The sequence below is a fragment of the Ranitomeya variabilis genome, chromosome 4 (assembly GCF_051348905.1).
Source record: "Ranitomeya variabilis isolate aRanVar5 chromosome 4, aRanVar5.hap1, whole genome shotgun sequence".
In the NCBI taxonomy this organism is placed as follows: Eukaryota; Metazoa; Chordata; class Amphibia; order Anura; family Dendrobatidae; genus Ranitomeya; species Ranitomeya variabilis.
This window is the reverse complement of record NC_135235.1, coordinates 751,770,240-751,826,851: the sequence shown is the minus strand read 5'-3', so window position 1 is coordinate 751,826,851 and position 56,612 is coordinate 751,770,240. Positions and strand designations below refer to the sequence as shown.

Below are 56,612 nucleotides of genomic sequence, written 5' to 3'. Positions count from 1 at the left end.
AGTGCCGGGGCCCTGGCGAGACGGGGGGGCCCATTTACGGTGCGCAGCTGCAGCCGGAATACTCACCTCCGGGAGTCGGGCCGTCCGTCACCATGGATACGACGCAGCCAGAGTCACTTCCGGGCCGGGCCTGCTGCTGGGACTGAGTTTCACACAGCTGCGCCTGCAATACTCACCAGTCACCACTGGCGCCGCCATCACCGTGAATCCGGGCCGGCGGTCGCTCTCTCCTGTCACTTCCAGATGTGAGAGCTCGTCAGATTCCTAAGAGCTCAGAGAAGAGATCCAGCTGCTGTCATCCACGCATCCAGGACAGGTCCAGGCATCCAGCGGCAGCGCAGACACAGGGACAGCGGCAAGCAGAAAGACGAGCGGAGCAGGAGCAGCAGTCAGGTGTCAAAAGTTAATAGGAGGAATGTGGTGCCATAAAAATTCCTTTTCTGCCCTCTGCATCTTACAGTATAATGGCTTTCCCGTGACCTCTGACCTGTTTACAGGCCACTTACACAAACACAGATCTGAGTTGTGAATCGTAAATAGCAGCCCCAGCACCTGTGTCCTGCAGAGGGGACATTGCAGGCTGTTAGCACAGACCTCTATGGTAATCCCTTTTCCTTGCCGTGTTAACTATTGCACAGCTGGAGGCAGATTGCATTGGGCAGAGGTGCAATGTGCTGCATGCAGTCCCCCCTGTTTGGATGGGTACTATCACCTTCCATGCATGGCCACTGGAACAATCACTATTGTTTGCCTTCACTTTAAATCTCTCCTCCCAGGGGGTTTGCAGGAGCTGAATCATCTCCAGGGGAGATCCAAGTTCCAGCATTGCTGTGACCCTGATGTCAGAGGGGGCGCTATTAACATAGCACTGGCCATGCAACTGCAAAGAGAGAAAAACACACTGTAAAGAGGTGGGCGGCCATGACTAGATGCCTCATCTGTGTGGCCTGACCTGCCTGTTTGTAATGATGGATCTGGCAGTCTGTGCTACATACTGCGTGGGCTGTGTGTGTTATATACTGCGTGGGCTCAGGCTGTGTTATATACTGCGTGGGCTGCCTGTATTATATACTACGTACGTGCCTGGGCTGCCTGTGTTATATACTACGTGGCTGTGCTATATACTATGTGGCTGGGCAATATATTAAGTGGCTGTGCAATATATTATGTGCCTGTGCAATATACTATGTGGCTGTGCAATATATTACATGGCTGGGCAATACACTATGCGTCTGTGCTATATACTACGCGTCTGTGCTATATACTACGCGTCTGTGCTATATACTACGCGTCTGAGCTATATACTACGCGTCTGGGCAATATACTACGCGGCTGGGCAATATACTACGCGGCTGGGCAATATACTACGTGGCTGGGCAATATACTACGTGTCTGTGCTATATACAGTACTACGTGGGCTGTGCAATATACTATGTGGCTGTGTTATATACTACGTGGGCTGTGCTATACGCTACATGGCCTGTGCTATATTTCTCTGCTGTATCTCTGCATCATGAATTGTGGTATGTGTTAAAGAGGGGGGCCCACTGAGACTCTTTCGCCCGGGGCCCTCAAAAACCTGGAGCCGGCCCTGCGTCCACCTCCACCATAAACGGTTCAGATGGATCCGGTTGAATCAATGAAACATGAAACACATGAAACACTTTTTTAACGCCGAAAATGCCGCCGCGGCAGGAGCAGGCCAATTCTTGATATAAGACCCCTTTCGGGTCAAATCAGTGAGGGGCTTAAAAAATTGAGAGAACCCCTTATAAAATTCCTATAATAATTAGCGAACTCCAGGAAACGCTGAAAACCTTTAAGAAATCCTGAAATCCTTCAGCAGACAAGATGAACCCCAGAAAGGACAACCACTTAGCCCCAGACAGTTGGTTGTATAAATCAGGGATAAGTGGGAGAGGATAAGTATTTTTCACAGTGAATTTATTCAATTCTCGGAAATCGTGGCATGGGCATAAACCACCATGCTTCTTTTTCATGAAAAAGAACCCAGCCGCCACAGAGGACATGGAGGGGTGGAATGTGTGGAACTTGTCTTTCTCGCCAGAGGAGGTGTCAGGGAGTTTCACTGAAGGCTCAGGAAAGTGCAGAAACACGTCAGTCACCTCACCAGACTTACTGACAGAGGAGGTCCCCCGGGTTAACTTAACTGTCTCAGACATCTCCCTCTGCACCTGCTCTGAGAATTAACCAAGACCCTGTGCTCCACAGATAATTCCTGCATCATCTGAGTAAGGTTAGCCATCTGGTCCACTAAAGTACGGAGGGAATGCATACCAGAGGATAAAAAAAGTGTGAGTAGGTCAGTGATAATGTAATGCAACTGCTCTGCAGTTGCGCTCAGCCACAACCAGGGGGTGATGTTACGCGAAAAAGGGTTGAACTTACTGTGTAGCACTTCTGTGCAGAAGGGCAAGCTGCCATCAGGAGGCAGCAGAGTGGTCAGACAGGCCGAAGTCAGCAACAAACAGGGAGATGAAGTACCAAAGGTCATAGCAAAGCACGAAGTCAGAGACGAGCCAAAAGTCAGAGCCAGATGGGAGCACGGTATCCAAAATGTGAGACGGAAAGAGGAGTCAAAGTACAAGCCAGAAGGTCAAAAGCCAGTCAGGGAACGCAGTACCAGAGACAGAAAAAGCAGAGGTGGAGTTCAGAGTTCAAGCCGAGTCATACACTGTAGGGAAATCACCAAACGTACACCAAGTCAGGGAAAGGGAATAGGTCAGGCACACACACATGGGAAGTCAGAGGCAGAAGGATCACCAGTATATAAGGATCAGCTGCTCCAGCCAAGAACCAAATTGAGGCAGGAAAAGTTAACCCCTCCAAGACCAGGCCGGGAAAAAGGAAGCAAGAAGCAAACCCTGACCTGGATCATGACAACTGCCTCCATGTACAGCTATATAACTACTATAATACTGCCACCTATGTACAAGAATATAACTACTATAATACTGCCCCTATGTACATGAATATAACTACTATAATACTGCCCCCTATGTACAAGAATATAACTACTATAATACTGCCTCCTATGTACAAGAAGATAACTACTATAATACTGCCCCATGTACAAGAATATAACTACTATAATACTGCCCCCTATGTACAAGAATATAACTACTATAATACTGCACCTATGTACAAGAATATAACTACTATAATACTGCTCCTATGTGCAAGAATGTAACTACTATAATACTGCCCCTATGTAAAAGAATATAACTATTATAATACTGCCCCTATGTACAAGAATATAACTACTATAATACTGCTCCTATGTACAAGAATATAACTACTATAATACTGCTCCTATGTAAAAGAATATAACTACTATAATACTGCCCCTATGTACAAGAATATAACTCCTATAACACTGCCCCCTATGTACAAGAATATACCTACTGTAATACTGCCCCTATGTACAAGAATATAACTACTATAATACTGCACCTATGTACAAGAATATAACTACTATAATACTGCTCCTATGTACAAGAATGTAACTACTATAATACTGCCCCTATGTACAAGAATATAACTACTATAATACTGCACCTATGTACAAGAACATAACTACTATAATACTGCCCCTATATACAAGAATATAACTACTATAATACTGCCCCCCTATGTACAAGAATATAACTACTATAATACTGCTCCTATGTACAAGAATATAACTACTATAATACTGCCCCTATGCACAAGAATATAACTACTATAATACTGCCCCTATGTACAAGAATATAACTACTATAATACTGCTACTATGTACAAGAATATAACTACTATAGTACTGCTATGTACAAGAATATAACTACTATAATACTGCCCCTATGTACAAGAATATAACTACTATAATACTGCTACTATGTACAATAATATAACTACTATAATACTGCCTCCTATGTGCAAGAATATAACTACTATAATACTGCCCCTATGTACAAGAACATAACTACTATAATACTGCCTCCTATGTACAAGAATATAACTACTATGATACTGCCCCTATGTACAAGAATATAACTACTATAATACTGCTCTTATGTACAAGAATATAACTACTATAATACTGCCCCTATGTACAAGAATATAACCACTATAATACTGCTCCTATATACAAGAATATAACTACTATAATAATGCTCCTATGTACAGGAATATAACTACTATAATACTACCCCCTATCTACAAGAATATAACTACTATAATACTGCTCCTATGTACAAGAATATAACTACTATAATACTGCCCCTATGTACAAGAATATAGCTCCTATAATACTGTCCCTATGTACAAGAATATAACTGCTATAATACTGCTCCATGTACAAGAATATAACTACTATAATACTGCTCCCTATGTACAAGAATATAACTACTATAATACTGCTCCTATGTACAAGAATATAACTACTATAATACTGCCCCCTATCTACAAGAATATAACTACTATAATACTGCTCCTATGAACAAGAATATAACTGCTATAATACTGCTCCATGTACAAGAATATAACTACTATAATACTGCCCCTATGTACAAGAATATAACTACTATAATACTGCTCCTATGTACAAGAATATAACTACTATATTACTGCCCCTATGTACAGGAATATAACTACCATAATACTGCCCCTATGTAGAAGAATATAACTACTATAATACTGCTCCTATGTACAATAATATAACTACTATAATACTGCTCCTATGTACAAGAATATAACTACTATAATACTGCTCCTATGTACAAGAATATAACTACTATAATACTGCCCCTATGTACAAGAATATAACTACTGTAATACTGCCCCCTATGTACAAGAATATAACTACTGTAATACTGCCCCTATGTACAAGAATATAACTACTATAATACTGCCCCTATGTACAAGAATATAACTACTATAATACTGCACCTATGTATAAGAATATAACTACTATAATACTGCTCCTATGTACAAGAATGTAACTACTATAATACTGCCCCTATGTACAAGAATATAACTACTATAATACTGCACCTATGTACAAGAATATAACTACTATAATACTGCCCCTATATACAAGAATATAACTACTATAATACTGCTTCCTATGTGCAAGAATATAACTACTATAATACTGCTCCTATGTACAAGAATATAACTACTATAATGCTGCCCCTATTTACAAGAATATAACTACTATAATACTGCCCCTATGTACAAGAATATAAATACTATAATGCTGCCCCTATGTACAAGAATATAACTACTATAATACTGCTCCTATGTACAAGAATATAACTACTATAATACTGCCCCTATGTACAAGAATATAACTACTATAATACTGCCCCTATGTACGAGAATATAACTCCTATAATACTGCCCCCTATGTACAAGAATATAACTACTATAATACTGCTCCATGTACAAGAATATAACTACTATAATACTGCCCCTATGTACAAGAATATAACTACTATAATACTGCCCCCTATCTACAGGAATATAACTACTATAATACTGCTCCTATGTACAAGAATATAACTTCTATAATACTGCCCCTATGTACAAGAATATAACTCCTATAATACTGTCCCTATGTACAAGAATATAACTACTATAATACTGCTCCTATGTACAAGAATATAACTACTATAATACTGCCCCCCTATGTACAAGAATATAACTACTATAATACTGCTCCTATGTACAAGAATATAACTACTATAATACTGCTCCTATTTACAAGAATATAACTACTATAATACTGCCCCTATGTACAAGAATATAACTACTATAATACTGCCCCCTATGTACAAGAATATAACTACTGTAATACTGCCCCTATGTACAATAATATAACTACTATAATACTGCCCCTATGTACAAGAATATAACTACTATAATACTGCCCCCTATGTAAAAGAATATAACTACTGTAATACTGCCCCTATGTTCAAGAATATAACTACTATAATACTGCCCCTATGTACAAGAATATAACTACTATAATACTGCACCTATGTACAAGAATATAACTACTATAATACAGCCCCTATATACAAGAATATAACTACTATAATACTGCCCCCTATGTACAAGAATATAACTGCTATAATACTGCACCTATGTACAAGAATATAACTACTATAATACTGCCCCATGTACAAGAATATAACTACTATAATACTGCCCCTATGTACAAGAATATAACTACTATAATACTGCACCTATGTGCAAGAATATAACTACTATAATACTGCCACTATATACAAGAATATAACTACTATAATACTGCCCCCCTATGTACAAGAATATAACTACTATAATACTGCCCCTATGTACAAGAATATAACTACTATAATACTGCACCTATGTACAAGAATATAACTACTATAATACTGCTCTTATGTACAAGAATGTAACTACTATAATTCTGCTCCAATGTACAAGAATATAACTACTATAATACTACTCCTATGTACAAGAATATAACTACTATAATACTGCCCCTATGTACAAGAATATAACTACTATAATACTGCACTTATGTACAAGAATATAACTACTATATTACTGCCCCTATATACAAGAATATAACTACTATAATACTGCCCCCCTATGTACAAGAATATAACTACTATAATACTGCACCTATGTACAAGAATATAACTACTATAATACTGCCCCTATGTACAAGAATATAACTACTATAATACTTCTCCTATGTACAAAAATATAACTGCTATAATACTGCCCCTATGTACAAGAATATAGCTCCTATAATACTGTCCCTATGTACAAGAATATAACTACTATAATACTGCACCTATGTACAAGAATATAACTACTATATTACTGCCCCTATATACAAGAATATAACTACTATAATACTGCCCCATGTACAAGAATATAACTACTATAATAGTGCCCCCTATGTACAAGAATATAACTACTATACAGTAATACTGCTTCCTATGTACAAGAATATAGCTACTATAATACTGCCCCTATATACAAGAATATAACTACTATAATACGTCTCCTATGTACAGGAATATAACTACTATAATACTTCTCCTATGTACAAGAATATAACTACTATAATACTGCCCCTATGTACAAGAATATAACTCCTATAATACTGCTCTTATGTACAAGAATGTAACTACTATAATACTGCCCCATGTACAAGAATATAACTACTATAATACTGCCCCCTATCTACAAGAATATAACTACTATAATACTGCTCCTATGTACAAGAATATAACTACTATAATACTGCTCCTATGTACAAGAATATAACTACTATAATACTGCTCCTATGTACAAGAATATAACTACTATAATACTGCCCCTATGTACAAGAATATAACTACTGTAATACTGCCCCCTATGTACAAGAATATAACTACTGTAATACTGCCCCTATGTACAAGAATATAACTACTATAATACTGCCCCCTATGTGCAAGAATATAACTACTATAATACTGCCCCTATGTACAAGAATATAACTACTATAATACTGCACCTATGTACAAGAATATAACTACGACAATACTGCCCCTATATACAAGAATATAACTACTATAATACTGCCCCCTATGTGCAAGAATATAACTACTATAATACTGCTCCTATGTACAAGAATATAACTACTATAATACTGCCCCTATGTACAAGAATATAACTACTATAATACTGCCCCTATGTACAAGAATATAACTACTATAATTCTGCTCCAATGTACAAGAATATAACTACTATAATACTGCTCCTATGTACAAGAATATAACTACTATAATACTGCCCCTATGTACAAGAATATAACTACTATAATACTGCCCCTATGTACGAGAATATAACTCCTATAATACTGCCCCCTATGTACAAGAATATAACTCCTATAATACTGCACCTATGTACAAGAATATAACTACTGTAATACTGCTCCATGTACAAGAATATAACTACTATAATACTGCCCCTATATACAAGAATATAACTACTATAATACTGCCCCCTATCTACAAGAATATAACTACTATAATACTGCTCCTATGTACAAGAATATAACTACTATAATACTGCCCCTATGTACAAGAATATAACTCCTATAATACTGCTCTTATGTACAAGGATATAGCTACTATAATACTGCCCCTATGTACAAGAATATAACTACTATAATACTGCACCTATGTACAAGAATATAACTACTATAATACTGCCCCTATATACAAGAATATAACTACTATAATACTCCCCCATGTGCAAGAATATAACCACTATAATACTGCTCCTATGTACAAGAATATAACTACTATAATACTGCCCCTATGTACAAGAATATAACTCCTATAATACTGTCCCTATGTACAAGAATATAACTACTATAATTCTGCTCCAATGTACAAGAATATAACTACTATAATACTGCTGCTATGTACAAGAATATAACTACTATAATACTGCCCTAATGTACAAGAATATAACTACTATAATACTGCCCCTATGTACGAGAATATAACTTCTATAATACTGCCCCCTATGTACAAGAATATAACTACTATAATACTGCACCTATGTACAAGAATATAACTACTATAATACTGCTCCATGTGCAAGAATATAACTACTATAATACTGCCCCTATGTACAAGAATATAACTACTATAATACTGCCCCCTATCTACAAGAATATAACTACTATAATACTGCTCCTATGTACAAGAATATAACTACTATAATACTGCCCCTATGTACAAGAATATAACTCCTATAATACTGCTCTTATGTACAAGAATATAACTACTATAATACTGCCCCTATGTACAAGAATATAACTACTATAATACTGCCCCCTATCTACAAGAATATAACTACTATAATACTGCTCCTATGTACAAGAATATAACTACTATAATACTGCCCCTATGTACAAGAATATAACTCCTATAATACTGTCCCTATGTACAAGAATATAACTACTATAATACTGCTCCTATGTACAAGAATATAACTACTATAATACTGCTCCTATGTACAAGAATATAACTACTATAATACTGCCCCTATGTACAAGAATATAACTACTATAATACTGCTGCCTATGTACAAGAATATAACTACTATAATACTGCCCCTATGTACAAGAATATAACTACTATAATACTGCTCCTATGTACAAGAATATAACTACTATAATACTGCCCCTATGTACAAGAATATAACTACTATAATACTGCCCCCTATATACAAGAATATAACTACTATAATACTGCTCCCTATGTACAAGAATATAACTACTATAATAATGCTCCTATGTACAAGAATATAACTACTATAATACTGCTGCCTATGTACAAGAATATAACTACTATAATACTGCCCCTATGTACAAGAATATAACTACTATAATACTGCTCCTATGTACAAGAATATAACTACTATAATACTGCCCCTATGTACAAGAATATAACTACTATAATACTGCTGCCTATGTACAAGAATATAACTACTATAATACTGCCCCTATGTACAAGAATATAACTACTATAATACTGCTCCTATGTACAAGAATATAACTACTATAATACTGCCCCTATGTACAAGAATATAACTACTATAATACTGCCCCCTATATACAAGAATATAACTACTATAATACTGCTCCCTATGTACAGGAATATAACTACTATAATACTGCTCCTATATACAAGAATATAACTACTATAATACTGCTCCTATGTACAAGAATATAACTACTATAATACTGCTCCTATATACAAGAATATAACTACTATAATACTGCCCCTATGTACAAGAATATAACTACTATAATACTGCCCCCTATATACAAGAATATAACTACTATAATACTGCTCCCTATGTACAAGAATATAACTACTATAATACTGCTCCTATGTACAAGAATATAACTACTATAATACTGCCCCTATGTACAAGAATATAACTACTATAATACTGCCCCCTATATACAAGAATATAACTACTATAATACTGCTCCCTATGTACAAGAATATAACTACTATAATACTGCTCCTATATACAAGAATATATCTACTATAATACTGCCCCTATGTACAAGAATATAACTACTATAATACTGCTCCTATGTACAAGAATATAACTACTATAATACTGCTCCTATATACAAGAATATATCTACTATAATACTGCCCCTATGTACAAGAATATAACTACTATAATACTGCCCCTATGTACAAGAATATAACTACTATAATACTGCTCCTATGTACAAGAATATAACTACTATAATACTGCTCCTATGTACAAGAATATAACTACTATAATACTGCTCCTATGTACAAGAATATAACTACTATAATACTGCCCCTATGTACAAGAATATAACTACTATAATACTGCCCCTATGTACAAGAATATAACTACTATAATACTGCCCCTATGTACAAGAATATAACTCCTATAATACTGTCCCTATGTACAAGAATATAACTACTATAATACTGCTCCTATGTACAAGAATATAACTACTATAATACTGCTCCTATGTACAAGAATATAACTACTATAATACTGCCCCTATGTACAAGAATATAACTACTATAATACTGCTGCCTATGTACAAGAATATAACTACTATAATACTGCCCCTATGTACAAGAATATAACTACTATAATACTGCTCCTATGTACAAGAATATAACTACTATAATACTGCCCCTATGTACAAGAATATAACTACTATAATACTGCCCCCTATATACAAGAATATAACTACTATAATACTGCTCCCTATGTACAAGAATATAACTACTATAATACTGCCCCCTATATACAAGAATATAACTACTATAATACTGCTCCCTATGTACAGGAATATAACTACTATAATACTGCTCCTATATACAAGAATATAACTACTATAATACTGCTCCTATGTACAAGAATATAACTACTATAATACTGCTCCTATATACAAGAATATAACTACTATAATACTGCCCCTATGTACAAGAATATAACTACTATAATACTGCCCCCTATATACAAGAATATAACTACTATAATACTGCTCCCTATGTACAAGAATATAACTACTATAATACTGCTCCTATGTACAAGAATATAACTACTATAATACTGCCCCTATGTACAAGAATATAACTACTATAATACTGCCCCCTATATACAAGAATATAACTACTATAATACTGCTCCCTATGTACAAGAATATAACTACTATAATACTGCTCCTATATACAAGAATATATCTACTATAATACTGCCCCTATGTACAAGAATATAACTACTATAATACTGCTCCTATGTACAAGAATATAACTACTATAATACTGCTCCTATATACAAGAATATATCTACTATAATACTGCCCCTATGTACAAGAATATAACTACTATAATACTGCCCCTATGTACAAGAATATAACTACTATAATACTGCTCCTATGTACAAGAATATAACTACTATAATACTGCTCCTATGTACAAGAATATAACTACTATAATACTGCTCCTATGTACAAGAATATAACTACTATAATACTGCCCCTATGTACAAGAATATAACTACTATAATACTGCTCCTATGTACAAGAATATAACTACTATAATACTGCCCCTATGTACAAGAATATAATTACTATAATACTGCCCTCTATGTACAAGAATATAACTACTATAATATTGCTCCCTATGTAAAAGAATATAACTACTATAATACTGCTCCTATGTACAAGAATATAACTACTATAATACTGCCCCTTTGTACAAGGAAATAACTACTATAATACTGCCCCCTGTGCACACTGTGCAGTTCTGCTCTTCACGCTTATTACATGCAGTGTGAGATAAATCAGTACATCATTGCACTGGATGCTGGAGCTTTGTATCTGATTTTCTTTAAGCAAATATCAAGATGTTCTTTCCTAAGTGCCAGACAAGTTGTCAGATTCTTTGGTGCCATTTCTGGGTCCGTCTTGGATAGTGAAATGCCGGCATCAGTTTTAATTCCACTTTGGCAATCAAATAACATTGACTCAGGAAATGCTAGCCGCAGCTGCTCGAATGCTGCGTGTTCCAGTAAGTAAAGAGGATCGTCCCTTTCAGACTGGATTTACAAATTAATTTATCAGCTTAAAAATGTAATATCATCCGATGCAGTAGTCATCATCCTACACGGCACCCAACATCCTATATCGCAGTCATACTCTACAGCAGGGGCGGGCAATTAGTTTTACCATGGGGCCACATGATAGGCCGTCACTGTTTTGGAGGTCGAACCAATAGGTTGAAATTTATTCTTCTCAGTATTAATATTAGCATAATAATTATAATTATTGTACAATAATGTTAATTGTATGACCTAATATTGAGCAGAATGAAGTATGCTGACATCACACAGCCCCCTATATACCATATAGCCCCCTATATGCCACATAACCTCCTATACACAGTATGAGCCCCACATAGCCTCCTATATACAGTATGAGCCCTACATAGCCTCCTATATACAGTATGAGCCCCACATAGCCTCCTATATACAGTATGAGCCCCACATAGCCTCCTATATACAGTATGAGCCCAACGTAGCCTCCTATGTACAGTATGAGCCCCACATAGCTTCCTATATACAGTATGAGCCCCACATAGCCTCCTACATACAGTATGAGTTCAACATAGCCTCCTATATACAGTGTGAGCCCGCACATAGCCTCCTATGTACAGTATGAGTTCAACATAGCCTCCTATATACAGTATGAACCCCCACATAGCCTCCTATATACAGTATGAGCTGAACATAGCATCCTATATACAGTATGAGCCCTCACATAGCCTCCTATATACAGTATGAGCCACCACATAGTCTCCTATATACAGTATGAGCCCTCATATAGCCTCCTATATACAGTATGAACCCCCACATATCCTCCTATATACAGTATGAGCCCTCACATAGCCTCCTATATACAATATGAGCCCACACATAGCCTCCTCACAGTATGAGCCCCACATGGCCTCCTCACAGTATGAGTCCCACATAGCCTCCTATATAGAGTATGAGCTTTCACATAGACTCCTGAATACAGTATGCACCCCACATAGCCTTCTTTATTCAGGATGAGCCCCACATAGCCTCCTATATACAGTATGAGCCCCACATATCCTACTATATATAGTATGAGGTGAACAATGCCTCCTATACACAGTATGAGTCCAACATAGCCTCCTATATACAGTATGAGCTTCCACATAGCCTCCTATATACAGTATGAGCCCCACATAGCCTCCTATATACAGTATGAGCCCCACATAGCCTACTATATATAGTATGAGGTGAACATAGCCTCCTATACACAGAATGAGTCCAACATAGCCTCCTATATACAGTATGAGCCCCACATAGCCTCCTATATACAGTATGAGCTCCACACAGCTCCTAGACTCCTATATTAAGTATTAGACCACCACATAGACTCCTATATACTGTATGAGCCACTACATTGCCTTCTATATACAGTATGAGCTTCCACATAGACTCCTATATACAGTATGAGCTTCCACATAGCCTCCTATATACAGTATGAGACCCACATAGCCAAAATATATAGTATGAGCCCAACATATTCTCCTATATACAGTATGATCCCCCACATAGCACATTCTTTAACATTGCGCTGACCAGCCCTTTGTATGGGGAAAGTGGAGAGTCGGGTCTGAGCAGTGTTGAAATGTGCGCCGGAGCTCAAAATCTAATATGACAGCCGCACCCTGAGCTGGCTCTGCCTCTCAACTAAGTACTGGCTGTGTTCTACGTCCACTCAACCAGTGCTCAGCAGAGGAAGATGGAGTCGACACGGAGCTGTTGTCATCTTTGAATCTGAGCAGATGCAGTGACCTGTAAAAAGGGGCACAAGTAGCAGGTGCCATCTTTGTCAAAGTGAACAGTGTATGCTGTGAATATGGTCAGTCTGCATAAACGGTGAATGCAGTGATCACAGTCAGCCTGCACAAAAACTGAGTGCAGTCAGCCAGCACAAAAAGAGAGCCCAATCAACCAGCACAGTGAATGCAGTGAAGACAGTCAACCAGCACAGTGAACGCAGTCAACCAGCACGGTGAATGCAGTGAATGCAGTCAGCCAGCACAAAAGGTGAATTCAGTCACCCAGCACATTTTTGTGGTTGTATCTTTGAATCAGGCAGACACAGCCAGTACTTAGCATAGGGAGCAGTCCATTTTGGACTCTGAAGTCTGACACATCACTCTTAGCTCTATTAACCAAGGACAGCACTTTTGCCCTACTACACTGGGTCTGCACTCTTAGTCCTACTATGCAGAGACAGCTCTCTTAGCCCTACTACCCAGGGACAGCTCTCTTAGCCGAACTACCCAGACACAGCTCTCTTAGCCCTACTACCCAGGGACTGCACTCTTAGCCAAACTACCCAGACACAGCTCTCTTAGCCCTACTACACAGGGGCAGCTCTCTTAGTACTACTACCCAGGGACAGCTCTCTTAGCCCTACTACATAGGGACAGCTCTCTTAGCCCTACTACCCAAGGACATCTCTCTTAGCCCTACTACCCAAGGACATCTCTCTTAGCCCTACCACCCAGGGTCAGCTCTCTTAGTCCTACTACCCAGGGACAGCTCCCTTAGTCCTAATACCCAGGCACAGCTCTCTTAGCCCTACTACCCAGGGACAGCTCTCTTAGTCCTACTACCCAGGCACAGCTCTCTTAGTCCTACTACCCAGGCACAGCTCTCTTAGCCCTACCACCCAGGGACAGCTCTCTTATAGACCCACTACCCATGGACAGCTCTATTATAGACCCACTACCCATGAACAGCTCTCTTAGCCCTATTAACCAGGGACAGCTCTCTTAGTCCTACTACCCAGGGACAGCTCTCTTAGTCCTACTACCCAGGGACAGCTCTCTTAGTCCTACTACCCAGGCACAGCTGTCTTAGTCCTACTACCCAGACACAGCTCTCTTAGTCCTACTACCCAGGGACAGCTCTCTTAGTCCTACTACCCAGGGACAGCTCTCTTAGTCCTACTACCCAGGCACAGCTGTCTTAGTCCTACTACCCAGACACAGCTCTCTTAGTCCTACTACCCAGGGACAGCTCTCTTAGTCCTACTACCCAGGGACAGCTCTCTTAGTCCTACTACCCAGGCACAGCTCTCTTAGCCCTATTAACCAGGGACAGCTCTCTTAGTCCTACTACCCAGGGACAGCTCTCTTAGTCCTACTACCCAGGCACAGCTGTCTTAGTCCTACTACCCAGGCACAGCTCTCTTCGTCCTACTACCCAGGGACAGCTCTCTTAGTCCTACTACCCAGGGACAGCTCTCTTAGTCCTACTACCCAGGCACAGCTCTCTTAGCCCTATTAACCAGGGACAGCTCTTTTAGTCCTACTACACAGGCAAAGCTCTCTTAGTCCTACTACCCAAGGGCAACTCTCTTAGCCCTACTACCCAGGCACAGCTTTCTTAGTCCTACTACCCAGGGACAGCTCTTTTAGTCCTACTACCCAGGCATACATAGCTCTCTTAGCCCTATCACCCAGGGACAGCTCTCTTATAGACTTATAGTGTTATATAGGTGTATTCTATATTTCTTGGTAGTCTGGTTTGTGAGAGTCATTTTTTTTATAAATTCTGTGATGGTCTCGGGTGATCAAGGAGTTTATTATAAATTCCCTAGTAGTCTGGATTGTGGGAGTGCTTTATTATAAAAAAACTTGGTAAACTAGTTTATGTTATGTGTTTAATATAAATTCCCTGGTGGTCTATGTTGTGAAAGGAGTTTTTTTTAATAACTTCCCTGGCGGTCTAGGTTGTGGGGGAGGTCAATAATAAATTCCCAAGTGGTATAGTTTGTTTTATGCATTTTTATATAAATTCTCTGATGGAACTATGGTGATATAGAATTTTAATATAAATTCCCTGGTGGCCTAGGGTGTGAGTGTTTTTTATATAACTTTCTTGCTTATCTAGGTTGTGGGGGAGGTGTATAATAAATTCACAAGTGGTATATTTTTTTTATATAAGTTCCCTGGTGGTCTAGGGAGCTAAAGAGGTGTATTATAAATTATCTTGTGGTCCTGGTTGTATGAGAAGTTTATTGTTTATTACTGGTGGTCTACATTTGCAAAGGGGTGTACTGTAAATTTCTTAATGGTCTAAGTTATTGGAGGGATTTATGATAAATTCCCTGGTGGTCTATGGTATTAAAGAGGTTTATTATAAATTTCAGGGAGGTCCTGGTTGTGGGAGGTTTTTATTGTACAATTACCTGGTGGTCTAGTGTTTTAAAAAGGTTTATCAAAAATCCCTTGGCGGTCTAGCGTTTAAAAGAACTTAATTATAAATTCCCTGGTGGTCTAAGGTTGTTAATGGGGTTTATAATAAACTCCCTGGTGGGATGTGTTCATATTAAGTTTATAATAAGTTCTCTGGTGGTCTAGGTTGCGGAATAGTTTTATTATATGCTTCCTTCTGGCCTAGAGTGATAATGTAGTTTATTATATATTCCATGGTGGTCTAGGGTGGAAGAGGGGTTTGTTATAAATTTCCTGTAGGTGTTGGATAATTTATCATAAATTACACAGTGGTTTAGGGTGATAAAAAGGTTTATTTTTACATTTCCTGGTGGTCTAGGGTGATAAAAAAGTTTATTATTAAATTCCCTGGTGGTCTAGGGTGATCTAAGTTGTAGGAGGGGTTTATAATAATTTCCCTGGTGGTGTAGGGTGTAAGATGAGTTTATTATAAATTCACTGGTGGTTTAATTTGTAGGAGGGATTTATAATACTTTGCCACTGGTGGTGTAGGTTGTAAGAGGGGTTCCATATAAATTCCCTGGTGGTCTATGGTGTAAGAAGGGTTTATTATAAATTTCCTGGTGGTCTAAGTTGCAGGAGGAGTTTATAATCATTTCCTTGGTGGTCTAGAGTATAAGAGGGGTTTATTATAAATACACTGTTGGTCTAGGATGATAAAGGGAATTATCCAAAATTCCCATATGGTCTATGGCAATAAAAGGGTTCATTAAAAATTCCCTGGTGGTCTAGGGTGATGAATGGGTTAATAGGTAGAGGGGATTTAAAGGGAACCTGTCAGCAGGAATTTACATATTGACGTAGGGGTATAGCTGTATAGGAGCTTATAAAAATGATACCATAAAAAATCTAGAATTAGGCTGGAAGTGCTCTGGGGGCGTGGCAATGCACTTGAAGTGCTTCTTCACTCACTACTGCTGTATTGCACTTTCTGCTGCTGCCATCCCCGTAACCAGAGCCGTACAATTAGAATTTTTCCTGTAAGACTTTTAGACCGCGGGCTGGCACACAAAGCGCTCGATGCATTAATAAAGAGATTATCAACTTTCCGGGCATCTGGCTGGCAGCGGACGCCGGTTATGTGATCTAGTTGTTTATGTTCGGGGGGATTCTCATGCAATGAACAAAACTATTATAACCCCACTCATAACATTTATATTGTTAGTGAAATGGCAAGTCCTCAAAATTCATGACCGATCGCGCCCCCTAGGGGGAAGTCTTTTAATGTTTCTTGACCTCACGTAGATTCTGGGGCGACCGTATGATCAGATCCGTAAGTTACCGCTTTCGCCTGTCTACCGTTTTGTTGTGCCAGTCTTCACTGTATCGCTGGCATTCTATTAATTGAGGTCTTACATTTTTCAGAAAATTTGCCGACATGAGTGGAGATCGTGAAATGGCGATTTTTGGGGATGCCGCGCAATACCTGCGCAAGTCTGAAAAAGAGCGGATTGAGGCCCAAAATCAACCATTCGACGCCAAGACGTTTGTTTATGTTGCGGACACCAAGGAGCTCTACCTGAAGGGGATTGTTCAGACTAAGGAGGGGAAGAGTGCCACCGTACAGACAGATGGGGGAAGTGTAGGTTCTGGAAGGATTTTCCTGCTATATTCAAGGGTTTTACATGTGATGACCAAACTCAACTACTGTTATTATTTGTAGGTCGTCACAGTGAAGGACGATGAGGTTTTCCCAAGAAACCCACCGAAGTTTGATAAGATTGAAGACATGGCGCTACTCACACATCTCAACGAGCCATCGGTTCTCTTCAACCTCAAAGAACGTTATGCCGCATGGATGATCTACGTAAGATACATTCTTGACCACCAACATCTTAGTTGGTAAAACTTTGTTTCGCCCCTAAGGGACTACCACAGGAAGAACAAAAAAAAATGCTTCTCGAACTTTAGTCATTGGTATGCTCTTCAGGATTTGAGTTTCTCTTGGGTCTCTGGGTTCCTCTTTGACTTATTCATTATTTGTCATGGTCTCTATCAATCCTATAATTCATTATTTATTTTCTTAGTTTTCCTTAATTATCTCCAAAGAGTAGGGTCTTCTCGTAGTCAGCTTAGAATACAACGAAATTTCACTATGGTCTAGTAGAAGGTCCCTTGGCAATTGAAGGGTGATGAGGTTTTCCCAAGAAACCCACCGAAGTTTGATATGATTGAAGACATGGCGCTACTCACATACCTCAATGAGCCAGTGGTTCTCTTCAACCTCAAAGAACGTTATGCCGCATGGATGATCTATGTAAGATACATTCTTGACCACCAACATCTTCATTGGTAAAACTTTGTTTTGCCCCCAAGGGACTTCCACAGGAAGAGCAAAAAAATGCTTCTCCAATCTTAGTCATTGGTATGCTCTTCAGGATTTGAGTTTCTCTTGGGTCTCTGGGTTCCTCTTTGACTTATTCATTATTTGTCATGGTCTCTATCAATCCTATCATTCATTATTTATATTCTTAGTTTTCCTTAATTATCTCCAAAGAGTAGGGTCTTCTCGTAGTCAGCTTAGAATACAATGAAATTTCACTTTGGTCTAGTAGAAGGTCCCTTGGCAATTGAAGGGTGATGATATTTTCCCAAGAAAGCCACCAAAGTTTGATACGATTGAAGACATGGCACTACTCACATACCTCAATGAGCCAGCAGTTCTCTTCAACCTCAAAGAACGTTATGCCGCATGGATTATCTACGTAAGATACATTTTTGACCACCAATATCTTCAATGGTAAAACTTTGTTTTGCCCCCAAGGGACTTCCACAGGAAGTTATTTATTTTCTTAAGTTTTCCTTAATTATCTCAAAAGAGTAGGGTCTTCTCGTAGTCAGCTTAGAATACAATGTAGGTTCACTTTGGTCTAGTAGAAGGTCCCTTAGCAATTGAAGGACGATGAGGTTTTACCTAGAAACCCACCGAAGTTTGAAAAGATTGAAGATATGGCCCTACTCACCTCAACAAGCCATAAGTTCTTTTCAAACTCATGGAACATTACGCCTCATAGATGATCTATGTAATAAGCTTTTTTGACCACCAACATCTTCATTGGTAAAACTTTGTTTTTCCCCAAGGGACATTCATAGGAAGAGCCAAGAAAATGCTTCTCGAACCTTATTTGTCATGGTCTCTATCAATCCTATCATTCATCGCTTCTCTTCTTAGTTTCCCATAATTATCTCCAAAGAGTCGGGTCTTCTTTTAGTCAGCTAAGAATGCAACGAGGTTCACTGTGGTCTAGTAGAAGGTCCCTTGACAACTCTACATCTACAGTCTCATAGGTTAAAGGAAAGGTATCCTGGTGATCCAGAGTACGGCAACTCAACCATAACAAGGTCTTCATTATCACCTACATCACCCACATTTTCTATCAAAATCATTACTGAAAATTTGTTGACCTTGGATATAATTTTTCTTGGTAGTCCTTGGTTGATATGATTGTTGGTCAAGGTACTAATCCCAAGTATTCACGGCTGTTAATATTGTCTCTCTGTTTGATTCAAGACATATTCTGGATTGTTCTGTGTCACTGTCAATCCCTACAAATGGCTACCTGTGTACAACCCCGAGGTGGTCAATGCCTACCGAGGCAAGAAGCGTATGGAAACCCCACCACACATCTTCTCTATCTCCGATAACGCCTATCAGTTCATGCTGACTGGTGAGAAAAAAATGTGTTTAGTCTGTGCATGAGTAGTATGTGCATGAGCCTTCAAACTATCTGTTACCAGCTCTCCATGAAGACTCATTACCTGAGATAGGATATTAATTCTGTTTTTGCTCCTTCATATACAGATCGAGAAAACCAGTCGATCCTCATCACGTGAGAATTAGTTTTACTATCTTGTTTTTATGTTTGAAGCTATTCATATACAGTCATGGACGAAAATGTTGGACCCTTGAAATTGTTCCAGAAAATTAAGCATTTGTCCCAGAAAATTTCTGCAATTACACATGTTTACTTCCTTTGTGTGTGTTGGAACAACACAAAAAAAGAGAAAAAAAGGCAAATTGGACATAATTTCACACAAAAGTCCAAAAATGGTCCGGATGATATTGTTGGCACCTTTCCAAAATTGTGGGCAAGTGACTTTGTTTCCAGCAAGTGATGCTCGATCACACTCACCTGTGGCAAGTAACAGGTGTCGGCAATATGAAAATCACACTTGAAACCAGATAAAAAGGGGGGAGAAGTTGACTCAATCTTTGCATTGTGTGTCTGTGTGTGCCACACTAAGCATGGAGGACAGAAAGAGGAGAAGAGAACTGTCCAAGGATTTGAGAACCAAAATATCACCACTTTGTCAGAAGAGTCATCCAAGATACCAGCTGAGAGGAGTAAGAAGCTTTTGGATGGTTATAGGAAGCGACTGATCGCAGTTATTTATTCCAAAGGGTGTGCAACCAAATATTAAGTGGAGGGTGCCAACAATTTGGTCCGGCCCATTTTGTGGGTTTTGTATGAAATTATGTCCAATTTGCCTTTTCGCTCTGTTTTTTCGAGTTGTTCCAAAACACACAAAGGAAATAAACATGTGTATAACAAAACGTGGGGAATTGTAGTAATTGTCTAGGAGAAATATGGTACGTCATTTTCTGAAACAATTTCAAGGGGCCAGCACTTGGACTTTAAAAAAAAAGAAAAAAGAATGAAAACTAAACATTCTAAAACCACCTGTTTTAACACCATCTTGAAGTACCTAATCCAATGCTTTGGAATTTAACCTTCCCTTCCACCAGGATTGTAGCTCATTAACTTCCTACACAGATAGTTATTCTTCTTCCCCTTCCTCCTATCCTCCTCCTCCTTCTACTCCTTTTCCTTCTTCTTCTCCTTTCCCTCCTTATTCTAGTCCTTCCCCTCCTTCTCCTTTTTCTCCTTCTTACTCTCCTTTTCCTCCTTCTCATTCTCCTCCTTCTTCATCTTCTCCTCCTTCTCCTTTTCCCCTTCTTCTCCTTCTCCTTATTCTGGTCCTTCTCCTTCTCCTTTTCCTCCTTCTTACTCTCCTTTTCTGCCTTTTTCTCCTCCTTCTTCTTTTTCTGCTTCTTCTCCTTTTCCTCTTTCTTCTTCTACTTTCACATGTAAAGCGCCATGGAATAAATGGCGCTATAATGATAATATTCCTTCTCCTTCTTCTCCTTTTCCTCCTTCTTCTCCCTCTTCTCCTTCTCCTTTTCCACCTTCTTCTCCTTTTCCTCCTCCTTCTTGTTCTTCTACTTTTCCTCCTCATTCTAATTCTTCTCCTTTTCCTCCTCTTTCTCACCCTTCTCCTTCTCCTCCTTCTTCTCCTTTTCTTCTTCCTTCTTCTCGTTCTTTCCCTCCTTCTTCTCCTTCTTTCCCTCCTTCTTCTTCTCCTCCTTCTCATCCTTCTCCTTACTCTTTTTCTTCTCCTTCTTCTTCTCGTTCTACTCCTTCTCCTTCTACTCCTTCTCCTTCTACTCCTTTTCCTTTTCCTACTTCTTCTATTCCTTATCCTTTTCGTCCTTCTTCTCCCTCTCCTCCTTCTCCTTTTCCTCCTTCTTCTCCTTTTCCTCCTCCTTCTCATCCTTCTCCTTTTTCTCCTCCTTCTCCTTTTCCTCCTCCTTCTCTTTCTTCTTCTTCTCCTTATCCTTCTACTCCTTTTCCTCCTCCTTCTTTTTCTTGTTCTTCTTCTTCTTCTCCTTCTCCTTCTACTCTTTCTCCATTTACACCTTCTCCTTCTTCTCCTTATTTCCCTACTTCTTGTTCTCCTCCTTCTCATCCTTTTCCTCCTTCTTCCTCTTTTTCTTCTTCTCCTTCTACTCCTTCTCGTTCTACTCCTTCTTCTCCTTTTCCTACTTCTTCTTCTACTCCTCCTTTTTGTCCTTCTCCCTCTCCTCCTTCTCATTTTCCTCCTCCTTCTCATCCTTCTCCTTTTTCTCCTCCTTTTCATTCTTCTCCTTTTCGTGCTCCTTCTTCTTCTCCTCCTTCTCCATTTACACCTTCTCCTTTTCCTCCTCCATATTTCCCTCCTTCTTCTTCTGCTCCTTCTCCTCCATCTTCCTCTATTTCTTCTTCTTCTTCTCCTTCTCTTTCTCCTTCTACTCCTTCTTGTTCTACTCCTTCTCCTTTTACTAATCCTCCTTATTCTTCTTCTCCTTTTCTGTTTCTTCCTTCTCCTCTTTCTTCCATAAAAAAGCACCAAAAATGTTTGCAATATTTGAAAATATAAATACAAAATTGCTTTTTGAGCTTTGTGTTCATATATACCGTATATTGTTTTGTTAGATTTTTGGGGGATTAAAATATTAGACTTCAGTTTTTATTTGTATTTTTTGCGATGTTTAAAATATTTTTGTTTTTAATCTTTTTCTTACATTTTCTTTGGTTTATTCAGTGGAGAATCTGGTGCCGGGAAGACTGTGAACACGAAACGCGTCATTCAGTATTTTGCAACAATTGCAACTACTGCAGATTCAGGAAAAAAGAAAGAAACTTCCTCAGCAAACAAAATGCAGGTTAGGATCATTTATGCTTTTCACCTTTGGGGAACTTTCTTTTTTTTAACTTTTATGCACGCATTATAGGCTAACAAATCATTTGGTTTCATTAAAAATTTTGCAGCAGTTACCGTAGCTTTTACGGGTTCTTTGCTTTCTTCCATTTTGTTTTCTAAAAATATAATAAAAGTTTTGTAAACTTCTTTTTTTCTGATTTTTCTCTAGGGGACCCTGGAGGATCAAATCATCCAGGCTAACCCTCTTCTGGAGGCCTTTGGTAATGCCAAGACCGTCAGGAACGACAATTCGTCTCGTTTTGTAAGTTGCCACCAGGTGAAATGTAACATCCCAGAATACTGGAGAACGTTCCCTTTATCAGGAATTCCATTTTCCTGCAATAAAAAAGGTTCTGATATCGGCCCAAAAATAGAGATTTTACCACCACTTTATTTAACCCTTTGCGGCAATATCTGGAGAAGAGACGCCATCTATAACTTTAATAATTTATTATGCAGGGAAAATTCATCCGAATTCACTTTGGAGCCATCGGAAAACTGTCCTCTGCGGATATCGAAACATGTGAGACCCGGCTGATTGTGTTATTAATCTCACATTTTACAATAATAATTGTGTCTGATTTCAGTTTTCAATATTCATTGTATCATCATTGTTATCATTTCTTAGGCTTTGTAATATTTATTGTATTATTATTATTATTACTTTCTGTAAAAAGACAAAGACAAAGACCCACCCCATCACTTCCTGTAAAGAGTAGAAGAACCACCCCACTTCCTGTAAAGAGATACTGACCAGCACCTTACTTTCTGTAAAAAGACAAAGACCCACCCCTCACTTCCTGTAAAGAGTAGAAGAACCACCCAACTTCATGTAAAAAGATGAAGACCTGCTCCCACTTCTTGTAGAGAGACAAAAACTTGTCACATGTCCTGTATTGAGACAAAGACCAGTTCCTCACTTCTTGTAAAGAGACAATAACCCACACTCAACTTCCTATAAAGGGACAAAAAAACAGTTCCCCACTTCTTTCAAAAAGACAATGACCTGCCCTTCACTTCCTGTAAAGAGACAAAGGCTGATTCCCCACTTCTTGTAAAGAGACAATGACCCACCCTCCACTTCCTGTAAAGTGAAAAAAACCTTCCCCCACTTCCTGTAAAGAGACAATGACCCACCCTCCACTTCCTGTAAAGAGACAAAGACCGGTTTCCCACTTATTGTAAGGAGACAATAATCTGCCCTCCACTTCCTGTAAAGAGACAAAGACCAGTTCCTCACTTCTTGTAAAGAGACAATGACCCGCCCTACACTTCCTGTAAAGAAACAAAGACAGACTCCACACTTCTTGTAAAGAGTAAATGACCCACCCTCTACTTCCTGTAAAGAGACAAAGACCGATTCTGCACTTTTAAAAAGACAATGACCTGCCCTCCACTTCTTGTAAAGAAACAAAGACCGGTTCTCCACTTCTTGTAAAGAGAAAATAACCCACCCTCCACTTCCTGTAAAGAGACAAAGACCTGTTCCCACTTCCTGTAAAGAGACAATGGCCTGCCCTCCACCTCCTGTAAAGAGACAAAGACCTGTTCCCACTTTCTGTAAAGAGACAATGGCCTGCCCTCCACTTTCATGTAAAGAGACAAAGACCGATTCCCCACTTCTTGTAAAGAGACAATGACACTCCCTCCACTTTATCTAAAGAGACAAAGATCGGTTCCCTACTTCTTGTAAAGAGACAAGGACCTGCCCTCCACTTCTTGTAAAGAAACAAAGACCGGTTGTCCACTTCTTGTAAAGAGAAAATAACCTACCCTTCTCTTCCTGTAAAGAGACAAAGACCTGTTCCCACTTTCTGTAAAGAGACAATGGCCTGCCCTCCACTTCCTGTAAAGAGACAAAGGCCTGTTCCCACTTCCTGTAAAGAGACAATGACCTGCCCTCCACTTCCTGTAAAGAGACAAAGACCTGTTCCCACTTCCTGTAAAGAGACAATGGCCTGCCCTCCACTTCCTGTAAAGAGACAAAGACCTGTTCCCACTTTCTGTAAAGAGACAATGGCCTGCCCTCCACTTCCTGTAAAGAGACAAAGGCCTGTTCCCACTTCCTGTAAAGAGACAATGACCTGCCCTCCACTTCCTGTAAAGAGACAAAGACCTGTTCCCACTTCCTGTAAAGGGACAATGGCCTGCCCTCCACTTCCTGTAAAGAGACAAAGACCTGTTCCCACTTTCTGTAAAGAGACAATGGCCTGCCCTCCACTTCCTGTAAAGAGCCAAAGGCCTGTTCCCACTTCCTGTAAAGAGACAATGGCCTGCACTCCACTTCCTGTAAAGAGACAATGACCTGCCCTCCACTTCATGTAAAGAAACAAAGACCGGTTCTCCACTTCTTGAAAAGAAAAAATAACCCACCCTCCACTTCCTGTAAAGAGACTAAGACCTGTTCCCACTTCCTGTAAAGAGGCAATGGCCTTCCCTCCACTTTCTCTAAAGAGACAAAGATCGGTTCCCCACTTCTTGTAAAGAGACAATGACCTGCCCTCCACTTCCTTTAAAGAGAAAAAGACCTGCCCCCACTTTTTGTAAAGAGACAATAACCCACCCTTCACTTCCTGTAAAGAGACAAAAACCTGCCCCCACTTCCTGTAATATATCTCAATGTCTCTGCTGCTAGAGATGGATGACATTTAACAATAGGTAGTGGACAGCAAACTACACAAAACGAAGACTCCTAGTGGATGGAACTTTGGACTTTTCAGGAATAAGATGACATAATTAATTTAAAATAAGACGGAAAAGTGGGTTTCATTTTTGGTCTCTCCTATAGATTTATATTGCATCTACCATATATTATGACCATATATTATGTAGGATTTCTTAAACACGAGACTGATATATTCCTTTGATTCAGATGAGTTCATAATTTCAATCTTCTACTGTATATGTTTTAATCGCAGATTTGCTGGAGAAGTCCAGAGTGACCTTCCAGCTTCCCAATGAGCGCAGCTACCATATATTTTACCAGATTCAGTGCAACAAGAAGCCTGAGATTGTAGGTCAGTTCAATGCTTCGTGTTGAGTTCACTTTTTTAATAGGTGCTTGCTCCATTGTGACGCCTGATTACATTTTTTTTCAGAAATGTTGCTGATAACAACCAATCCATATGATTACCAATACACAAGTATGGGGGAAATCTCTGTGAAGAGTATTGATGATGAAGCGGAACTCATGGCGACGGATGTGAGTATGACAGAACAGAGGAGCATCAGGACAATTTGTGCTTCATGTCATGGACAGACCGAGAGGTTCACCATAGGAGTAACCCCTAGTGAGAAATAAATTGCCCAAACATTGATCCCTTCATCAGGTCTTCTCCTACATTGAATATAACCAAAGGGCCAATTTCACCATAGGCGCTTTATAGCTGTAGGATATGTCCATACATCTTATTGTTATGTCTGTTATTTGTATTGACCTCTTAGGAAGCCATAGACATCCTTGGCTTTAACCAAGAAGAAAAAATGGGGATCTATAAGTTGACTGGTGCTGTCATGCACTATGGCAACCTAAAGTTCAAGCAGAAACCCCGTGAGGAGCAAGCGGAGCCAGATGGCACTGAAGGTAAGAGGGTTTTTGGGTGGACTGGTAGTTAAAACCCAATGAAACTTGGTCCAGGAAACAGGTAAATATCTCAGCCAACGTTGACCATAATAACCTACATATTACAGACTACTGGGACTAATAATGAGGAGAAAAGGCCATCCATCCAATCAGGTCCACAACGTTTCAGAGCTTCTAGCATCATGTTCTAAAATATGCTCAGTCTAGATTCAGATTTCAGTTACTTGGCATATAGGATATTGGTATCTAGGCTTCTTACTTTGACACTCTGTTTATGATATCAATATGCTTCAAACAACTGCCATCTTAGATGTATGGGCAACTTTGTGTATTTGTCATTGTGTCCCCCAATTTTTGGACACCAGTATTTTTTCCTGCAGATGCAGATAAAGCGGCTTACTTGATGGGCCTTAATTCCTCAGACCTGGTCAAATCTCTCTGCAACCCAAGGGTTAAAGTTGGAAACGAGTTTGTGACAAAAAGCCAAAATGTGCAGCAGGTAAGGACAATGGTCAGATTGTTATGAGCTTCCAAATAACAATGTATCGAGATTGAATTCCAAAAAGTCCACCAGTCATGTGGAAACCAGAAAACCTGAGATTGTGGCTGGTTTTGGGTAAATATTGTTGGAAATTAGGCAAATGAAAAACTTATGGATCAGCAACATTTCCCTTTAGGTCTACAGCTCAATTGGAGCTCTTGCCCGGTCAGTTTACGAGAAACTTTTCTTATGGATGGTGACTCGTATCAATCAGCAGCTCGACACTAAGCAATCCCGGCAGTATTTTATTGGCGTTTTGGATATTGCCGGGTTCGAGATCTTTGATGTAAGTGGTGAACTTTAGAACTTATATTTATCTATAGTTTTAATGGATTTTTTTTATAAGCTATTTTCCCATCATTTTGGTTAGTTCAACACTTTTGAACAACTTTGCATCAACTTCACCAACGAGAAGCTGCAGCAGTTCTTCAACCACCACATGTTTGTCCTGGAACAAGAGGAGTACAAGAAGGAAGGGATTGACTGGGAGTTTATTGACTTTGGCATGGACCTGGCCGCCTGCATCCAGCTAATTGAAAAGGTAGATCTGTCCAAACGTCCAAAAATTAAACGTTGGCAAAATTAGCATTATCAAAAGGTAACAACGATATCACAATCATCTTTATTGATCTCTCTATTCCTTCAGCCCATGGGAATCTTCTCAATCCTTGAAGAGGAGTGTATGTTTCCAAAAGCTTCCGATATCACTTTCAAGAACAAACTATACGATCAACACCTTGGCAAGTCACCGAATTTCCAAAAGCCTAAACTGGGTAAAGGTAAAGAAGAAGCTCACTTTTCCCTGGTGCATTACGCTGGTACTGTAGATTATAACATCACCGGCTGGCTGGAGAAGAACAAAGACCCTCTGAATGAGACCGTGGTGGGACTGTATCAGAAGTCTTCTGTCAAACTTCTCGCCAATCTCTTCTCCACCTTTTCCTCTTCAGAAGCAGGTACATTTCAGGGTCATTTCTTGAACATTTCTATAGTGACCATTTGATTAATGTTCTCCCACAATTGTTTTGTTTCTGCCCAGCTGCCACCAGCAAAGGAGGGAGCAAGAAGAAGGGGTCCTCCTTCCAGACTGTGTCGGCATTGTTTCGAGTAGGTACACCAAGGGTTGTTAGATATTTTGTCTTACTCAAAAATATTTCTTCTAATTTCATTATTTGTAAATTACAGGAAAATCTGAACAAACTGATGACAAACTTGAAGACCACTCACCCACACTTCGTCCGTTGTTTAATCCCTAACGAGACTAAGACTCCAGGTACAATTTAGATATGGAGGGAGATTTGGGGAACCATAAATCCCATCACATGTCCTCCCTGAGGCCGTGCTGTAGGACTACACACAACCTGTGCAAATCTTCCAATTCCACCTTTATCTTTTTAGGGGAGATGGATAACCACCTCGTCATCCACCAGTTGCGGTGCAATGGAGTTTTGGAAGGAATTCGAATTTGTCGAAAAGGTTTCCCAAACAGAATCCACTATGGAGACTTTAAGCAACGGTAAAAACAAAAAACATTACCCAATAAGTGAACATTACAGGAAAATCATGGGCTAGATATAGACAAAAAGTTTTAAATTTGCCCGGAGTGCGTATAGGCACCATGCTAAGCCCCATCATAAAAAAAACTTGCCCTACACGCCGTACTGATCATCAGATTATGATAATTTTTACACTGTAGGGATCAAGTCTCAAAGTATGAAGTAGGCACTACTAATGCAATTGAAAAAAGGCCTGCTGTGACGCTTGTAAATGTCACTTCTCACAGATAAGCTTTGAGGCAGGGGAGTTACGAGGTCCTGGGTCAAATGCCATCAGACATCATCATAAACAGAGGGGCAAGACAAAGGAGTAAACAGGTCACAGTCTGAGGTCAGAATTCCAGGGAAGTAAGGAGATCAATACAACTGGGCTAAGCAAACAGACAGACAAAGGCAAGGTCCAAGGTCGGACAGCAAAAGATCAGCATAACAGAGCACTAGAGAACAAGGCAAACACACCACTCAGCAAAAGCTATGACTGGCAATGATCAAACCATCGTCAGACAGCTAAATAAGCCAAGCAATCATTCAGATCGGGAGACACCTGGACCAAACTCAGCAGCCCAGATCTAACTTGGCAGCTGAGCTGTCACTCACAATACAGAGGGTGTGACGCTTTTTACCCTGCTCCTGGCTGCAAGCACGCCATACATGCCGATTCATCTTGTGACAGACATCCTTCATAAAGGCCTGGGAGCCGAAAAATCTGACATTTTGACTTGTCCATGTCATATATCGGCTGTAAATAAAGATTCTCTTATTACACGGAATATTCCCAAGAAATATCCCTTTTTTATTTATTTTTTTGAGTGCCAGAGGTGTTTTCTACTACTGTATATTGTTTTTCCTTCTGGGCACCTACACTCATTGAATTGAGGGCAAAAGCTTCTTACTACCTCTATTATTCAATGATCTAATCATCGCCAGCTAGCTAAATAGCCAAGCAATCATTCAGATCAGGAGACAACTGGATGAAACTCAGCAAGCCAGACCTAAATTGGAAGCTGGGCTGTGACTCACAATACCGAGGGTGTAACGCTTGTAAATGTCACCTTACGGATAAGCTGTAAGGTAGCGGAGTCAAGACTTCCGGTGTCAAATGCCAAGAGATTTTGGAGCGCCCCCAGACGCAGGGCCGCTGGGTACTCGGTACCGGGCCTCTCTGTCTCGGTCCTGGGGTTGTCACGGTGGCTAGACCCGGTCCGTGACCCTGCTAAGGGGCGTCCAATGAAAGGTGTGATGGTGATGCGTGGTGCAAGTCGCGGTGAATAACGAGGACACAGGGTTGCAGTCTCTTTACCTTTTACTGTAGACTTCGGCATCCACAATCCAGAGCACTGCTAACAGGGCTAGCTGAGACCGGCCGGTCCGAAGGCACATCCAGAGTTCCCTTTGCAGGTGGAAATCAGTACCTACCTTCTAGCGCCTGTGTGTTGTAGTACCTCCCTGCTGAGCACCACGGGATAGTCCTCACAACTGTCGTGTATGTTTCTGATGTTCTTTATCTTTCCGTCACCCAGATGATTTGGCTAGGACGCACCTGTATGACGGGGTAGGCCTGGAGTTATTCTGGGACCCTAGAGTCGCCCCTCTCCCACAGTTGCCTCCTATGTCTGCTTAGGTGAATTAGGTGAGACAGCCAACCTAAAGTTAACTGTCCTGCCACTGTTTGAAGTAATGCTTGGAGCCCAATACTTCCTCGGCGTTCCGGCCACCGGCTACGCGCCTCAGTAGGATGTTGCCACGATCTTAAGGCACAACTCCTACTGGTTCTATTCTCCTTTGTGCTGTGATCTCGTTTCTCACTTCTCCACAATAAACCTCGCTTCGTGTCCTTTCTTAAGATGCCACCGCAACGGGTGCAGGCGCGGCTCCGTAACGTTCTGTTCTTTTCGCTAGGCCACTGTCAGGATCCCACCCCTAACAGAGACCCCCCTGAATCTTCCCAGGAACTCCCTCTCTCACAGGATGTTGCCTGGGCAAAACCCAGTCAGCTTCTCTCTAACTTCCTATCCAACCCCCAGTTTTACCAGATTGTGAGGAGTGGCCTAATACATAAAACCCTTTGCTCCCCCTGGTGGCCAGAGTGTGAAGTGTAATGTGTGACTGTGATACCTGGTCAGGTGAACTCCTTTAATGCAATCAGACGTAACATCACTCAACTTAGTGGCAGAGCGACACCACTGCAACAACCAGGACTCTGGGGCGCTGCAATTTCATCATAGAAAGAGGGGCAAGACAATGGAGTAAACAGGTCACAGTCCGTGGTAAATTGCGGGGAGGTAGCGGATCAAGACAAAGGGGCTAGTCAAACTGATGGTCAGAGGCTATGTCCAAGGTTGGGCAACAAAAGATCAAAATAATAGAGCACTAGAGAACAAGGCATACACATCACCGAGCTAAAGATATGATTGGCAATGATCTAACCATTGCTAACTAAATAGCCAAGCAATGATTTAGAACGGGAGACACCTGGACGAAACTCAGCATGCCAGACCTACATTGGCGGCTAGGCTGTCACTCACAGTACTGAAGAACCCATCACGCCCCTGCTACTGATTAAGTGACTGGGCTGTCATTCACAAAACCAAGCATGCCCCTGCATTTTATATAGTGGCTGAGCTATAACTCACTGCATCCCTAGGGTCTTTTGAGTGGCCGGATTGTGACACTGGGATGGTCCCACACCCTTTCCCATGGGGTCGCTAAATAAAAATTATCCTTATTTCCGTGCCAGGTATAAGGTCTTGAACGCCAGCGCCATTCCTGATGGGCAGTTTATTGACAGCAAGAAGGCCAGTGAGAAACTGCTTGGTTCCATTGATATTGATCACACGCAGTATAAGTTTGGCCACACGAAGGTTTGTATGATCCAATACAGTGGTCTTCTAGTTTTATAAAAAGTTTTGCAACTTTTTGGTAAACTTTGCATTTCAGTTCCTCAATTTTTTCTTTAAAAAATTACAGTTTGATTTAATTGAATAAGAACATTAATGTGGAAGATAAAAACTCATAATGTGCGGCATCTGTTTAGCTTACACAGGACTGTCTAGATAAGAAACCATGCAACACTCAGTCTGCTCTGCCGGCAGCACTAGGGCTCCACGTTTCTTACATTTCTGAAGAGCAGTAAAGGGAAGAAACTGAACGAGCCCAAAATCTTTTGTTCTAGGTCTTCTTCAAAGCTGGTCTTCTGGGTACTTTGGAAGAAATGAGAGATGAACGTCTGGCGCAGCTGATCACGCGCACCCAGGCGATCTGCAGAGGATTCCTCATGAGACAAGAGTTCAAGAAGATGATCAAAAGAAGGTTATTTTTTCTTACAATCTTCAGCTTCATAGCTGCCTCCTAGTGTGCTGCAAAAATATATGGCGGTCAGTATTGCTTTGTAGGAAAAGTGGCGCTATTATCTGGTAATGTATTGTGAGTGATCATCTCCATGCTTGTGAAGCCCTCACATATTGAGAGTGAGCCCCTGCCATGGATGAGAAGCCCCCGCACATTGTGAGTGACCCCCTCCATGGATGAGAATGTCCACACATTGTGAGTGATCATCTCCATGCTTGTGAAGCCCTCACATATTGAGAGTGAGCCCCTGCCATGGATGAGAAGCCCCCGCACATTGTGAGTGACCCCCTCCATGGATGAGAATGTCCACACATTGTGAGTGATCATCTCCATGCTTGTGAAGCCCTCACATATTGAGAGTGAGCCCCTGCCATGGATGAGAAGCCCCAACACATTGTCAGTGACCCCTCCATGGATGAGAATCTCCACACATTGTGAGTGAACCCCCTACATGATTGAGAAGCCCCCACATATTGTGAGTGACCCCCTCCATGGATGAGAAGCCCCTCTCGCACATTGTGAGTTACCACCTCCAAGGATGAGAAGCCCACATACATTGTGAGTGACCCCTCCATGGATGAGAAGCCCACACACATTGTGAGTGATCACCTCCATGGATGAGAAGCCCCCACACATTGTGAGTGACCCCCCTCCATGGATGAGAAGCCTCCACACATTGTGAGTGACCTCTCCATGGATGAGAAGCCCCCCACCCCCTTTGGACAATGTGAGTGATCCTCAGCCATGGATGAGAAGTCCCCACACATGAATGGTCTCAGGAGACTTTACTGCTGGCAGACACCGGTCTCATAGCAGTGCTTATCTTTTCTTCCAGATGTCCCAAAAAGTCTGAAGGAGCTTCATCAGAGAAAATAACTACAATGCAAGGATTGGACTGCAGAGGACAGTTGGAAAGTCATTTTCTCTGATGAAGCCCCTTCAGATTGTTGAAAACATATGGAAGAATGATTGGAGAAGGAAAAGAAAGGTAGGGAATAACTTATTGATAGCTGGGGATTCGACCTCCGAGACACCAACCAATCCGTAGATTAGGGTTCTGAAGACCCCATCTCAATGGAGCTGAGCTTGAACAGAAACACCTCTACTCCATTCATTCTTTATGGGAAAGCTGACCTCTGTACTTGGCAATATTTGGCACCTCCAAAGAGAATGAATGGGGCAGAGGTGTACTCACTTGTCCTCTGCTCAAATGGGGGTCCTCAATGCCCTTATTTGAAGATTGGTGGGGTCTCAATATGCTGTATACCATAACATGCACTCCTGCTCTGTTCAACAGAGATGCCGTCACCACCATTCAGTACAATGTCCGGTCATTCATGAACGTCAAGCACTGGCCATGGATGAAATTATTCTTTAAAATCAAGCCGCTCCTGAAGAGTGCGGAGACAGAAAAGGAACTGCAGAGCATGAAGGAAGAAATAGAGAACATCAAGGAGGAACTGGCCAAGTCAGAAGCTCGGAGGAAGGAGGTTGAGCAGAAAATGGTGTCTCTTACGCAAGAGAAGAATGACCTCTTACTCCAAACCCATTCGGTATGTCAACATGATCATGGACAAAATATATATCCATCCATGGATCGCTGCTACTTAATGGTCTTCAAGACTAAAGTGTTCCTCTAATTATCTTAATAGGGATAATAAAAATAAACTTTTTCTATTTCAAAACTAGGAAAACCAGACATTGGCTGATGCAGAGGAAAGATGTGATGAGCTGATAAAGAGTAAGATTCAGCTGGAGGCAAAAGTGAAGGAACTGACGGACAGATTGGAAGATGAAGAGGAGATGAGTTCTGACCTCACAGCCAAAAAGAGGAAACTGGAAGACGAGACCAGAGAACTGAAGAAGGACCTTGATGACCTGGAACTGACCCTGGCCAAAGTGGAGAAAGAGAAACACGCCACAGAAAATAAGGTGTGTAGTATTATGTCATCACATTCCTGTACATAGGGGGCAGTATTAAACACTGTGTGCAGAATTATTAGGCAAGTTGTATTTTGATCACAGGATACTTTTTATACATGTTGCCCTTCTCCAAGCTGTTCAAGCTTGAGAGCCAACTACCAATTAAGTAAATCAGGTGATGTGCATCTCTCCAATGACATCAAAACCCTATATAAGATGTGCTTAATTATTAAGCAACTTCCTTTCCTTTGGCAAAATGGGTCAGAAGAGAGATTTGACGGGCTCTGAAAAGTCCAAAATTGTGAGATGTCTTGCAGAGGGATGCAGCAGTCTGGAAATTGCCAAACTTTTGAAGAGTGATCACCGAACAATCAAGTGTTTAATGACAAATAGCCAACAGGGTCGCAAGAAGTGTGTTGGGCAAAAAATGCGCAAAATAACTGCCCATGAATTGAGGAAAATCAAGCGTGAAGCTGCCAAGATGCCATTTGCCACCAGTTTTGCCATATTTTAGAGCTGCAACGTTACTGGAGTAACAAAAAGCACAAGGTGATACTCAGGGACACGGCCAAGGTAACGAAGGCTGAAAAACGACCACCTGTGAACAAGAAACATAAGATAAAACGTCAAGACTGGGCCAAGAAATATCTTATGACTTTTCAAAAGTTTTATGGACTGATGAAATGATAGTGACTCTTGATGGGCCAGATGGATGGGCCAGACGCTGGATCAGTAAAGGGCAGAGAGCTCCACTCAGACTCAGACGCCAGCAAGTTGGAGGTGGGGTACTGGTATGGGCTGGGATCATCAAAGATGAACTTGTGGGACCTTTTCGGGTTGAGGATGGAGTGAGGCTCAACTCTCAGACTTATTGCCAGTTTCTGGAAGACAACTTCTTCAAGCAGTGGTACAGGGAGAAGTCGGTATCGTTCAAGAAAAACATGATTTTCCTGCAGGACAATGCTCCATCACAAGCCTCCAACTACTCCACAGCGTGGCTGGCCAGTAAAGGTCTCAAAGAAGAAAAAATAATGACACGGCCCCCTTGTTCACCTGATCTGAACCCCATAGAGAACCTGTGGTCCCTCATAAAATGTGAGATCTACAGGGAGGGAAAACAGTCCACCTCTCGGAACAGTGTCTGGAGGCTGTGGTGGCTGCTGCACGCAATGTGGATCGTAAACAGGTCAAGCAACTGACAGAATCTATGGATGGAGGCTGCTGAGTGTCATCATAAAGAAAGGGGGCTATATTGGTCACTCATTTTTTGGGGGTTTGTTTTTGCATGTCAGAAATGTTTATTTCTAAATTTTGTGCAGTGATATTGGTTTACCTGGTGAAAATAAACAAGTGAGATGGGAATATATTTGGTTTTTATTAAGTTGCCTAATAATTCTGCACAGTAATAGTTACCTGCACAAACGGATATTCTCCTAAGATAGCCAAATCTAAAAAAAAAAACACTCCAACTTCCAAAAATATTAAGCTTTGATATTTATGAGTCTTTTGGGTTGATTGAGAACATAGTTATTGATCAATAATAAAAATAATCCTCTAAAATACAACTTGCCTAATAATTCTGCACACAGTGTAGTAGTTATATTTTTGTACATGGGGAGCAGTATTATAGTAGTTATATTCTTGTACATAGGGGCAGTATTATAGTAGTTATATTCTTGTACATAGGGGCAGTATTATAGTAGTTATATTCTTGTACATAGGGGCAGTATTATAGTAGTTATATTCTTGCACATAGGGGGCAGTATTATAGTAGTTATATTCTTGCATATAGGGGCAGTATTATAGTAGTTATATTCCTGTATATAGGGGCAGTATTATAGTAGTTATATTCTTGCACATAGGAGCAGTATTATAGTAGTTATATTCTTGTACATAGGGGCAGTATTATAGTAGTTATATTCTTGTACATAGGGGGCAGTATTATAGTAGTTATATTCTTGTACATAGGGGCAGTATTATAGCAGTTATATTCTTGTACATAGGGAGCAGTATTATAGTAGTTATATTCTTGTACATAGGGGCAGTATTATAGTAGTTATATTCCTGTACATAGGGGCAGTATTATAGTAGTTATATTCTTGTACATAGGGGCAGTATTATAGTAGTTATATTCTTGCACATAGGGGGCAGTATTATAGTAGTTATATTCTTGCATATAGGGGCAGTATTATAGTAGTTATATTCCTGTATATAGGGGCAGTATTATAGTAGTTATATTCTTGCACATAGGAGCAGTATTATAGTAGTTATATTCTAGTACATAGGGGCAGTATTATAGTAGTTATATTCTTGTACATAGGGGGCAGTATTATAGTAGTTATATTCTTGTACATAGGGGCAGTATTATAGCAGTTATATTCTTGTACATAGGGAGCAGTATTATAGTAGTTATATTCTTGTACATAGGGGCAGTATTATAGTAGTTATATTCCTGTACATAGGGGCAGTATTATAGTAGTTATATTCTTGTACAAAGGGCGCGGTATTATAGTAGTTATATTCTTGTACATAGGGGCAGTATTATAGTAGTTATATTCTTGTACATAGGGGCAGTATTATAGTAGTTATATTCTTGTACATAGGGGCAGTATTATAGTAGTTATATTCTTGTACATATGGGCAGTATTATAGTAGTTATATTCTTGTACATAGGGGCAGTATTATAGCAGTTATATTCTTGTACATAGGGAGCAGTATTATAGTAGTTATATTCTTGTACAAAGGGCGCGGTATTATAGTAGTTATATTCTTGTACATAGGGGCAGTATTATAGTAGTTATATTCTTGTACATAGGGGGCAGTATTATAGTAGTTATATTCTTGTACATAGGGGGCAGTATTATAGTAGTTATATTCTTGTACATAGGGGGCAGTATTATAGTAGTTATATTCTTATACATATGGGGCAGTATTATAGTAGTTATATCCTTGTACATAGGAGCAGTATTATAGTAGTTATATTCTTGTACATAGTAAGCAGTATTATAGTAGTGATATTCTTATATATGTTTAGTGTTATTTGATAAAATCTGCATTCTCTCATTAGGTGAAAAATTTGACAGAAGAAATGGCGGCATTAGATGAGAGCATTGTCAAGATAAGCAGAGAAAAGAAAGCCATCCAAGAGGCCCATCAACAGACGCTGGATGACTTACAGGCAGAAGAAGATAAAGTAAACAGTCTTACGAAACTGAAGATGAAACTAGAGCAACAAGTGGATGAAGTATGTTTGCCCAAAGTCAGAAAATAAATTTACGGAATGTGCTGAAGCGAGCTAAAAGACATCTGAGGAGAATAATAGCTATCAGTAGACTTAGAGGTTACATTTGATATGTGAATGATTGTATTCCTTGAATTTCAGCTGGAATCGGCTCTCGAGCAGGAGAAAAAAGTGAGGGCTGACTTGGAAAGAATCAGGAGAAAACTGGAGGGTGATCTGAAGCTGAGCCAAGATACGATAATGGACCTCGAAAATGATAAAGACAACTCAGAGGGCAAACTAAAAAAGTAATGAAAACTACTTAACATTCTGAATTGTTCCTTGTCCTTCACAATTAATCCTTGGGCTGTGCCTACATGTCTCTTCTCTTGGCTACTGGAGGCATAGGCATTGAAGAATTATGGATATGATCCAGATCTTCATCTTTTGGACACCTAATAAAGTGTTGAGATCTGAGGTTGTCAATCGTAGGCCATGTTTGCCATCGATAACTAACCAACTATGTATCTGTTATGTTTTTTCCCAGCATGAAGAGCTTTCCGATAATGTCAAAACTTGAAGAACTTTGAATTTTGTTTTATGTATGAACAGAGAAGAAGACTAAATTTTTGTAGCAAATGTATACTTGATTGTACATGTGGATTACCAATAATTGAGGCTTGAGATGAGCCCAAAATTATGAGTCCTGGGTCCAGCTTTGAAAAACCAGGGCAATGTTCACTTCTTTGGCCAGTATCCTAGGAGCATCTGGTGTTTATAGGTGTCCTCAATATCATGAGGCACCCAAGATATTTGGACGAAGATGCCAGCTAATGGAGTGAACATTGCCCTGGTCCACCTGCCACGAACAGCATACATTTTTTTTGCTCATCTCCAATTAGGATGTATCTTTGTTTTCTGTTTTACCCCAGAAAGGATTTTGAAGCTGTTGAGATACAAAAGAGAATTGAAGATGAACAGGTGGTCAACGCTCAACTGCAGAAGAAAATCAAGGAATTACAGGTACCATCAAAGAAAAGAGTTGTGTTTTATGGGTTCTCCAACATGGTGTTCAATTTCCCTGTAGAAGCTCCAGAGGGGATATTAAGTATCAAACAGTTCTTATTCATATCAATGGGTTGCCTTTGTCAAGCTGGAAGTTCCGAAGAAGAAGCATTCTTTGTAATCGGGCTTGCCTACCAATACGATTTCTGAAGCCTGCTCACTTTATGTTTACAATTTTTGGGTAGATTTTTTGCTGCATTGTAAAAAAAAATTGCCATGAAAATAAATAACATTCTGCTTCTTTCTGTGGATTTCATATGGAAATGCTGAAGGTGTGAAATCTTGTGTGGGTCCTTGTGAACTTGTATGAGGGGAAATCAATAATGCCGCACCATGTACATTTGTAAAGTCGGATGACTGTAGAATTATAATGTCATAACAATGTATTCATAGATACTAAACCAAGCCATCAAAGCTTTAATCAGATTTTTTGTGTTTCACTTTGTTATAGGCGAGTAATGAAGAACTACATGAAGAAATCGAATCAGAACGGGCAGCGCGGGCCAAGGTAGAGAAACAGCGGGCAGAATTATCTAGAGAGTTAGAAGACATCAGCGAAAGACTAGAGGAAGCTGGAGGAGCGAGTGCCGTTCAAGTCGAAATGAACAAAAAGAGGGAGATAGATTTCCACAAACTACGTCGAGATCTGGAAGAAGCCAACCTACAGCATGAATCTGTTGTGGCTACCTTGAGGAAGAAACAGGCTGACAGCATGGCTGAACTCGGGGAACAAATTGAAAACCTTCAAAGGGTCAAACAAAAACTTGAGAAAGAGAAGACTGAACTCAAAATGGAATCTGATGACCTGGCAGGAAACATGGAGTCCATCTCCAAGTCCAAGGTGAGAAGTCAACTGTTCCGAATCTTTGAATTTCAACTTGAACCTACCAACTAAAATTTGGCCTAACAATGATAGGTACACTGTTGGTTAATTGTTTTTTTTTTGTTTATAATGTTTCCTGTTCAATTTTTCAATGCTTAAATAAAAAGCTAAAATGATCATATTCTAGGCTAATTTAGAAAAGATGTGCCGGCTCTTGGAAGATCAAATCTCTGAAATGAAGATTCAGCATGAAGACAACACCCGGCTTATCAGTGACCTCAGCACTCAAAAGGCTCGCCTACAGAATGAACATGGTTTGTGCAGTTTTATTGCTTGGTTGTTCCACCGAAATGGAACAACACTCCAATAACGAGACCATAGGAAAAAAGTTTAGGGGCAGACAAAGAGGGAGAGGTTGAGACAGGTTTAGAGGAGAGAGAATTGGCAGATTATCACCTAAGGTCAGTTTTATAGACCAGGATGTCAGAACTGGGAGAGCGCCGATTATCCACCTAGTTCAACTGGTATAGGACTCTTTACGTCCCTTAAAAATAGAAGCACTGAGATGCCTCCAGAGTTGAGGGACCTCTCCGCAATTGATGTATTTGTAAATATGGTTACCAAAGAAGACAAGACAGGGGAACTCTACTGGGAAAATGCCTTACTTGGGTACTGCCCTGGTTAGGGCAGGAGCTAATGCAGAGGGCAGGAGAGGGTAGATTGAAGTATGCTTCTACTTATATGGACGTGTTGTATTGAAGTACCCCTATTTTTGATGCTCTTGTGTAGTTATATGGACGTGAGCCAGATGCTTTTAATTGATGTAAATAAAAGTTAATTTTTAGAGTATCCTCTAAGCTGTTAATATATATGTTCAGAAGGTTACCATGTTATGCATAAAGCAAGGGTTTTTCCTACATATATTCAGGAAAGTGCTCAAATAAAAGTTGTTCTGGAACATTAGAATAACATTTAATTGATGCTTTTACATCACAATGATTATTTGTGAATCAACAACACCAAGTACTTTTAAAAACTTGGCCCTAAAGTTAAGGTTTGTATCTTAGGGTCATTATCACATTTGGTGGAAGAAAAAGAGGCTTTGATTTCTCAATTAAGCAGAGGCAAAACAGCCTTTACTCAACAGATGGAAGACTTTCGAAGATTCTTCGAAGAAGAAACCAAGGTAAGATGGCTGTGCTCAACACAAAAATTGTTGACAAGTCAAAATATGTGACTGTAACGGGAAAATTAATTTCAGGCTAAAAACGCCCTTGCCCATTCTCTTCAATCGGCTCGCCATGACTGTGATCTGCTTCGTGAGCAATTTGATGAGGAACAAGAAGTTAAAACAGAACTTCAGCATTTGTTGTCCAAAGCCAACAATGACGTGGCAACATGGAGAACCAAGTATGAGACAGATGCCATTCATCGGACTGAAGAACTGGAAGAAGCCAAGTGAGTTGTTGTACTACCTAACCATCTCATACTCAATTCCTCTAAATCTAGATTGCTTTCAATATTTTACTTATCCACAAGAGGTTGTGAGTTCTACTTCAATGGAAGTCCTCAAACAGAGGCAGGACAGACATCTGTCTGAGATGGTTTAGTGAATCCTGCATTGAGCAGGGGTTGGACACGATGAACCTGGAGGTCTCTTCCAACTCTGACATTCTAGTATTCTATGAAAACTCAACGAAACCAATTGTCTTGTCGGTAATGTGTTTGCACTGCATTGTGTGATAGGAAGAAACTAACTCAGAGACTACAGGAAACTGAGGAGCAGTTCGAGATTCTGAACTCCAAATGTTCTTCTCTGGAAAAAACTAAGCAGAGACTACAGATGGAAGTGGATGATTTAATGATGGATGTAGAGAGATCAAATGCAGTGGCAGCTGCTCTGGATAAGAAGCAAAGGAACTTTGACAAGGTAAGTACGGTACATCTACTTACCTAATACTGTTGGTCTTTATATGGACAAGTCTAACCACTACAGAAAAAGATTCTTCAACAATTTATGGATCTTGGTCTTGCAGGTAGTAGGTGAGTGGAAACAGAAGTGCGAAGAATACCAAAGTGAGCTAGAACTCTCTCAAAAAGAATCAAGGAGTTTGACCACAGAACTTTTCAAGTTACGTAATGCTTACGAAGTTACTTTGGATCAACTGGAGACGATCAAGCGTGAAAACAAAAATCTCCAGCGTAAGTTGATGCTTTATTTTCCAAGGATTGGTGAAAGGTTTGCCAGAAATGTGTAGCATATTGCGTCACTCAGTTTTTTTTTATTTCAATACAGAGGAAATATCAGATCTGACAGATCAAATTAGCGAGACATCGAAGAACGCCAGTGAGCTTGAAAAAAACAGAAAGCAGGTGGAACAGGAGAAAGCTGACTTGCTCTCTGCTTTGGAGGAGGCTGAGGTTTGTACAAAAGAAATTAATGATATATCTTATCTAGAACAACCAAAACATGGTTAATTTGGGAGCTGTTTGATCCAATGCAGTAAAGTTGGACTAAAACAAAATGGGTTAACCAGAAGAAAGTATCCTCAGGCCACAATTTCCAGCTCCACATAAATAAGAACTAGAAAATGTTCCCCAAACTTTGATTTGCAGATGGGGTTTGGCTAAACTTTAGGATTTTCATGTCATCCTGGTGATGAACTAACTGTAATTGAAAAAAGGTTCTTTCTCTAGGGAAGTCTTGAGCACGAAGGAGCAAAAATCCTTCGCATCCAACTGGAGATAAACCAGGTAAAGTCAGAGGTAGACAGGAAAGTAGCGGAGAAGGATGAAGAGATGGACCAGCTGAAACGCAGCAGTCAGAGGACCATAGATGCCTTGAATTCGACTCTTGAGTCTGAAATAAGGAGCAGAAATGATGCTCTCAGGTCTAAAAAGAAAATGGAAGGAGACATGAATGAAATGGAAATGCAGCTCGGTCATGCCAACCGGGCAGTGGCTGAGAGCCAGAAACAGCTGAAGAACCTACAAACTCAGCAAAAGGTCAGTTCCTGTTACTTTCAATCCATAAATACATTCATTCATCACACATAAACCTTCAATGTTAGTTCCATCTGAGATATGTGTTGATTTTCAGCCTTGTTTTTATTTGTTTTTAAAAGAATTGTCATCATTGCTTACTAGTTATTTATTTTACACAGGAAGCCCAAGTACAACTGGATGAGTTGACTCATGCCAATGAGGAACTGAGAGAGAACTTGGGTGTTGCAGATCGACGCAATTTCTTGCAGCAGACAGAAATTGAAGAGCTACAGACGGCGCTGGAGCAGACTGAGAAAGTTCGAAAACTGGCCGAACAAGAACTTCTGGATGTGACTGAGAGGGTTCAGCTTCTACACAGTCAAGTAATGGCTTATAATTTCTTCTGATTGTTAAAGGAAAAAGATGGGCTCTATCGGCTAAGCACCTTCAATAGCCATAGTCATACCTTTCCATACATATCCATGCTCATTTCAACATTGAGGAGAAAGGAGTATGACTCTACCAGATATCGAATTTGACCAAAACTCTCAAATTTGAATTCAGGTTCCTGTGTATTTTTTTTCCTTAAACCGATTTCTCAATTTGCAATATTTAGAACACTGGATTAATCAATGCCAAGAAGAAGCTGGAAAGTGATGCAGCTCAGCTCCAGTCTGAAGTTGAAGATGCCATCCAAGAATTACGAAACGCAGAAGAAAAAGCTAAGAAGGCAATCACAGATGTAAGAAAAAACTTTTTACAGTCAAATTTGTGTTTATAATGCTGTAAGGTTATTCACCAAGCTTAGTTATGTTGGTTCATTCACCGTGGTTTGTTTGCCAAATTTTGTTGCACTCAACCTAAGAGTATCTTGCGTTATTCTTACTGACAACTTAGAGATTACTCTACGATGCAACTGTAATGTGCACAGCGTGGTAGTCATGGTCGAAGGGCTGCTTCTCCACACCCTAGCACCCACAAATAAACAGTGTCCCAGTTCCAAAGTGCTATGTGCAGTACACTCATGGTTCGGCTGGAGGCCTCCGCTGTCTCCGGGCTCCTGGTTCCAGGAACAGCCACACATTAATCAGTGGACACTCATTTCTTATGAATCAGTTCAACTTTACTTAACAGTCTGAGTTCAATCGATGACAAAGCACAGTATGTTTTCATGTTCTCTGTTTGTTCAGCCTGAGGGCTCCTTCAGCCCAAGGGATGTTCCATTCAGCTCCTCACCATTCAGCTCCTCAGTATTCTCGAGACCCGCCTCATCTACCTCAAGCATTTTCCCGTCCAACTTCCACTTGTTGGAAGGGAACAAAGGAGGAAGTGTATGACCATCCCTGTCACACCCTTTACAGAACCACCAAGTGGCCGGCGGAGTTCAGGGCATGTGTTGTAGTCAACCTAAATTTTCTATTCTGATTTGACCATTAGGTTGCTCTAATTTGTGCGGTTTGCAGCCATAATTTCAGCAAGTCGATTGAATTCACATGCTATATTAACAAAAAAAATTGCTGTTTGGTGGTGGCACTCCTTAAGACCCTTTCATCAGTCCAACATGGAACCAGTTATCTCCCCAGCACGGAGAAAATACTGATGTAATTATAGTTTGATTTTAGGCCACTTTGTTTTTTTCTGCATTTTGCTGAACTCTATTTTTAAAAAAATAAAAAGTTAGATATTGTTTTATTTTCACTTTTTATTATGACATTTTTTCATGTCGATATTTTACTACCATAGCCTTAACCCTTTCTTTAGTCATAGCCTGAACCTTAACTCTAGACTTAACCCTAATCTTAACACTAAGCCTCGATAGGGTTACAAAAAATGTAAAAACATAAAAGCAGCTCTTAGTAATGAGTGAAAACAGTGCACATGACATGATTCAATATTGTCTTCTTGCTTTAGCTGCTGGGCTTCTGTCATCTGCTGCTGCACTCTACATGGGCAGCGACCGAGATGACAAAGCCCACTTCATTTGACTACTGAGGGCTTCATCATCTTGGTTGTTGCTTATGCAAACTCATTGCAACTGCTGTTCTCCACAGGGGCAGTTCTAGGCTGGCACTTTCTGAACTTCTCCAAGAAGAAGGAGAGCCTTCTAATGCTACTCATTTGATATTTCTCTCTTGTAGCTTCCACCATGCCACACCACTGGCATTTTGTTGGCTTCATAGATATATTTGTCACAGACCTGTGTCAATCAGATATCCTGACCTGAAATAATATAACACATTCTTTCCTTTCCAGGCAGCCATGATGGCGGAAGAACTGAAAAAGGAACAGGACACCAGCGCCCACCTGGAAAAGATGAAAAAGAACATGGAGCAGTCTGTGAAGGACCTTCAGCATAGGCTCGATGAAGCTGAACAAGTGGCATTGAAGGGGGGCAAGAAACACCTTCAGAAACTGGAAGCCAGGGTGAGATTGCAGAAAGAATACGACATTTATTGGAGTCATGTTGGTTTCAGATGAGCTAACTGGAAAATTTGCTCAAATTTGGTCAGGAAATTTGCTTTGAAATTATTTGATGCAAATCAAATGTTCCTTATTATGCTGTAAAATCTCTCCAGAGCATACTAAATGTAGGTGAAAATTAAAAAGTGGTCACCAATCCCTTGACCACAGCCCTCATTAATCCATCCTTGAAGCTTCCTCTGGCCCTTCCTCATCTTGGCACTACGTGCAACGTCTTCTTCTCGAAACATAATTCTGAGTTAGGGTCTCCAGCGCCAAGTAGAGCTTTGATGTCACAAAGTACATTGCCCAAGGGCTAGTAAGTGCCTCGGACATCACACGACATGATGTCATCAAGATTTCCAGAAGCCTACTTGACACTGGAGCCCCAGGGCAGAGTAAAGATGTAGAAAGAGGACATTGAGTGTGTGGTGCCGAAGGAAAGATGTGGACAGAGGTCCTTTCCCAACCCAACCATCAGCAAAATAAAAAAATTATGGATTCAGGAGAACCCATTGTCATGGATCCCTTCTCCGTGGTGTCACTTATTCTACACGTGCCTGCTCTCACACGTGACTTGGGGTTTTGCCTGCAAGGGTTAATCTATCTCCCCACTATCAATCCAGCATTCAACCTCTGTCCTATGCTGTAATGGGAGCATAAATCACACACCGACCCAGACCACACACCCGCTCATACACGCTGCCACCACTCATCGAATATACGGGCGATGAGTCCCGGAACTAGTAATACTAATAATGTCTATCACTCATAAGGCTCACACACCTTAGGCTATGGATTCTTTTAGAACATTCAAGGTTCAACGTGTTAAAGTTTTATACTTTAATAACAAAAGGTTCAATGCTTACAATAAGAAAAAGGTATAAAAATATGATAATAAAAAGACATACAACTTATGCAAAACAGTATAAAATAAAGAGGAGAAAGTTACAGAAATTATTTAACTGGTAGTTGCTTTCTGCTCCCTGAGAGTAGGATGAATGTAGATTGGATCACACCAGCTTCTCAGGCTGCCCCCATCATGTGAACACAATTCTCTGTCTGCAGCCTAAATTTATAACTTTGGTCTGGAGGTCAGGTTTCTAGACCGGCCCCTCAGGTTAATATCATAATTGCTGGCTTTTTGATTGGCCACGGCCGCGCTACTAATGAATATATTATTTTTCTCTTGAGACACTTGTGTAAAGGTTCTCAGGAATAGATATCCTCAGGTCGCAATTATCATCTCCCCTCCAAGACCTAGGAGGTGCCAAATGTTACCTTTGTTCTTGGCCCTAGCTAGACCTCCTGGTGAGATATGGAGACACAATTTCTACTAGTCCCAAGGAAGTACCTATTAACACCTAGGAGCGACTTACAACTTTCAAAACAGATGTTACATTTGCCAGTAACAAAAGAAATCTATACATAGTTCACTGCACACACACACATATATATATATACACCATATTTCACCACACCTCCCTCCTTATGAACGTGTATGGGGGTTGACTTACAAGTCAGCTCCCTAAAAACGTATCTGGTTCTGCCCCATCTTGGCGAGAAAGTACATTTAATTTCCTGTAGTCTACACAGAACCGAGTAGTACAGTCCTTTTTTGGGACAAGAACCACAGGCGAGGCCTAGGCACTCTGGGATTTTTGTATCACCTTGAGTTTCAGCATCTCCTCTACCTGTTCCCTCATGTGTGCCTTCACCTCTGCTTACACGCGGTATGCAGACTGCCATACCGGGGAATTAGTACCAGTGTCCACATGGTGAACTGCTAAGTGTGTCCTTCCAGGCTCCCCTGTGAAGACTTCGGTGAACTCGCTGAGCACCCCATCAGCTCAGACCTCTGACTGTGGGATAGCTCAGGGTTAAACTCTGCTGACTACAGGGACTCCATGTACTGAGTCCCGGCTCCCTCACCCATTAACAGATCAGCCTCCCCCTCTTCAGGCAGGCTACAGACAGGTAAGACACAGGTCTCCCTGTCATGATGAGCCTTTAGCATGTTCACATGAAATACTTTCTGACACTTTGTATGCCCATCTAGTGTCACCACATAATTAACATCATTCAGCCGCTTATATACAGTATATGGTCCCTCCCATGTGGCCTGCAATTTATTCTGTAACATAGGGACCAACACCCAAACCTTCTGCCCTTCCTCGTAGGCCCTCAGTCTGGCATTACAGTCGTACCAGACCTTCTGGTTGATTTGGACCTGGGTCACGTTCTCATGGGCCAGGTTGCTCAGTTTTTGCATTCTCTCTCTGAGCCGCAGTACATATTCGACCACTGAGACTCCAGTAGTTCTGGAGTCGTCCTCCCAACAGTCCTTAATCAAATCAATTGGCCTCCTGACCCTCCTCCCATAAACCAGTTCAAAGGGGGAGAATCCAGTAGATGCCTGGGGTACCTCTCTGTAGGCAAAGAACAAATGGGGGAGGTACCGCTTCAGTCTTTCCCTTCAGCCTCCACCAGCATTTTCAGGATTTGCTTTAATGTTCCATTAAAACGCTTGCAGAGTCTGTTGGTGTGGGGATGATAGGCGCCGGCCACAACATGCTGCACTTGTATTCCAAGATGTCCGGCCAAAGGAATTTCATGGGCAATCCTCAATAATTGTTCCCTAAATGGATAAGGGACGATCAGCCGCCGTTCATAGTCCCAAGATTCTGTAGTATCCGTGGGGATAGTCTCTGTATACAGTCTGCCCTGGTCCCAGTATATTCTCTCTTTGTCAGAAGCAGCAGTGGGTCGGTCTGCAAGACATCTGAGCTCCTCCAGACTGGCATCTGTCTGCAGGGCCTCCTGGAAGCTCTGACTGTCAGCCTGCAGGCCCTGGCCTAGTGTGACTGCCAGGCCCTGGTCTGTAGCTGAGTTTTCAGTGTCTGTTATCAGGGACCTTGGTGGGTCTGCCATGTATGGAGGCTCCGGGACCACAGTATGGGCCTCCTGTCCTGGCAGTTCTGTCTGAGACTCATCCTCTAATCTCTGGGCCTGAGTCTGAGCCGCAGCCTGACTCCGGGTCACAGCTGCCACATAATTACAGTCGTGTGTATTGGGACATTTTCCCTCCTCGCACGGGATCTCAGGTGGGTCACTTTCTTCCACCTTCTCTGCATCATTTACTTGCAAGGGAGGAACATAGTGGGACACCATCCTCCCCAGGTCCGTGCCTAGCAACACATTGGTGGGAATAGCCTCTGATACTCCCACTTCCCCCAGTCCCTTCCCTGCTCCCCAGTCCAGGTACACAAGGGCCATTGTTATGATCTGGTGACCTTGGAGCCGCATGAAACTTTCTCTGGAGTCGGTGGAACCTGTACTGACTGCAATCCTGAACTAACACCGCAACTAGAAGTAGCCGTGGGGTGTGCCTAACACTCCTTAGACACCTCGACACAGCCGGAGGACTAAATACCCCTATAGATGGAAATGGGAATGCTATCTTGCCTCAGAGCAGACCCCCAAAGGATAGGCAGCCCCCCACGAGTAATGACTGTGAGTAGGAGAAGAATAGACACACGCAGGTAGAAAACAGGATTTAGCAAAAGAGGCCACTCTAGCTAAATAGGAAAGGATAGGACAGATAACTAGGCAGTCAGTATTAAAACCCTTCCAAAAATATCCACAATCTAACTAAAGACATGGAATGTATATCTGCCACTCCAGATAATCCAGCAAGACTGAGAAAATACTGACACAATCTAAGCTGGACAAGAAAACACAAAATATAGCACTGAATTGTGAAGCACACAACATGTGTGCCACAGGGAAAAGGAACCAGACACTTATCTTTGCTGATTTGGCAGAAAGGCAGGAGGAACCAGGCAGAGGTCCTACACCTCCCAACAACAATTGACAACTGGCAAGGACTAATGAATCCTGCACGCCTAAATACCCCAGTCAGATCTGCAATCAGCAGATACACCTGACAAGGACTGCAACTCAGGGGCAACTGCATTACCACCTACAACCACCGGAGGGAGCCCAAAAGCAGAATTCACAACAGGCCATGGGCACGGCAGGGCTGACCCTTCAAATCCCGGTTATAGACATAATCTTTCCTGGTATGATATCGGCAGGGGTTATCATAGCTGGACGCACCAGGGTCACCTCTGCCCCAGTGTCTCTGAGACCAATGGTGACTTTATTGCCAACAGTGACAGATTGACAGTTCTCATTCGCCCTCGCATCAGAGCCGGCTACAAAGAGGACTGACAGTGGGGGCACAGACGGCTTTGTGGTGGTAGTTGGGCATTTCTCCCTATCAGGGCAGACAGCGCTAACATGTCCCACTTTGTTGCAGGAGAAGCACCGGCGTGCATCGCCTAGAGAATGTCTATTCCCCGGGGCCCCATAGAAGGTGGGCTTGGACAGCACTGGTGATCGGCCGGCAGAGGGAGAAGGGTCCCTGTTTGGCTTACCTCCCCTCCAGCTGAATCCCGATGCCTTCCGCACCTCAGGCATCCTGTTAGCCACATAGCAGTCCGCAATCCTTGCAGCCTGATCCGCAGTTTGTGGCTCCCGATCACACACAAATTGTCGTACATCCATGGGGCACATGTGAAGAAATTGATCCTTGACCATAAGATCCGTTAAGTCCTCAAAACTGTTAACAGAAAGTCCCCTAATCCATTGGTGGAACGTGGTCCTCAAGGTGCTCACAACATCCACATAGCTGTCAGTGGATCCACGTTGTAGGTTCCGGAACTTTCTACGATACACTTCTGGTGTCAGGTTGTATTTCCTGATCAGGGCCTCTTTTATGGCCTCATAGTTCGCATCTAGCTCTGGTGGGAGGCCAGCAAAAACTTCCAGGGCTTTGCCTCTCAACCCTGGGGTTAGATACTGTGCCCACTGCTCACTTGGTAGATGGTACTGCCTGCAGGTTTTTTCAAACCCCCGAAGGAAAATCTAAGTCTGTATCCTTCTCCATCACAAGGAAGTTTTCAAGACGTGGTCTCCTTGGATTTATGTCCTGGGAGGGGGTTATCTGAGGACTGATACCCCGCTCTATTTGAGCCATCTGAAGCTGGAACGCTCTGTCCTCCTGGCGTTCTGCAGCCTCTCTCTCAGCCCGGTCCCGGCGTTCTGCAGCAGCAGCCTGGCGTTCTGCAACAGCAGCCTGTCGGTACTGTAGAATCAGCTGCATGCGCAGATTGGGATCACTTTTTCCCAGCCGTTGTAAGTCCATTTGCAAAGTACAGTCCATAGGTTCCTCAGCACTGGCATTTCCATCAGGTATCTCCGGTGTAAGTGCTGGCATTGCTGGGTCTCTCTGAGGTGGGCTCTCTCCTTGCCCAGATGTTCCAGCACTTTGCTCCATGTCCTGCTTGACCAAGGCGCGTATCAGCAGCTCCCTGGGTATGTTGGCTGTCTCTGTTCCTCTCTGCTCACAGAGGTCGGTCAGAGCTTCTTTGCTCTGCTTCTTGTACTGGGCTGCCATATCGATGAACAGCCTTTGCCAAATAAAAAAATAGAAGAGAAAAACGGGGATGGGAAACTGTTTGCAAGTATGTCTAAGTAAGCACTGAGTTGAACCTTGAAGAACTGGTGCACTCCTCGCAAGGATACCAATTCTTTAGTACAGGGAATAATTGCTTAAACCATGCACTAATGCTCTAATAGAAATAATTCTATCCCACCGCTCGCCACCAATTGTCACGGATCCCTTCTCCGTGGTGTCACTTATTCGTCACGTACCTGCTCTCACACGTGACTTGGGGTTGTGCCTGCAAGAGTTTATCTATCGCCCCACTCTCAGTCCAGCATTCAACCTCTGTCCTATGCTGTAATGGGAGCATTAATCACACACCAACCCAGGCCACACACCCACTCATACACGCTGCCACCACTCATGGAATACACGGGAGATGAGTCCCGGAACTAATAATACTAATAATGTCTATCACTCATAAGGCTCACACACCTTAGGCTATGGATTCTTTTAGAACATTCAAGGTTCAACGTGTTAAAGTTTTATACTTTAATAACAAAAGGTTCAATGCTTACAATAAGAAAAAGGTATAAAAAATGATAATAAAAAGACATACAACTTATGCAAAACAGTATAAAATAAAGAGGAGAAAGTTACAGAAATTATTTAACTGGTAGTTGCTTTCTGCTCTCTGAGGGTAGGACGAATGTAGATTGGATCACACCAGCTTCTCAGGCTGCCCCCATCATGTGAACACAATTCTCTGTCTGCAGCCTAAATTTATAACTTTGGTCTGGAGGTCAGGTTTCTAGACCGGCCCCTCAAGTTAATATCATAATTGCTGGCTTTTTGATTGGCCACGGCCACGCTACTAATGAATATATTATTTTTCTCTTGAGACACTTGTGAAAAGGTTCTCAGGAATAGATGTCCTCAGGCCGCAATTAACATCTCCCCTCCAAGACCTAGGAGGTGCCAAATGTTACCTTTGTTCTTGGCCCTAGCTAGACCTCCTGGTGAGTTATGGAGACACAATTTCTACTAGTCCCAAGGAAGTACCTATTAACACCTAGGTGCGACTTACAGCTTTCAAGACAGATGTTACATTTGCCAGTAACAAAAGAAATCTATACATAGTTCACTGCACACGCATATATATATATATACACCATATTTCACCACACCCATATTTTGGGTGAAATTATAGGTGAGTTCAATTTGCTGCAAACTTATATTGGGTGAAGCATTAATGCAGAACTCTTTTTATCGTTATGAAAAACAGACACCAAACGAACCAGCCAAAAAAATCATTGAGGTCCCTCTGTTTGCATAAGACTGGGGAAAACGGAAATGTGAACTTAGCCGAAGTTGTTAATGATTCATTTTTCAATGATCTCAGATCCGGGAACTGGAGAATGAACTTGATGCTGAACAAAAACAAAGTGCGGAGAACACAAAAACCTATCGGAAAGTGGAGCGTCAACTGAAGGAAGTGGCTTATCAGGTGAGGAAATGAGGCACGACTAAAACGAGTCAGAGCAAGTTTATCTGCAGGATGGCAAACTTGGAATTGTGATTGCAGCTCTGGAATATAATAAAGCTAATCCTCTATTACCTACAGTCAGAAGAAGACAGGAAAAACGTTGTGAGGCTTCAAGACCTGGTGGACAAGTTACAAGCTAAGGTCAAGTCCTACAAGAGACAGACTGAGGAATCGGTGCGTATTCCATCTCTCCACCTTCAGATTCTTATTGCCTTCCTAATGTGTTGTATACATGGATGACATGCGTCAGATGCGACTGCATGAATCGGGCTTAGGAGCTGTGTTACGCAGCTAGCATCTGTCTGTAGCAGCAGTGACAGGAGCTGAGCTCTAATTACTGCTGTTTAACAAAACTTCAAAGCCACCGACAGTCAGTGAAAGCAGCAATAAAAAGTGTGGAGGGTTTTTTAAGCGGAAACAGTAACCAGTCTCATGGGTGCACACATGGGTACAACCCACATGCAGGATTTTTCACGTATTTGCCTTTTTTTATAGGAGGGGCAAACCAACATTCATCTCTCAAAGTTGCGGAAACTTCAGCATGAGCTGGACGAAGCAGAGGAACGAGCGGACATCGCTGAATCCCAACTCAACAAGATGCGAGCTAAGAGCCGCGACTTTGGGAAGGTATTGAAGACATCCGGTCTGCACGTTCTCTACTCTAGGGGATGTGTCCTGCAGAGCAATCTCTCTGATAACAGAGAGCAATAGATTGTAGTCTCCTGTCCTACTGTTACCGTACCCAGAAATCGCTGATAACAGGGAGTAATAGATTGTAGTCACTTGTCCTACAGTAAGCCTCTTTACACATAAGGAGGTACAGTAGAGAGGTTATGACCCTTCCTCCTGACAGTTTCCTTGTGGTGGGTGATGGATTTTTGGGAGTAGTGACACTTTCTTGTGTTCCGCAGGTGAAGGAAGGAGACGTGTGAGTGAAGACTCCGCTCTGCCATGTGTGGGAGATCGCGGCGCAGTGTCGTTTCCCGGATAGCGCATTGTTCCTTGTGATGTAGATAATAAATAGTTCTGCCCATTTTAATGCATTTCCTGTCTTGTTTTGCTTCAGTTTTGTGGATATTTTAAATAAATGGGGATTAATTATTTGCTGTCATTGAATATGAAACTGGATTATTTACTTCCAGCGGTTAGAAATCTGTGCCTGTCAGGTCTCCGTGACCCTGTGGTTAGTTTGCTTTCTTTGCTGGCAGAGGGGAATCCAGCAGGGGTTTTGGGTGGTCGCATGGACTGTCTCTGAGGCATGTGTGTTGCATGCACGCCACTCAGTATGTGAGGGCGATACAAAGGAAACATGAGTTCTTGTTGGGATCCTGTGGAAACCTTACTCAGGGTGACCACTAATTATAATTGTTCCCAGTAGAGGGGAGGTAACGGTTTGCACACAGCTATGACACAGTTCTGAGCAGGAGCTGATCAAAGGGGTTTTATTCAAGCTTCTTTTCATCACACATAATCACTTATCTTCATGCAATGCTTCATCAACACATAAAAGTCTGTTCACAGATAACTTCTCTTCACAGCTAACTTCTCTTCACACAAAGTGTCTAAACCTAAGTAGGACTGTATCTTTCTAATGCAGTGCGGTAGGTGGAGGGGATGAGTCTGGTGCTGTAGCTCTCTCACTTCTATCGATAATGAAGATGCTCCTTCCTGTCCTGACTGCTTCTATGATTACAGCAATCGCATGCAGGAAGAACTGGTCTATACCGCTTGTCTTGTTTCAGTCTGTCAGGAGACTCTATACCACACACCTTACTCTTGGATGCTCCCGGCACAATAACAACATTCCCAATATTCCCTGGGGCTGAGCTACACAGACAGTGCACCTTCTTTATGTCACATAAGCTCTTACAAAATGGTTCAGATACACGAAGGAATCAATTTAAAATTTTGATGCTAGTCACTTTTCACGGCCAAGCCGTGAGTTAGGATAGTCAAGGAGTCCAAGGTCAGAAGCCAGGATGGTACATCATAAACAGAAGGAAGAGACACAAGCGTAGTCAGGTAACCTTCCGAGGTTAGAATACCAGGAGGATAACAGATCACAGCAGAAAGATTTAAACAGACGGATGGTCAGAACGAGGTCCAAGGTCAGGCGACAAAAGATCAACATGCAGAACTTGGAGCAAAGAGTAAGCAAAATACACAATAGCTGATTGTAAATCTGGCAAAGCTCTGGAAGAAACAGCTCAGTTCAGTACCATGGCAATCACCCGGAATAGTGAACACTTGGAGACAGCCGACGCCTCCCAGTCTCAGGTGGCATAGTCGAGCTGTCAATCAACACACTAAAAGCTCAGCACGCCCTTGTACCAGATTGGATGGCTGAGCTGTCAATCAAAGTACTGACAGCTTTAGCACGCCCCTGTACCAGATTGGACGGCCGAGCTGTCAGTAACGTATTCCAGACACACTGAGGGGTGGAACCGTGACAAAAATGAATTGAAATTGTTCCAAATTTTCCCTCAAAATCTGGATTAGCTAGAATCTGATTTTTTCGCAATTAAGTTTGCACAATTTCCTCGAAAATGGCAGCTGAATTCTAAGGGTCAGGAATGGATTAAAAAATCTTACACTAATAATAATAATCTTTATTTTTATATAGCGCTAACATATTCCGCAGCGCTTTACAGATGTTATCATCGCTGTCCCCAATGGGGCTCACAATCTAAATTCCCTATCAGTATGTCTTTGGAATGTGGGAGGAAACCGGAGAACCTGGAGGAAACCCACGCAAACACGGAGAGAACATACAGACTCTTTGCAGATGTTGTCCAAGGTGGGATTAGAACCCAGGACTCCAGCGCTGCAAGACTGCTGTGCTAACCACTAAGCCACCGTGCTGCCCAACACTCATCTTTTCTTCGCACTCCAGTTACCCATCCTCAGACTCTTGGGCACTTCTCGGTGCTCCACATTTCTCTCCCTGGCCCGCCGTGTCTCACTACCTGACCTGCCGCATCCAATTTCCTGGCCCTCCAAATACCTCTCCTTGACGCTCCACGTACCTCTCTGCAGCCCTCCCCCAACTTCTTCTTGGTGCTCTATGTGTTCCTTTTGCCTGTTCACCACGAGCCTCTCTTTGGCCTTCAGCCTAACTCTCCTTAGCCCTCTGTACCTTTCCAAGGCTCTCCATGTGTCTCTCCTTGGCACTCCGCATATTGCTCCGGTTGCCTCCGTTCATCTCTATCTTCTATGTTCTTATTCCAGTGCTGCCATTGTTAACTAGGGCCCAAGCTGTCACCTGGGGCGTAGATACGTGTGTCGCACCCCACCTGAACGCGTGCAATGCGACACACACATCATTCAAGTCCTTGTTGGGCATCATTCCACATGTCATGATGTAGGGTCTGTTGAAGAATGGCAGCATCTGACTGGCAAGAAGACGAAAGAAAGAGGAGCCATTCAGAGGAGCAGCTGCAGGCGAGGAACGAGTAGGGCTGAGGAGAGGTGTGCAGTAGGAGGTTTTTCTCACTAAATTTAATTTTGCAGTCTAATTCGACATTTAGATTTAGGGATGCCACTAGGAATTTCAGGGCACATACTGGTAAAATTTTCGTACTCCCTTGACATTCTGCCCAGATTCCACTCCATCTCCGCCTCCACCCCTCGGACCTTCCAGAATCCCACCGCCCACTCTTGGAAAAACTCTACTTCTGCACCATGTCCTCACCAATCACATATTAACACCAATCACAACAGTTCCAGTAACATTGAACACCAGATCACATTTGTAACCAGCAGCTTTTGTTTTGTCCCAAAAAAAAATAAGTCACCACCACAACAAGGTAAACTCTTTTAGCCGAGCCCTACTCTACTCTAGCCTATGAAACATTTCTTAAAATATTCAATACTCTTTTTAGGTATATGTTTATTTATCTTTCTTTAAGGGAATGTATCACGTACATTTTTAAAATGACCAAAAATACCGTATACAAGGGACAAATACTGCTACACCATAACCAAACCATATATTACCACCACATAGTGACTGAATAATACCATATACAAGGGAGAAATACTGTCACACCATAACCAGAATACATATTACCACCACATAGTGACCAATAGTACCATATACAAGGAACAAATACTGCTACACTATAACTAGACCACATATTACCACTATATAGTGACAGAATAATAGCACATACAAGTGACAAATACAGCCACACCATGACCGGCCCACATATTACCACCACATAGTGACCAATAATACCACATACAAGGAACAAATACCGCCACACCATGACCATATCACATATTAACACAAAATAGTGGCTGAATATTACAATACTGATCATTAATAAAAAAAAAGCACAATGATACTATTACCATAAGTGCCATTATACGCATGAGCTCTGCACATAGTATACAGTGTATAGTGAGAGTGTACATATAATACAGTGACTTACCAGTGACATTATACACAGGAACTCTGTATACAGCGTACAGTGTACAAGTAATACAATGATCACAATAACATTATAAACAGGAGCTCTGTATATAGTGTATAGTGTACTGGTAATACAGTGATCACCAGTGACATTATACACAGGAGCTCGGTATATAGTGTATAGTGTATAGGTAATACAGAGATCACTAGTGACATTATACACAGGAGCTCTGTATGTAGTGTACAGGTAATACAGTGATCACCAGTGACATTATACACATTAGCTCTGTACATAGTGTCAGTGTACAGGTAATACAGTGATCACCGGTGACATTATACATAGGAGCTCTGTATATAGTGTACAGGTAATACAGTGATCACCAGTGACATTATACACAGGAGCTCTGTATATAGTGTACAGGTAATACAGTGATTACCAGTGACATTTTACACAGGAGCTCTGTATATAGTGTACAGGTAATGCAGTATATAGTATCAGTGTACAGGTAACACACTGACACACCAGTGACATTATACACAGGAGCTCTGTACATAGTATATAGTGTATAGTTTCAGTGTACAGGTAACACACTGACTCACCAGTGACCTTTCTTCATCCAGTGCAGACCACCATCACTTCTTCCAGCCAGAAGTCATCTCTGCAGAAAACACAGTTATCTATAGCAGGTTTCCAGAACAAATTCCCCACTTTTCCCCAACTTCTATACTACGTCAAATGTTGAAAACTGTGACATAGTGCTGCCCTGCACA

At 41.2% G+C, this 56,612-nt stretch overlaps 1 protein-coding gene across 1 annotated transcript; it reads left to right on the top strand.

The window, feature by feature from the left end:
- Positions 1-224: 224 nt before the first annotated feature.
- LOC143766781 (myosin-1-like) lies at positions 225-52,521 on the top strand. The gene is made up of 40 exons (XM_077254737.1): positions 225-393; positions 17,772-17,988; positions 18,070-18,213; positions 19,918-20,074; positions 20,209-20,236; positions 22,770-22,890; positions 23,098-23,190; positions 23,388-23,451; positions 25,847-25,945; positions 26,027-26,130; positions 26,373-26,511; positions 26,892-27,010; positions 27,189-27,338; positions 27,423-27,593; positions 27,699-28,008; positions 28,092-28,159; positions 28,238-28,325; positions 28,451-28,568; positions 31,346-31,469; positions 31,781-31,917; positions 33,254-33,509; positions 33,646-33,888; positions 36,947-37,123; positions 37,262-37,407; positions 38,032-38,122; positions 38,616-39,005; positions 39,175-39,301; positions 40,055-40,173; positions 40,249-40,445; positions 40,734-40,917; positions 41,024-41,189; positions 41,284-41,408; positions 41,685-41,993; positions 42,152-42,355; positions 42,589-42,714; positions 44,226-44,396; positions 51,284-51,388; positions 51,506-51,601; positions 51,923-52,054; positions 52,339-52,521. Exons 2-40 carry the CDS (start codon positions 17,785-17,787, stop codon positions 52,357-52,359), a joined length of 5,823 nt encoding a protein of 1,940 aa, XP_077110852.1. The 5' UTR covers positions 225-393; positions 17,772-17,784; the 3' UTR covers positions 52,360-52,521.
- The last annotated feature ends 4,091 nt before the right edge of the window (positions 52,522-56,612 follow it).

What these genes read in the sequence shown, in the direction of transcription:
- LOC143766781 (XM_077254737.1), top strand. Translation starts at nt 17,785, where the DNA reads ATGAGTGGAGATCGTGAAATGGCGATTTTTGGGGATGCCGCGCAATAC. An exon ending in CTTTTCCTCTTCAGAAGCAG is followed by an intron (nt 28,009 to 28,091) that starts GTACATTTCAGG and finishes GTTTCTGCCCAG; the next exon opens with CTGCCACCAGCAAAGGAGGG. An exon ending in TCGCCTACAGAATGAACATG is followed by an intron (nt 39,302 to 40,054) that starts GTTTGTGCAGTT and finishes TTTGTATCTTAG; the next exon opens with GGTCATTATCACATTTGGTG.